At 39.4% G+C, this 63220-nt stretch overlaps 2 protein-coding genes across 3 annotated transcripts; one reads left to right on the forward strand and one right to left on the reverse strand.

Moving 5' to 3' along the window:
• Nucleotides 1–2350: 2350 nt before the first annotated feature.
• On the reverse strand, nt 2351–36716 carry pde6a (phosphodiesterase 6A, cGMP-specific, rod, alpha). Of its 2 annotated transcripts, XM_046030109.1 has the most exons (23): nt 36361–36716; nt 35755–35896; nt 32172–32324; nt 30761–30850; nt 30268–30408; nt 29232–29306; nt 28139–28203; nt 27188–27254; nt 24363–24410; nt 22540–22689; nt 21628–21771; nt 20046–20111; nt 19457–19603; nt 18552–18659; nt 17306–17415; nt 16316–16403; nt 15895–15995; nt 15312–15419; nt 15166–15229; nt 10642–10716; nt 8790–8873; nt 4153–4321; nt 2351–3896 (listed from the first exon to the last, which is right to left on the reverse strand). In XM_046030109.1, exons 1-23 carry the CDS (start codon nt 36687–36689, stop codon nt 3859–3861), a joined length of 2562 nt encoding a protein of 853 aa, XP_045886065.1. In that variant the 5' UTR covers nt 36690–36716; the 3' UTR covers nt 2351–3858. The 2 variants fall into 2 exon arrangements, with proteins under 2 accessions (XP_045886065.1, XP_045886066.1); XM_046030110.1 differs by lacking the exons at nt 30268–30408; nt 30761–30850; nt 32172–32324; nt 35755–35896; nt 36361–36716 and adding an exon at nt 29404–29597.
• A 3236-nt stretch (nt 36717–39952) lies between these two features.
• Nucleotides 39953–48020, forward strand: slc26a2 (solute carrier family 26 member 2). The gene is given in 6 exon segments (XM_046030112.1): nt 39953–40175; nt 41048–41688; nt 41809–42099; nt 43123–43571; nt 44954–45746; nt 45748–48020. Coding segments are annotated over 6 exon segments (2238 nt in total). The 5' UTR covers nt 39953–40141; the 3' UTR covers nt 45778–48020.
• Nucleotides 48021–63220: the final 15200 nt, after the last annotated feature.

A 63220-nucleotide genomic window follows, 5' to 3' on the forward strand; every position in this document is an offset into this window, starting at 1 on the left:
TGAGAAAAGACATGAAGAAAAAGGTCACATCATTGCATCCTCCTGAGATCACAGAACATCTCTCACAGTTTGTGTAACTTTAATATAATTTTTTCTTTGAAAAATGAGAAATTCAAATTATTATTATCATCATTATTATTTCACACTGTTCTTGGTGCTTGTATTCTCTTTAAGACTCAGTTGTCAGTTAAGTTGTTATACAGTATTGACTGCTGTAGTGATTAGTTGATCTATAGAAATTTTATTGATAATGATTTTAACAATCAATTAACCTTTTAGTAATTTGCTTAGTAGAAATGCCACACATTTGTTAAATACAGCTTAAAAATGTTTAAATGGCTTTTCTTTGTATCAGGTCATTATTATTGAATAATCTAACATTTAGCTGTTGATAACATTTACCGAGATAAAACTTTCTCTGATGAATTATGTTAATTTACATTTTCTTAAACTGAATGATCAATGTACAGTGGCCCATATGACTTTCTTTGAAATTCGAGTGGAGATCCAAAGGTTTCCAAATGTATCATAAATATCTGGATGATTAAATGTGTCTAAAATGATGCAAAATACAGCTAGAATATTACCCCTTGATGGAATGGTGCAGCCATAAAAAATAAAAAATAAAAAATCAATAAATGCAGTGTAAACATTTTATCACCGAGTTGGAACAAGTTAATATGTATGGTAAATATATACAATACTGTTAAACTGTGTGGAATAAGATTATACAAAATAACCTAAACTTATTTGCCCTGATTATATCTGTGGTCTGAGTGCTGCACACACACACAACACTGGTGAATTTCAGGTTACTCTAGTGTGATCAGAGCTTTGGCTAAATATAATACATACAAGTATGCATTATAAAATGCTGATGAGAATGCATTGCTGGGGCACGAAAGCCTGAGCAAACTCTTTTGCTTAGAAACTGCAGCCGGCCTAGTCGTCCTATAAATAGTCCTGCATGGCTCTCTCGGCTGTGGCTTGCAGGCTGACAGCTCTGCAGTCACGACTGCCCCCGATCGCTGCTAGAAAGCTCCCTTTCTGTAGGCTCACTGGTTGTTCTGCAGCTGCTACTCTCCCCCTCTCTCTCTGCAGTCACGGGTTGTCCCTGCGTCAGAGCCAAGCTTTGCAAGCTCCGCTGATCATCACCACCATATACGGCAATCCTTTGAGCTCCCAGCATGCCCTTACGTCATGAGGACTTACGTCATACATCAGTGACGACATACTTAGATTATGTATCCATGCTAAATTACTACATCGTGTGAAGGAGGGTGGGATGGGCAATGATGAATTTAGCTCGTGTCCTGCTCCCTGCTGTGGCTCCAGTAGCGATCAGTTTTCATTATCCCACACTGGCGTCATATTGTGTTTTGTAACAGTATTATGTCTAGCTCTAGGTGGGAAAATTAGCTAATGTGTACAAACACAAACACATGCAAATGAATAATGCAGCTGGCAGATATTTATACATTGTCAGCTGTTGTGTAAGTTGTCTTTTATGTATGCTTCCTGCAGCAATCCTGCATCCGTGCTGCAGACAATTCACTCTCATCCACACAAATATCTAGTTACTCTTATTCGGCCAGTTTCCAGATGATTACTTCTCAAACATCTACAAGTTTAACAGTGAAAAAGACAACAGGTTTGCTACAAATCTGTACTTTTCTACAGCTGCTCCATGCATCTGTTAGGTCAAAAAACCTTGTCCTTAAGGTAAGCTGTTACTCAGACAAAAGGTAGTTTGTTATTTGAAGGTTGAACGATGTCTAAGGATAAAAATTTAAATTGAGCTAAATGTGGTAAAAAAAGTTATGTTTTGTTACAACAGCATTAAGCCAGCATAATGCAGGCAGTAACTACAGTACATGTTGAAATATATTAATTACAACCTGACTAGCCAACCAGTTCTAACCTAGAACTCCTTTGTAAATCAGTGCTTACTGGGTTGTTTTTCCAAGCAAATTAATTGGGGAAATAAGGATAATAAATAAACCATAGAGAGATGTAAAGCCTGATAACCTTCTTGTTGAATAAATAAACATTTGTGGTTTGAGATGAAGAAAATTAGAATTCGATTATTTCTTTTACATGCCTTGAAATTTATGAGGAAATACATTTTGGCACAACTTGGCCAGCCAAGTGAAACTTTCATATATTCTAGATTCATTCCACATAAAGTGAAATAGTTCAGGAGACACTATTTTTTATATTGGATATACTGTACACACAACAGTACTCATCGGGTGTATTTTTCCACAAAAGTAGCTACGTCTGCTTGTCTCTGATTAACAGAATATACCGAGACACAAAGAACTCAGTAAAAACACAGACACCAAAGTCATTCAGTAGGAAAATAGCAATACACCTTTACTAGTCTCAGCAAAGCAATTGAACAATTCCTCATTTTTAACTACATTTACATACATTCAAGTAATACATTTTGTGTTGAGTGTGAAAAATTAGTCAACAGAACACAGTCACAGTTTTGCCTATATTGATTCGCTTTAGTTTTCAGCACAAGTATTTACCAGCTTTTTACACTGAATAGCATGGGAAAGATGGTACTGTATATAATGCTAAAAAGGCTGAAATCAACATATTATCTTAAATAAAATATAAGTACACAGTAAAACAAATGCTGCAGAGCAGAAAACGAACTGTCTGTAACCAAACAATGACGGAACGAGACGATAGACATGTATTTCGCAGCATACATCTACTTATGTTTCATGTTGATTTGCATTACAAAGTTATATATTCAGATCATTTGACAGCATGTGGAAAAACAAGCTGATACTAAAGTGTCAACACAGCTAATGCCACAAGACCTGAGCCAAAAATTATTAAAATACTATTGTTGACATTTGATTCACATGCAATACGACATGTCGGTTTGTGGAATGTTTTTAGACAGAGCTGTTTACCCGTCTGTGTTCATAAAACTGCATCACAAAGGATCCACATTACTATTCCCGTCCTGTGACCCAACACAAGTTCAACCAAATCCATTTTGTTTTTGTTTGTTTTACCACAGTAAATGCTTATAGCAATACTAATCTTAGAGCACGTGCATTGAATTTTCCAGCTGACCCAAATGTATTAAGTTTAATCTCGAGACAAGTTTAAAAATTTGGCGTGGATTAAAGTTTGGATCTGGATTCCATCTGCGGATAAGCCACCAGCCACACTTTCATTCGACTCTTAAAAAGGAACAAACTGATGGTTTGGGCAGCTGATAGTTTCAGTTAACACCAGTATAGCATTAGACATCAATTTAAAAGAGACACTATTTATACAGTCACTACAAACATAATATAAATAGTGATTTTTGTGGAAAGTCTTCATGTTGGTGTAGTCAAAAGGCCTGTAGGTAGCTGACATTCAACACTGCAATGTGAGCAGGAACATTTTCAATGCAAGAAGCTTCCCAATGAGAAGGTCCATGTTTCCTTATTGTTGGTCTGACAGGTTTGACTTTAGGATTACATAAGTAGCTTGCTGCATGTAATGCTTTTGGTAGCTGACTCAAAGATAACGGGAGCTTCCCACAAACACCTGAACAAACCATGAAGCCAAGTGCATGTATTGAGTAATACGATATCAAAAGATTAAAAAGAAGAAGCAGCACAGAAGGAAAGCAGAACAGATAAAAGATATAAAGACATACATTAAATATAGCCATTGGAGACATTTGTAACAGGTATTCTGAAGTGAGAGACGTGTTCTCCGTAAACTGGATCTTTCAGGTGAGATCTCAAAAATAACACCAAAAAAAAAAAAGGATCTTTCACGAAACCTAGCACTGGACCACAACCATGTAGCAAACAACCTAGTACTGTTGTAGCATCTCTAGCTGAGAATACAGGTCTTTGACTGGGCTGCCTCCGCTGCAGGAGGAAGGAAGGAAGGAAGGAAGGAAGGAAGGAAAACAGAGAGAAAGTTATTTTATCATTTGAAAATCACATGAAAAGTGCATAAAATTTTTTTTTTTTTACAGTTTTTCCAGATGGATATGTTTAAAATCTCACTCGAATGTACCTCAAAATTAGCACATGGACTGTTTAGGCTCAGAGGCATTTACATCCCACATGAAATAGAGAAATGTAATGTTTGTGTGTGCTCACACGTCTGAGAGCCTCCTACCTTGTTTGGCTGCTGCAGCTTTCTGAGCTTCCTCCTCCTTGGCTTTCTTGGCCTCCTCGAGGGCAGCCAGTTTGGCCTCATGCACCTCTTTCAGGGCGTTCCACTCCTTCCTGTTGTTCATCAGGCGGTCCAGCATGGGGGTGATTTCCACATGGAAACGACTGAACTCCTGGTGGAGCAGGAGAGGAGGACAAGTCAACACAAATCAAATCACATCAAATCAATACAGCTTTGTTAGATCCAGTTAATATTTATTAAATCATATAAATATAACACTGTAACACTTTCTATGAAGGTCATCGCTATAGTGACTTATGCATATAATAAATGGTTGTTAAAGGATGGATGCTGGTGACCACGGAGGAGCTGAAGCTAGTTAAGTAAATTAGGGATGTAAAGTAGTCCTTTTAAGCAATTGAGGAGACGTTTCATTTGGATTTTAATGTGCACATTAAATGCTTAGTAATTATGCATAAATAACATAGAAAAAAAGATGCATCAAGATGGATCGCCGCCCTCTGAATTGTAATCAAATCGAATCGTGAGGTGCCAAGACATTCTCACCCTTACTGCCCAACCAGTATTCCCATTCAATTAAATGTGCCTTTTAAATTTAATAAGTTTTGTGGAGCAGTTGCCACGATGTCTCCAATTGTCCACTGCATCTGTTAGGGCCTGTCCATAGGCTCGCCATTCATCTGTGACAACATCTGTGCCTTTTCTTACATGATGTTATATGGTTGGCAACAGGTCTTCTCTTGAGCGATCTCTCACCATCCTGAGAATGAGTGTCCTTGATGTAATTAAATTGTGTTTTTGTGCTAAACTGCAAAATGTCCAAAATTCATACAGGTTGTTCATAAAGTGAAGAAACATTAATAAAAAAAACTTTTTCCTGCGCAAAATGTCACTTTACTTAAAGCAAACAAATTAGTGCTGGACAACGATTACATTTTTTATTGCGATTAATCGCATGATTTTCTTGCGATTAATCGTGTTGTTACGCATAAAATTGAATAATGAATTCTAAAGTAGTGTATTGCGCAATTTTAATTTAAATGTACTGCTATATACACAAAAGTGTAATAACATATGGTTTTCAAATACTTTAAACAAATAAGGTGCTTTTTACCAGCAGTATTCCCTTTACACAGTAGCAATAAAATATTTCTTAATCTCAACTTAATCATTAACATGTAATCAAATCAAATATTAAACCAAAGCTATTTGCTACTGCCAGGGCATTACCTTTTATCTAGCTTGTTAAAAAAAAGTTACCATCAGAGTCCAGTTTTCTTGGTTTTTTTGAACAGGTATCAGCATCAGGTATCTTTTATCAGGGAGCAGCAGAAACGTCTCGGGTTGACACTGCGTCGGTGACGACACTATGGGAACGCCTCTGGGCAGGGCTGGGCTGAAATCATGAATGAAACTACGCCAATCCTATTGGCATTGCTAGAATGGTAGCGTGTGATGGCGTAACTGGAGGCGTATATAAGCACGGCTGCAAACCGGACACATTAGCTCCTTGCCATGAAGCAAGGCACTCCAGGCGGGGGAGGTGTGGCGGACCGACGCAGTGTCTTGTTCCCCTTCTCGAGGACCTCAGAGTGTAAATACTCAGCGCTCTGACAGGGCAGAGCAGATGAAGTCTCCTGTCCTCCGCCGCCACATGAGGTGGGGGATGAAACAGACGGAACCTTAGGGACATAGCCCGGACAGGGGTATAGGATGGCTCTGACCCTCCCCGGGGCAAACTCCAGCGCAGACCCCCCGGTGATTCAAATAGGCCACCACTGCCATGTTGTCGGTCCTAACAAGGACGTGGCGACCGTGGAGAGCGGGCAGAAAACTTCTCAGAGCTCTGAAAACCGCCAACATTTCCAGGCAATTTAGAGAGAAATGATATAATGAATGTTGCTCCTGCCAGGAGCCTCTCGCAAAGCGGCCGTCCATGACCGCGCCCCACCCCGTGAGTGAGGCGTCTGTTGAAATAATTGTCCGGCGACATGGCGCTCCCAACACGGGACCCTGGGACAGGAACCAAGGTTTCCTCCATACTGACAGGGAACAAAGGCACCTGCTCGTAACCCATATCAGACGGAACGGATTTCCCCTCGGGGAGAATCCCTTGGATTTTAACCACCACTGCAGGGCTCTCATGTGCAGCAGGCCAGACGGGATTACGTTGGACACTGCCGCCATGAGACCCAACACCCTCTGAAAGTGTTTCACAGTGATGGTGCGGCCTAGCTTCACTCTGGTCACCGAGGACAAAATGGACCCGACGCGTGCAGGCGACAGGTGGGCCCGCATCGTCGTCGAGTCCCACACCACCCCTAGGAACGTAGTCCGTTGGGCGGGCGTCAGCACGCTCTTCTTTGCGTTGAGCTGCAGTCCCAAACGCTGAAGGTGGGCGTCGACGACATCTCGATGCCGAACCGCTAACTCTCGAGACTGAGCCAAAATGAGTCGATGTAGTTCAGTATGCGGATGCCCTGGAGCCTCATCAGGGCCAGAGCTGCATCCATGCACTTGATGAACGTGCGAGGGGAGAGTGCTAGGCCGAATGGAAGAACGCGATACTGGTACACCACTGCCATCGTGGGCAGGCTCGCACCAGCCCGGCCTGCCGCCATGTACGCCTTGCCCACCAGAGCAGATGTCACGCGACATGGCTTGGTGGGCAGCGCCGGCTCTTTAAGGGACGACGCAAGACCAGGTGAGAGATAGCTGGCCAAAGCATCCTCAACCCGGGGCATCGTCCCACAGCCGAAACCCTTAACCCCTGCGACGTCGCTGTAAATCCGGAGCGGGGGAGTAGTCAGACGTGCTGAGAAGGGCTTGCCCCAGGATTTGCACAACTCGTCATGCAAATCCGGGAAAAAAGGTAGAGACCAGTGTGGAGGAAGCGCTCATCCAGCTTACTCACAGCATGTGTGTCTTGGCACAATCGAGCTGGAGCTTGCCCACTGCCCGTGTCACCACCTCCAAGAGCTCGTCATAGCTGGGCGCTGACTGATGACGTTGCTCCGGCTCCCGGAAGTCTTCCTCCTCCATAATGCAGAGCACATCGAGCTCCTCAGAACCAGACAGCCGCGGCCTCTCTGGGCTCACACCTCGAGCGGGAGAAGCCCAGAAGCGGGCTCCCGAACGGGGAAGAGGGGAGTCGGAGCCAGCAGACGAGGAACGTGAAAAAGCCTCGGCAGTCCCGATGCCCTCGGAGATGTCGCGCTGGGAGCCCCATGACCGAAGCCACCGTGCCGCCTCAGCGATTGCCGGGCCCGAGCCACGGGGAGTGCGCATCCGACCGTCTTCGGAAAAGAGAGCCGCACGGGACCTCAACACCCTCAGGGGCAGGGCCTCGCAATGGCCCCAAGCAGCCCCCTCGAGAGCTGCCTGGGCATGTGGCATCCCCAGACAAGACACACACAGGGCATGAGTGTCCCCAGCCGTGATGTAGTGCGGGCATGAGAGTGTTCAGTAGTGTTGGGACGATGTCTACAAAACTACATTGAAACATCAGGATGGACGATGGCATGGGGGGTTGTGTTGTGTAGCGGGGTTGGTGCGTGTGTTCACTCGCACAGACTTCATTCGGTTAAAAACTTGAAATGACGTTACAAGTCGCGGTGGATATTTTACAAGCACAGACCAGGTAACGGTAAAGCAACATTGAACACAGGGTGCAGACGTTGGTTTCGACTGTTTGAGTTGTTTGATAGGCTGCGTCATTAATAAGCAGGCGGCTCACCTGCTGCCGTGATAACGGATCACGGGTGATCAACATCCCGCCCCTCCTGTGGCCCATGGTTTGACTGTATGTGTATTCAGAGCCAGTGAGCAACGGACTTTCATACTTATAATAATAAAATAAAAACTGTGTTAACGTGCGATAAAATAATTGTCGGCGTTAATTAATTAATGCGTTAACGTGCCCAGCCCTAAAACAAATAGTGTTACAAGTTCTTATAATTACTTCATATGGTATTATTTCCACCTGTAATATATTATAAAGGGATTGACATTTTAACACTTTACTTAAAACAAACAGACATGCTATATAACTTTACTATAATATACTATATATACTAACGTTACTATAAGCTATTATTCCATTTTATATCACAAATTCTAAATTGTGACTAAATTATATTTATAACGAGGCAGAATCGATGGTTATAATGTGTTATGGGACATGGTCAGATTCTTGGCGCACAGTGGTATAAACTGGTATTACTATTAGTTATAAAACATTAAATCAAAAGGTCATTATGGCCTATGAACTTTGCTATAGTGCCGAATGCATGTTTGTAAGTGATTATAACAATTGATATAATGTCTTATGGAAGCATTATTATTATTATTTATTATTATAAATAGATGCATAAGTCATTATAGCGATGACCTTCATAGAAAGTCCTACCTATAACACTAACAATAACAAATGAGTCTCAGATGGTGCAAACAAAGTCATTTATGGTAATCCAGTTGCACACCTGAATCATCTTAAATAAGAATGAAGTTAAAATGCCATAAATTCCAAGATAAGACAGATACGCTTAAAAGGTGGTCTTGTGATCAAACATGGCATGGTGACATGTCTGTTTGTGTGTTTGTGTGGTGTAACGTATGACCTTGTACACGAAGGCGCAAACGAAGTCAATGAAACCACACTGCAGCTTCGGCAGATCATCCGCTTTGTTTCTGTCCATCATAGGCTGAAGGAGAGAGAGAAGTGTTCAAACAATGTCTACGATTCAAATATTACAGGAATAATAGCACAGGGATTTTTTATGTAATCAGCTGCAAAATATATCACTGCAATAAAACAAATTAAGTTATCATAGCTTTAACAGAGTGTATACAACTTTTCTCACACACAGGGGACTTTTTTTGTAAACATATACCTTTTTCATCAGCTACAGACCAATCACAAAAAGGCTGTGCGATCCATCCTAACTAACTGAGAAATTGTTGATTCACCCAGTTTGTGCAAAATAAATGTTTAGCATCTAATCACAACCTGAAGCCCAACTAGTCTCCTAAAAGCAGCAGAGATTGAGCAGTCCTTATAGACAAGCATCACTTTATTTGGTTTAAAAAAAATAGAGAACAAAATGTGAACTCTGCATTCTTGTAAAATAGGGCTCTAATTCTGCAGTGTGTCCTTTCCAAATGTTTGAACGAACATGTAAAGTTATATTAGATTCACATTAGCAGCCACATTCAAAATGTACCTGGTGTACCTGTCAGCACAGTGGACCGTATAAACCTGTCAGAGAAAGTTCAAGCTGGCTGTAATTGCTGGTAAAATTGCCCACCTACATTTCCTGATAAAGTGTTGCAGCCTCTTTAAAGTCTTTTTTTTGCTCTTGTCAGACCACAGTGAGTCACAGATCGACTGCTGGGACAATACAAACTGATCAAAATGAAAAGTTTTCCCTGCTGACACAGATGCTATTAAATTCAGAGCACTGTGAGGTGAGAGAGTGTGGGATGGTGCTTCTCACACTTCAAGTGTCTCAAGGACACAAGGGAATAAAACAGAGCGAGGGGAGAGAGACACGACTGCAGTATGGAGGAGCGAGAGCCAGGGGAGGGCATGGTCGGCTGGGTTAGGGCTACAATGTCCGCTCTTTCTGTATCAGTGCTCCACATAATGGCCTGTACATCGCTCAATACCACTGCTACAGGGAACTAAATCTGTCTTTTCATTTTGTCTTCAAACTGCATTTCTGTCTCTTGTTCTCCTCTCTCATTGTACCAATGCTGCTCTCCATCCTAAATTGAAGCCCCGAGGAGAGCCATGTTCTGCACCAAATCCTCTTTCCCCTCCTCTCAAACTGTAGCTCACTGGCACAAACTGATAAAAAGTTGAAACTGGAAAGATATGAAAAACAAACACTGAAAAATGACAGAAGACAAAATCACATATTTAACGGTTTTTTGCATTATTAACTAGTGTGCTAGTTCAAACTATAGGATCATGTTCACATTTGTTCAGATTATTGGCATTAAAACCTGCTAGTTTTTTGGATATTTCAACAAAAGATCATGGCCAAAATCTGCCTTAACTTTACAGCACAAAATCCTAAAGAAATTGATCACAGATAAGCCAGCATGGGTATTTGGATTTTACCCTATTTTAAATCAAAATGAGACATGTCTTTCATGTCACAGCAATAAAAATATATTTCAACAAGTAGTAAGTAATCATATATGAAATCATCATATCCCATGTGAATATGTAAGATAATTGCAAATCTGCCTTAGATTTTAGTAAACAAATGCTTTAGTTTAAATCACACTCTTCTAGTTCCTGCCATAACACATCTAGTAATAATTGTTATGCTTTATTGATTTACAAAGGGAAATCCTCTTTTTTTAAAGGTCAGAGGTCAAGAGCTAGAGGGGATTTATTGTTCTTGCTGAGAGGATGTCAACTGCTTCCATTCTTATAAACCTTCTTCTCAAGCGTGTCCTTACAATGGGTTGTTGCTCCAGGACTGTCCTCTCCAGGTCTCCCTGCTCCCAGAACTCTGCAGCTACAGACAGCGCCACCTAGAGGGTGAACCACAAAGTTTTGAGAGGTCTGTCAAAAAAAATTTGTCTCACAAAAAGAGACAATAAAAACCATCACATTGTTATCTGTCATTTCATTCCGTCCTTGTAATGGTTGAGCTGAAAACCAAGCTGCTTTATAATGTTTTTGAAAAATTAGGGGATCGCGGTTTTCAAATATGTGTTATATGTCTGTATGATAGGGCTACTACATCAAAAGTTCCCAGCGCAAAAGATGTCATCTTTAAGTTGCCTGTTTTGTGAAGCGAACTGTCCAAGTACAATTACTTGATTATCAAAACTGATCTGACAAATTGATTAAGACTAATAATTTCAGCACAATCTATTCTGGTGGAATTCTCCTTTAAGACACTAGCGGTCATATTCAGTAGCTGCTGTTGGAACACGATTTCCAAGAGACTAATTTTAGTATCATTTTATCAAGCAGAAAATCTTGTTGTCCATGTTAAAATCATCCTATAAAGCTTGTCCTACATATGAGAATCTTATTCACAGCTCACGTGGCGGTTTCAGGCTTTGTGTCTTGGTGAGATGAAAGCCTGTTTTGTATGCCCTCACAAACCTTAAACGGAGCAACGTGAGATCTGATGAATAATATGTGAATTCTGTATTCAGGGTAGAAACCTCATTTTAGAAAGAGTTAGTCATCAAGTCAGTTTGAAGGAACAATTGCCATGAGGCTGGTGCAGCCTGTACACAGATATTCTGTGTATGTGAAAAATAAGCCAGCCATAGTCAGCCATAAATTTTACAGCAGAAAACCTTGAATATCAAGAATAAAGCAGCTCAAGCTTTTGACTTTCCATAACATCTTAGAGAGTGTCATCTATCTTCTCTCACCTCTCAGTGTGAATTCATCTATACTTCAGAAGAGTTTTATGTAGGAATCCGACCATCTTATCAACTTATATCACAAGGTAGAGCTATAACAGATTAATCTTGCTCAAAGATTCACTTTTGTTCCATTAAAAATTCTGGTATCTATAGGTATTTCTGTACATGATAGTTGCCAAAACTGGAGTTTGGAGGGTATCATATGACAGCTACGATATGTTACTGCAGTATTCAGGGTGGAATTCACCTCCAAAGGGAAGACTTCGTCATCAAACTACTTTTAGAGCACAATTCGCAAGAGGGCAGATGGTGCTGTAGATAGATATCCTTACTCTGTGTGTGGGTTGTACAGCTGACTCACCAGGTGCAGACAAAGGTGAAATCGAAAAAACTGCCAAATATTAAAATGTGGAATAATTTGCAGTGGTTGTGCAATGCAGGACAAGAAACAGTTCTGAAGCCATAAACAACTTATTTTCTTTTCAATGAATATATAATAAAAATACAAAAACACTTTATATGGTTAGATATTCTTTCAGTTTGATATGATGAGATGTTTTGTTCTATATCAGCTTGCATAGTTTCTCATAGTGGAGTCAGTACAGTAGATTCATTACAGTTTGATGTCATGTACTTCTGACATACAATTGCAAAATACTAACATTTTGATTATAGGAGCCTGGAGGTGAGGGAGGTTTTTTTTAGAAAAGGGGTGGTGGTTTGAATTCAAAAATGTACTAAAAAGGTGAGTAAAAAGGATTTATGTTGAATTAAAGTGCCTGAAAGCTTTTAAATGGATGCATCATCCTATTTGTGTGGCAGATTGTTATTACTCATTTTATGCACCAACTTTCAACAAAAATTGAAGCTACTATGCTAATTGGACGATAGTATAGCTGACCCCACAACCTCCCTTGACATACTATCCACCACATCAAACTGTAAAAAAAAAGCATGATTCTTAACCCCAAATTGATATACTTATACTTAACTTAATACTGATATTTCAGCTTTTCCAGACATCAGGAGTTCCAGGTTTATGCTTCTTTAACTGAAAAATCATTTCTGAACAATTCGGCTCTCAGTTTTCACTTTAAATTCTTTGAATATGGGAAAACATATTCAAATATTTAATCTGTTCAAATTCAAAATTGAAGATACTAAAAGACCTCTTGTCCAAAAGGGACCTTTAGTTCTGACTGACCAGCAGGGAGTCCCAGCTATTTAACCTCTGTGGTTTTTTTGTCAAGCTGATGGATACCGATTGGGTCATTTGTGCTTCTGGCTGTTGTGATGACAGCCGTTATGGTCGTTGGAGACCAAGTCTGAATCTGAACGACCATCTCACCTGAGGCCAAATGTGAGTGTTTGTTCAGTCTCCTGGGAAGGGATGAAAGGACAGCATTGTATATGGGGAATAAGTGTTGTTGCAAACCCGCTTCCCTGTTGAGAAATGGTCTCTCCACTCAGGTGTAAATGGATTCCTTGACTCCTCTTTCAAACTATTTCTCCTGCCTGTCTAAAATATTTTTTTGTCCTCAGAAGAGGGGCCTTTATCCTTCAGATGTAGGTTGGCCCTTCTTTCGTTGGGTCATGCATTTGTGCAGAGGTTATTTTGTTTCCCCAATATATAGGTCTGTGCATTCCTCAATGCATTGGACAACATACCCTAGATTGCTTTTCTTGTGATTGGGTGTGCAGTTTTCTGGTGGACTGCTATCCAAACACAGGGATATGGTGTTTGTTGAGTTTCTCTGATACTCCAAACATGTATGGAATCACTATGTTGTTGCGTTTTCTTTTCCTCATCCCCCCGTAGTGTTGTTCTTCCTGGATCATGTGGCTGTTTTTTAACAAAGGCCCATCTTGGATGAGAAGCGAAACGAGTATGTTCAACCAAGTCCAGTTGTTTTTAACCTTCCTTGGATAACTATGACCTGGATGACTAAGAAGCCAGCCAGGCTCAGACTGGCAATTGGGGCAAATGGGTCAGCCTACACAGTGGCCACTACCAGCAATGTGGGAAAATAAATTGTGGGAAACAAATCTGACCTTCTGGCCACAGCCCACTTGGTCCCACACAAAATCCTGTTACAACATACTGTTGGTGGGTGAGGAGGAGCAGTGGTCATTCTCTCTCGTCCATGATTAAAAATGATTACAATGACGTAAAAAAGCCTCAACTTTATCTCATGGTGAACATACTAATACATTGGACTTTGATGATAATTTGGAAGATTTCAAACGAAGCATAAGCATAAGGTAAAGACTAATTATGATTCATTTAGGCTTATAAAGTCTTCTTGTGTTTGCTATAGACAAATTGTATTCCCTGTCCAACCCTGGATTAGGCTACATGGGGGTTTGCGTTTTAAAAGAATCTGAAGAAATTAAATGCTAGTTCAAATTGGTTTCAACTTGGGTTATTGAAAAAGTCAAAGCGTTGTTCTCAATAATATCCCCATCTTTAAAGGGAAAGTCAAGCACGTCTTAAGTTTGAAGCAGTGATGTGACTTTGTTAAGAGTGTTTGTTCCTCATTCACAGCAATATACTACTTCAACCAAGTGAGATATTTTCTGTTCTGAGAAAGGGAGTGAATGAACCAGGGAATAAGCACCGGAGGAAAAAAGTTAAATATCTCATTTAATGATGCATGCTAACAGCACAGTGCACCTTCTCATTTTCTAGATCAGTGGTTCCTAACATTTTAGCTTGTGACCCCTTGAAATTAAGCTATGTCTACTTGTGACCCCCCCCCCCATTAAAGGTTGATTAAAGGTCTAAGGATAAGACCAGTTCCACCAGTGATGTTTTTCCCTCAAGTAATTTGAATCATTTTTAGAGACCAGAGGAGATAAAATGATCAACTACACACAGATTGGCAGAAAATCTGACAAACAGAACAGATTGTGTGCAGAAATACATATTTTCCCGCCTTCTTATTTTCTTAATCATCACCCAAATCTTCTGATTTATTTAGCAAGTCATTTGGGGTTCCCAACCACTACCTAAGACACACAACAGATTATTATCTTTAGCTTTTCTGTCAACACATGTTACATCAAACATTTCACAAGCACTCAACTAGCTTTGCTTTAAATTACCATGACTGATTTTATAATGGGTTCTATGTTGATGCAGTCGCTATGAATCTCCAGCCTGTGTGTGTGTATAAGAATATGAAGCAGGTGTTACTGAAAAGAGCATATGTTCCCAGTAAATTGCAGACAAATAAGGTAAAGAATTACCCTCCAGCAGCGGCTGTCGTACAGCCAGAGATGCGTCCTGTTCATATTGATATGCCTGTGTGTGCAGGCTCGATAGAAATGTGTATATTACATAGTTAACTGAAATAAAATGCTGAGCCTGCCAGGTGGTGATGAGGGGAATGAAAAGCACCAAGTTCCTTTTGATGCATGAGGCCGTCAGGACTCACTGCTGAATGCCACTGAGAGAAATGGCAGTGCTGACAAAATGTCATTCTCTGTCTACTTTATCATTGGTTCCCCCTCTAAGAGCCTCTCCTGGAGCCTGTGTATGAGTGTGTGTCCTATTATTGTGAACGGCAGGGTGTTAGTGAGGCAGGTGTGTACCTTGCTTTGAATCTCCCACGGTTTGGCGATGGCAGACAGGTCACAAGCAGTCATCATCATGGCCCTGGAAACACAACACATGACTCAGATCTTTATGTCTGTATATATGTGTTGGTACGTGCCGTTGTGTATGTGTTTGTGCTTACATGACAATCTCTTTGCGTGTGGTCTCCAGCATCATGTACTTGGTCCAGTCATTCCAGTTCTCATAGGTCTTGGACTGGTCCACAATCTTCTGGAACATTGTCCTCTTCCTGCACAGAAACAACACACAGCTCCAATACCTGGTAGTTTTATCCATCTTTATCTCATGTGCTGTACAAGACATTGGTGATACAGTTTCCTAAATATGTGCATCCTTCACTTGATATTGCCGTATTGTTTACTGTACAAATGACCAGAGGTGTTTCTAATAATAAAAAAGGTATGAACATGTATTATGTGTCTTACTCGCATTCTGTTTTGATCCTTTTCAACACATCAGAATATCCTTATTTAATCCATTACAGTCTGTAATCTACTTTTTCTGTAGTTAATTATATTAAATTAATGAATTACTGTCTTTTCAAAATCAAATTATGAAGTCAATGTTTATATTTTCATTTAACTTATGCAATGGCACTAAACAATATGAAATAACTATTAAATGTGCCAATCAACAACTGGACAGATGGGATTACAATTTGTTGCAATTCATGTTTTTATGTATTTGTATGCTTTTGTACTGACTTGAAGTAGAGAGCCAGGTCAGTGGCAATAATGGCAATGTCCATGAGATGGATGACTGTGTCGTGCTGACGGCGGTTCAGATTCTGATAAATGTTCAAACTCTGAAACGCAAGAGAAAGTCAAAAAGTCTCGACATGAACACCAGGTAGTTTAAGAAAGAACAGGGGAGCATGCAGGGGTGGGGATAAGCCCTGATTGGCAGCTGCAGCTTCTATAAGCAAGGCAAAGACTTATGGGAAACATTGCTAAATGGTGGGGAAATTTTTTTTTTCACACTAGATGAAGAGAGGCTAGCTCTTTATAATTATTGCAGGACTGTTGCATTGCTTTACATTGTACATTTGTCCAGGGGTTAATGTGTCCACCCCTGTATGCATGTATGTGCGTGTGTGTGTGTGTGTGTGTCTGTACTGCAGCATACTTCATCTCTCAGCAGAGTCTTGCCAAACTCCAGATGGTGTCTTTCCAAGATGGAGGAGCCGTGAAGCTTTGCCAGAGGATTACCAGACCTGGAAACAAAACACACACACACACACACAGCATGTTGGGAGGTTACACTATGATAAATAATGCATGTTAAACCCAGGGTGGGCCTGGCCTGCTGTGTCCGCGGCTAATGGCGGCTCTCATTAGCTCATCCATCAGCAGGTGGAGCAGAGCAGCAGGAGGTGTATCTGGTCAATATAGGCTCATTGATGTTCTCAGTGTTTGACGTTACCTTCACCTAAAGAGCTGAGGTCAGCTTGTCTGTACAGAGGAGGAGTGGCTGCTGTCACAGTCAATTAAACAGTCTCAGAACATCCAAACAGTCAGACTTCCAAAATGGCAGAAATAAATTGGGTCATGGTAGCAGTGAGTAATACATAAAACCAAATTTTTATGTATCTCTACTCGCTATCTGCTTAGATTAGCTGTTTAACTTGGATGGGCAATGCCAGTCTTCTTATGAGGCTGCATTACAGTGTATGACTAGTGACTGCTCTCACAACCAAAAGATGCTCACTTGCGAGCTACTACTAAATACATGTATTGTATTGTGTAGGCTCTTTGTTTATACTACTTGTTACTTAGCTGGTCTCTTTTAGCCTTAGCAACTGTTATGTATGTATGTAAGTCGATAATTGTAACAGCCTCAGCGTTCACAGACTGACTAATATTTGTAATTGTAAAAAAAAAAACGCCTAAAAGATAAACACAGAAGATAAATGAACAGTTTTTCAGAAACAACCACATATATATAAATCATGTAAATACAAAGAAATGTATAAATAAATTATTGGTGTAAAGTGAAGTTTAGTTAATTATAGGCCAATTCACAAAGGACAATCAACTCACTAAAATCACTAGCTTCTTTAAAAATACAAATTAATCCAATCCCACTTCCCCCTTTCCACTCCCTGGTAGCAGTTACTTCATCTGGTAGAGGTTGTTTGTTCCTCTGTGGTCAATATCGTGGCAGAAGCCAGCAGTCACCATGGCCATACACTCCAGGTCTGTATAGTAACGCTTCAGATCACCTGTCTAAGAAAACAAAACATAAACAAATCAAAAAGAGAAAGCAAGAGAGCATGAGAGAAGATACAGTAAAGACAGGGGGTGACATACTACAAGAGAACTCGACGCTGGTCTCCAAACCACGTTTTGTCAAGAAAACACATGTGAAATGTGAAACGGGAAATGACGCGAACCTTTTGTTATTATAAAGATAGCAATTATAAAGACAGAAAATATGGGTGAAAGAATGGATTAGCACACGTATGTAGCAGGTATTGTCTGAGCTACAGAGAGAGCTGGAGGGGAGTGAAAAGTGTTTTGCAGTGAAAAAGTAGCTGCCTGCTCTCATTGGCTGGATGTGTGTGGATGTCGAGTCGGCCGACTCCTCCAGATATTTGGCGTGGTAGATATCTGGTTGACATCGGCAATGTGCCAGTGATGTGTCGGGGAGCGGTTTTTATGCTTCCTTGTGTAGTTCACACATAACGACTGGCGAACACAGATCGACCGCTGATTTAACACCGATCACAGCCTGGCGGTCACCGAGCTCTCCGACCGACAAATCGGGCTAAAAATTGGGTAGTGTGAACTAGTCTTAAATTTATTGGGTCAAACGTAACACTGGCAGGTATGTATGCTTTGAGCATATATACAGATATTATCACATATGTGCACCATGGCAGCACAAAAACAAATGCAGACATTTACACTAGTTAAAAATGCAAGAAGTGCACGCACAGGTTGACCGGTTTTCTGGTTGCATGTATATAAACACTGATGACACTCACTGGCTTTCTTATTAATGAATACTTCAGGCAACAATGGCTCACTTTTCATTTACAGACACTTCATTATCGCTTGTTTATGTGCAAACACATACATACACACGCCCACAAGCATCATCATATATACGGTACATCCCAGATGACGTTACAAGGATTGAAAGGGGAGGAGAAAGAATGTTTATTACTTTGAATCAGAGAGAGGAGGAACAGGAAAGATGAAATATGAGGAAATAGGGAGGAGGAGAAGAGTGGGTTGATTGGATGAGGGGGGCAAGATTGAGAGCAGTAGGTGAGGGATTGATGAGTACTTAGGGAAAGGTGGGAGATGGAAGGATGGAAGGATAGAGGGGGGGGGACGAGTGAGTCATTTTATCTCACCATCAGCAGGGTGAACATGGTCTGTCCGACGTTGAATCCATGTCTCCAGTTGTGGTAGGTGATCTTTCTGTAGCCTTTGCTGAGCGAATACATGAACCTCACCAGGGCCTGCAGAACACAGTTTTCTACTTTTAACTTCTGTTTACATGATAGTAAAAAAACAACCACCACTGCAAAGTTTAATTGAATACGTCTGCTATATAGTTTTTCTATACCATCTTTAAAACATACAAATAGCTGCACCTTCTTAAATATTAGCCACTGCTAATGACTACAGGCTCACAGACACACATGGTTTAGTTTTAGAGAGAAGAGAACATCCATCTGTATGTGTGGCTTGATATTGCATGTAAGATTCAAAACCTAACTTCCCAATAACCAGAGAAGCTTAACAGCCAGGACCAACAGTTTTCACTTCTCTCACTGTATCCTCAGACTTTCAGCTGAATCATATCATGATTATTCAACAAATTTCTGTTAATAACTCTGCAGTGATTAAACAGACTAAGGTTATAAAAGGTTCTGTCTTATGTAAGGCATTGCAGATTGACGGTTATAGTTTTGAGCTCTCTGTGTCACAATAAAAGCAGTACAGTGATGGCTCCTTTTCTTCTAGTCTTGGTTTCACAGATTGCTGGTGTCTGGAAGGCCCTCCTTAATAACAGCAGTCTTGCATCATACATAGAATTGTTGAGTTATCCCATTGCTCTACAAAAGTTGGTCTAAATACGGAGCATTTTAAATCTATTTTTGTCAAAGCGTCAGTTTAATGCATTGCAAACGTATGACACCACTTTTGAAATTGAAGCTCTTCTTTATAGAGCACTGAAATTCAATTTGCAAAATTCTGAAAAATATCATCATGCTTTCTAACTAACAAATTAACTCATTAACAAACTACCCACCTCTCTGGGAATGTGAAACTTGTCCACCACTTTGAGTTCGTAGTACATCTTGATGCCGCATTTCACCAGATCCAGTTCACTGTGGTCAAAGTCACAGAAGTGAAACTCAAAGATCTCAGATTTCTTAGAGTTTGGCAAGACCTCCGACTGTGGACAGAGACGGACAAATGTATATAAATTTATACTATAGATTTTTGCAATCATTTATCAAGGCTTTGTGTTGATCCTACTGTCAAAATAGTCACATGTAGAATACTAATACTTTTTCAAGACACAAAACAGTCCCATAGTATGGTAGGAAAGTGAAATAACTAGAAACCCTACAGTATACGCAAAAAGGTCACAGGTTTTATCTGTGGATTAAATATAATGTTACAGTCTGTCCTCATTGTTATCATTTTTCCAACATGGTGGTGTGTCCTTCATAACAAACATTACACTTCCCCCTATTTTGTTCCACCTTCACAGAATCATGGTAGCTTCAGTAAAATCAGAGGAATTGTGTGGATAATGGATTTGGCCTTCGTGGAATTTCCTGATACAAAAGCTGGATGTTTTTCATTGTTTGGTTTGTTGTTGTTTTATTTACCAGAATCTCTTGCAGCTCCTCTTCCTCGCACTCATCTGGTTCCTTCCCCCATCTCTCCCTGGTGTTCTGGGAAAACACACATCATCAACGCTCACCTTGGATTAAAACGATTCAACATCAATCAACTGACTTCTGATGTAAGGTCAAAGCAGGTCAGCTCGCTGCTTTTGTTGTGTGTCTCTCGACCTGTCCACTGACAAATCACCTCATAGAAAATCTGACAGCTTATTTCAGTTTATAAACGATGGTCACCCTCCTGTTTATATCATCCACATCAACTGACTGCTTTGCAGGAGACTGATTTCGTTCAGCACAAATATCAAAAGGATAAAGCAAGGCACTAACTTTGCAGGGTTGGGAATGCCATTCCTGGTGCAAAACACATTCTTCATCTTTATTTAATTTCACCAAAACCCTATATCCCCTAATTTCAACATTTAAACAACTTTTTCATTCAAGATGTTACTAAATTTTAAAGTATGTGTGACCTAAACTGAATCTTTATTATGAAAGTGAGCCACTGAGCTCAGTCTCTCAAAATCCTCCAGGTATTCACACCATCAATGTTAGCTGAAAGCTGGGTCCATGGGCAGTGTGACCTTTGACCCATTAGGTCATGATTTGATTATGTTTATTGTTGTGATCTTCTCCATGGTTTACGTGAGGTTGTCATTGTAACTTGTAGTTCTCAGCCACCACTAAATTGATGTTAGTAACATTATGCTCCACACAGACAGAGTCTTTACATGCCAACTAATTTCTTTTAACTTTGCACTTTTAATGCAGAACACACACACCTCTAACTTGGCCTTAAGCACAACCGCACACAGAGAAAAAGCTCCTACTTCATGTGCTTTTTTTTGGTCTGCAACACGTGCCCATGCAAGATGAACATACCGGTGCAGATCAAAGAAAAAGACAAATTCTTTATGGCGCACACACACACACACAAAATATGGTCACACACATATGGAAACACAGGTTTAGTTAAATATAAATGTGTTGTCTACTATTACGTTCAATGTATCAGAAGAACGGTGTATTTTCAAAGCATGTTGAGAGAGTGCAGGCGTGCGTGAGGCCTTGCAATGGCTCTACCCCTGGGGGAGAATTATACATTCTTTATTCTAATATTCAATTATTTTGAGATATAGATTTTTGATTTCCATGAGCTGTAATCCTTAATCATCAAGATTAAATAAAAAAAAGAAATTGTAACTTTATTTGTAATGAATCTAGAATACATGAAGGTTTCACTTTTTAAATTAAATTATGGAAAAAAATAACTTTATCCCGATATTTAAATTTTCTGAGATGCACCTGTATAAATAAATAAAATGGTCTATGTTGGTGTAAATGTTTTTTTCCCCCCAAGGCTTTTCTAACCTGGCAAAAGTACAATTATGTGTGAAAAAACATCTTTTGAAATTGTTTGGAAATGTTCTAGAAGAACGGAAACGTGCAGAAAACCACCACAAATCATCTTTACGGATGAATAAATCTAAAATTCTGTCAGATTCAAAAATGTTTTGGTGATAAAGTTATCCTTGCAGTAGTTGATTTATTTTCTACGTTTACTAACCAGAATGTTCTGGATTTCATCCTTACGACACTTCACGTGGTACATCACCATGTCCTGGAAGATGTCCTTCCTGTTCTCGAGCTTGTTCATCTTGTCGTAGGTGTCAGGGTTCAGCATCGACCAGCCCAGGAACTGGGTAAGAGACTACACATGTGTGCGTGAGTGAGAGAGTGAGGGAGAGTTAATAGCCAATACTGGCGGCAGGTGTGTCGACGAAAAAAAGAAAAAGTAGGTGACACTCTTTGCCTTCTGTTCAGCCCCAGTGGCTATCACTGCTCACACTAACTACGTTCTTCAGTCCATACCCAAGTAAAAACAGTGTGCATTACTTCCAGTCCGTGGTTACATTTAAAATGTTAATAAAGTATACAGTAGTATTATGAGAAAAACATACTTAAAGTATCAAAAGTAAAAGCAGAACTTTAACGTTGCAACATTTTATCCAGTGGGTAGCATAATCTATTACAATTCAAAAGTATAACATTTTCTTCTGAGTAACAGCACAAATTTGATTCAAATGTAAAGGATCAAGTTAAGTACAAGAAGTAAACTGTACTTATTTTTCACTAGTGTCAGTTTGTTTGGGAAACATTACCAAATACTGTTCGTTAAAACATCAAATCTAAAAAGCTTTTGAAGTAGATTTTGGTCAAATCACGTTTTTACAGTAATTCAAATCATGTTCAAATATCAAAATGAAAAATTTTCTTAAACTAATTTGATTTTAAGGAACAGCTGATGATCAAATTGTCATGTGTATTTTAACTGCACTCTGAGTAGTGAGGCAGATACAGAAACCTCAGTAAAAAGCCTCAAGGCCCAGTGATAAATAATGCAAACGCTGTATGTATTTATAAACCAATGACTCAGCGATGTCTCACACACACACACACACACACACACATACACTACCTCCATCAGTGTTTCGTCCATTTCATCAAAGGGTTTCCCATCCTTCCTGTTATAGAACGTGGCCACACCCACTATCTCTTCTTTCTTGTTGACAATTGGCAGAGACAGGACGTTTTTAATGGTCCAGCCAGAATCATCCAGAGGCTCTGTCTGTGCGCGCACGCACACACACACACACACACACACACACAAAACATGCATTAATTCAATGACTAAAAATAAGAAAAAGCTTCATCTGCATTGTTTACTTTGATATGATTACAGGCCTTTATTTACTTGTATCACTAATTTTATTTTATTTTTTCCTTACAGGAATGTAATGTGACCGTCTACATTCAGAGAAAATATGAACCAATCAATAATTCACCTGCTCATTGTCTTTGGTCACGTTATGCAAATCGGTTTAGACGTTGCGTGCCTTTTTGTTATAGGCCACTACCAAACCCCCTTTTGTCAATTGGCATGTTGACTTTTTGTTGATGGACTTACTGCTCAAACAGCATATTATTATAATTAGTTGTAGTACACGCCAACAGACTGATTTCTACAGATAGACCGCAATACAACACAGAAACAAAACAGACCACAGTAAATGTTTTAAGTACCAGACCTTTCCTTAGCTTTCTCATGAGGTCAATTACAACACATCACAAAACAACTCCAGTTTCCCAATGTACCTCAGACTGAGATTAACCTGTGTAAGAGAGGAGGTGTATTTTCATGTTAACTTTCAGACACTAATTAACAGCAGTGCACAACCAGCATCAATGTACGAGCAGCCACAATGGCTACCACTGTATCAGAAAAAGTATAATAAGGATAAATACAATGAGCCTTTCATTGCCCCCAGGAAACTAATTTAAACTAAGGAGAGCAGAGAATGAGGAACATATCATTTATTCAGTTAGGACTATCTGGCAGAATCGCTCCTTATTATTGTTCCCTGGTGGTCTTTTATGTTACATGTGACCCCATTATAGCTAAGTTAGTTTTTAATAAAATTTTTCAAGAGTACTCAAGAGTAAAGGCTCACCACATTGTGCAATTACTGTAAACTGACAGCAAAATGCTATTGTTATCTATTACTTTTTGATCTGATTATGTGATTACAGATAATGAGTAAAATTGCTCAATTTCTCACTGCATCAACTTGTGTTAATGTACAGAAAGATTTGAGTGTGAATCAAAATAATGTCATACCGGTTGTGGATGATCATATTTGTACCTCATTTTGGACAAAAGCGTCTGCCAAACCATTGATGTAAATGTATATTGCACATCAATTAATACAGTACAGTTAGTACAGTTAATAATTTGTACATCATAGTTTTCCCGCATATTAATCAAATTTGGAAGCAAAGTAGCAAGTGTTTAATGAACTGCAATATCTATAGAGGGTGGAGCTATGTTGCTGTTTTAAAATTAAGAAAGAAATGGTTCAACTACTGTAGCTTCAATTCACTGATTAATAATTTAACATTTTCTCCTGTAAATGCAACACTTAGCTTTTTACACAATTAATGCAATAAAGCACAATCAATTGCCTGATTCCTCAGTCATTTAGATAAGAGAATAAGCCAGACTTCTTTAGTTTATAAAGTTATCATCTGGGATTAAGCCATTTACAATGAAAAACATTGTGCAGGAATCATTTCCAGAAATAAATTAAGGTGATGGACTTCAGCCCCTTCGGTGTGTTCAAGAGCATACTGAAGACTTGATGAAAAACTGATGTTTGGGTGTTTTACAAAGTTATTTAATACCATACAATTCATTGTCCTTGATTTTGTTTCGGTTTGTATTCCATCTTTAGACCATCTTACCTGGAAGTTGAAAAATTCATCCTCAGCTGCGTTCATTATGTTGCAAATCTGTTGAAAAGGGGAAATAAGAATCAACAACAAAACTGAGAATGATATTTGATGAGAGTTGCTACAATGTGAGTGGGGTGCTCTGGAAGAAAACTACTAATGTTAATCCTACGAATCTAAAACAGAAATTATATTCCCTGTTTAATCTGTAAAGGTGGGGATTACAATTATAAAAGTTCATGTTTGGAAGAAATAAGAATATGAAAATAGCTAGTAGGAGGAGGAGATCTTTGCTCTCATGTTCTCAAGGATGTTCATGTTCAGGAGTTTTATTGCCCTACAGTGAATCCATTCAAAACATCTCATTTCACATCCAAAACCGTCAATGTCATGTCAATCTGACATGTTTTTTCCCCTCAATTTATTAAAAGGTGGCACTGTGGTGAATGAACGTTTTCACCTCTTATATGTTTTAGAAGAGAAAAAAAAAGGAGAAGATGAGGGAGGAAAGATAATGTTGAAAAATGGCAAGAGACAAAGACAATGAAAGAACAGGACAGGAGGAGGACAGACGGGATGATACAGAAGGTGGGATAGATGAGCGATGGCAGGCTCAGCGGTTTGAGGAAAACACACTGTGATTAATTACAACGGCTGAAGAAATTACAATTATACATCACAGCAGCGTGTGGCAGAGCACTTTTCATTTCCACAACTGTGTGCACACTGACAACTGTGTAATAAGGCCTAATGGTGCTCTGCTCGTCTCACCACCCGCAGCTTCTAGTGATGATATTTTGAAATAAAGATATTTTAAAGGACACTGGTTTTATATGGACTCCTGCACAGCAGAAAAGAAAACTGTTCTCTAAAAGTCAGAGTGAGAAATGAGGAGAATTTCGCTCCAAGCTAAAAGTTTTGGTTGATTCCAGCCACACTAACTGATTTTGAAAACATATTCAATCATTCAAATAATGCTGGATTTGGATCTTTAAGCTATACTTGGGTGATTAGGTAAAGATGAGCTGTCACAAATATATGAATATAACTGAATGCATCAAATAAAAACAATCTCACCATGCATTGTCCATAATATACAATAGACCTTACAAAACCCATTAAAGTAATATTTGCTCCATAGCTCCATAAACCAAATGCTTAGTTTAAGATATTAGACTATAGATGGTTTAGTAGAGTTTTCCCAAATATTGCAGGGATTGGCTGAATATGCCTTACATCTTGTCTACACAGGAGATGTTTCAGCCGTGTTTTTCAGCCGTGCGTCTCACACGTGTCTGCCAGAATGCTGCTATTTTAATCAATGCGGGTGTCTACAAAGGCCACGTTAACTTTATATGTTATATGCTTTATGTGTAGAACCGTGATCCAAAGTGTATTTTTACTCCGCAAGTATATTTTCTTTCAATTTACATGTTTAACTACAGTGATTGTCTATTGGGCTCTGAGTGCTGCCAAAACTCAGGTGGCCTACACACAGTACTGTGCCTGAATGCAACCTATGCAGACACAAATGGCTGCGCTACTGAGGTACTGCTTTCAATATGCAGCCTGTGTTGACAATAAATTCATGCAATTTCAACACTGATCATTCCTGAAGGATGACTGAGAAATACTGTGTACGAAATGAATGTCCAATAAAAAAAATATTTATATTAAAGCCTTTGATTTCAAAGACATTAAGAAGTACTGTATTATTATTATTATTACTACTACTAGTACTACCATTACTATTATTAATGTTTCTTTCTATCATAATCCTAGCACAAATGACTGTAAATTCCTTCCATTCTACTAGTTTAATCAAACTTGCTGTAAATAGGCCAAAAAAAACAAAAAAACAAACCTGACTCTTATCATCTGCCTTATTGTCAAGACAGGTTATTATAACACTAAAGGTTATTACTTCCCTGCTGAACAGAGCTGCCACTGTTTGCATTCAACCTGCTCACCGGCCATTCATTCATTATTCATTTGTTGTTTAATTCATACATATTTGGGCTCCAGAGTGGCCAAGCAGGTGCTGAAAGTCCCTGCTAAAGTGTCCTTCATTAACTCATTGCAACTTAATGCAAATGTGACAGCTAGATTCCTTAAAATGTAAATATGATTACACTTCCTGGCCACCTTTGGTCTGATTTTGGCCCTTTATTAACTTGCAATTTCCATAGAAATTTCCAGCAGACAGAAAAGTTAGACATCCACAAAACTGAGGAAGAATGATGAAATATGCTAGTGTAGCTTAAAACTGTTCTAAAGCATTGTGTTGAGGACCTACATGGGTCCTGTGAAGTTTTCTTATAAATAAATGCAAGTTATGTTTACATTTACTCACCAAAACTTATTGTGTGTATCATTGAGAGCTAACAAACGTGCACCGTGCGTTTCCTCCCTCATAAAACATTTGCAAAGTATTTTAAAACAAGCACTGTTCACATCCATATTTACTAGCTTGCGATCTTTTTCCATGCCTTTGCTGGCACTAGGGAGACACCACTTATAGTTCACCTTTCACTGCTCAGCATGGTAGGAAGTACAGTTGTGGAGTTCAGGTTTGATACCCAACACATGACAAGGAATTTTTGTGTATTATTTGACACGCTTCAGTGATCATTTATTGTAATGTGTATGAGTGACAAACATAAAATATATAGCATGATATTCATAATGCTGCCAGATTATTCTTTCATGGTTCTAGCATGTTCTTGTGTCAGACTAGAGTTTATGTTAATTTCCTAACATGTGTGTAAGATGTTTTCAAAATCTCAGAGTAAACTTGAAATAAAGGAACAGGAGCTCCAAAGAAAACAGACACTGACCAGTCCAGTTTCTGCTACATAGGTTGGTAAACCGCTAACCAGGGCCCAGTGATCTGCTGGAGGATTGCTGAGGACGAACAGAACAGGCAGAAAAGTCAGTTGTTATAATAATCATCTTTAAGAACAGGAAAACAAAAGAATGATGTACATTACATTCCTATCGAGTGTTAATATAAATTTGACTGCCAGGGTGAAATAAATGTTAGGTAAAATCATTAACATTAAATAATGCATTAACAACTTTCAATTTACAAGGCGAGATAATTCTGCAGTGAAATGTTTGGACAGTGGTTATTACTGTTTACAGGAGCAGCAATGTTGGATGATAGAAATAGAACACCGGATCAGAATGGTAATGACTTCTAAGAAATATAAAATGACCCTGTGCAATGCTACACCAGGCTTTGGAAGTGATCTTTTTTAATCTTTTATTAGATAAAATGTATATCATGTTTGGCTTTGTCAGGGAGGAAGAGCTAGCATTAGTATCCTGTTATCTCTCTGATAACCTCTCCAAACACATTATCTGTGCCCTGTGGAGTTTTCTTGTAAACAAAATTCTGTTACTCCCCAAAAATGCATTGAGTGTATCATTGAGGTCTAGGTCTGCATTTCCCTCCTCATTAAACTTTTGCTGAACTGATTTTTTTAAACTTTGAAACCTGCATTGTTTGTATCCATGTTTACTCGCCGTCTTCTTCTTCCCTGCTTTTGTTGGTGCATTGCTTGGTTTCTTGGAATGTTACAGCCCACTGTAGATCAGTGGAATAGTCCAATACATTTGCCAGGAGTGTGAAGTGCACCAGCACGTGTATGTGGCCATGCATGTGCGTCCACTTGCACAAGAACAAACAAAACGGGCACAGACACCTTAAAAAACGACTTCTTAGCACGACTAATGGTCAAAAACTCCACAGGGTACCTTTAAACTAGATCTCTGTTGTGACTTACGGTATGACTTTGATGTCTTCTTTGCCGTGCAGGATGTAGTCAATCAGTTTGTAGAAGATAATTTCCTTGAGAAGACACACAACATAAACATTAGAGAGACATTTTGTGGAGAAGATAGTGAAAATATCTTCTTTTTTTATGGAAAGATAAATACCATTCGTTGTTACACTAGGGCTGAACAACTAATCGAGATCTTATCCAAGTCGCATTTTGGCCTACTGTAATTTTCAAATCGCAGTACTGTACCGTACACCATTTGTTAAAGGCAAAATGTGTGTCAGAATATCATATTATAAATATATATATATATATATATATATATATATATATATATATATATATTGCTGTGCTGCTGAGATGGCCTGACCTACACATCATATTCTACAGACTTAAGATTAAGGTATAGATATTCATATTGTTCATATTGTTATATTTTCATATTGTACATACTGTATACCAAATCCACCTAACTCAAGTACATAGTGTGTATATATATATATATGTTCACTCTACTGTAGCCTGTGTCTGATTTTATTATTGCGTTATTGTATTATTGTATGAGTAAGCACATCGTGAGCAATGTTCAATCCTAAGTCAAATTCCTCGTTTGTGTACAAATACCTGGCAATAAAGCGGATTCTGATTCTGATGTAGCAGTTCTTAAACTTTGCCAGTAGTCAGGCTGAAGGCTTGAACATGTTTGTCTTGACGGTGGCGTTTGAGAAATGTCATTAGCCCAGTAGAATCTAAATAGTTTCGGAGACCTTGGAGCCTGAATTTGCACAGCAGGTGTTATTGAAATTTGGCCACCCGTTTTGATATATCAAAGCGCATATATAAAAGTTGGCCTGATGGTGATGCAAGAAGGTCAGAGTACACAAAAAAAAAGGTTCATTCTCCTGGACCGAAAGTACTCACTTAAGTTAGCAATATGAGAAACCTTCTTGTGGACATGTGAAGGGACATTTTGACCTGATGGTGTCACTAGATTAAATGTCAGGAGGTCACAGGCTACTTGTTGGGAGTATCTATAACAGTCTCATATCAATAGAAGTGCTGAATTTAGCAGGAGCAGTAGTCAATATTTCCTCACCCTGCCATCAGGAGTTTTGGGTCCATCATATGGTGGAACTTCTCCCATCAGAATTGGCCACAGGTCAAAGAATTCCTACAAAAACACAGACAAAAAAAAAATAAAAGCTTTAGAGTGGGGCCACATAGCTGATACGGCTACTTCTGTTGATTCATTATTTGGATGAACTTACTCTATTTTATGCTCATGCCAGGAGCCTCTTAGGGGTGTGTAATATTTTTTGTTCTGTCTTCACAAAGTGCCCAGTTTCCAAAAACATTGGCTCAAAACTGATCTACTAGTTTTGTTTATTCTTAAAAGTTCTTTACTCATGAAATCCAGTGTTGTTACCACACAGCCATCTGTGCAGGCAGACAACATGTGTTTGTTGAAGATAGCAGGTGTTAGGAATCAACTGGCAGCTGCTTGTAATTAGGTGACAGCCACAGCCAATAAGTAGTATTTATGACAGTATGTTAGTAACAAATCACAAATACATGGTGATTGTACGACACTGATCAGAAGAAGGGTTTATGTGTTATTTCTTTCATTGACACAAGGGATAAAGGCAATGGAAAACTAGACCAAGACAGAAAAACTGTGCAGATTAGACAAAGAAACCCCCAAAGGATTTTCTGAAAATATCTCTTCCCAAAAGAGGAGGAGAAAAAGCTGAAATCTCATCAAACCTCAGTTGGGATAAAAATGGTACAAAAACAGCAAGGCATAAGTATTAAGCAATGGATGCCACAATTTAAATAGTGCATTGTGTATCTCCAGGATGTTAAGTTTCTTTGTGGCTCATGCTAAATGAAAAGTTTTTAAGGATTTTATGAAACCAAGCATTGTTGCTGCAGTCAAGCTTCTTAAAACCAAAATTAAGCCCTAAATGTAGATTATTGCTCCACAATCTGCATTTACATTAAAGTTCAAGCTTTATTTAGGTGACCAGTTCCCTAAATGTGGAAATGACGGTTAATATGAGTTTCAGATATTTAAGACACTTATTGTTAATTTGGTACCTGACAATCTCAAACAGTAGAATATGGTAACCCACCTTGGTCTTGGTCATGTCCAGCAGACCCACAGAGTAACGGTCACAGTTGAGGAAAGCTCTGACTGTGTACAAGGCCTTGTGGAACTGCCGCTCTATGTCTGTCAGCTCTTCAAACACCTTGCTGGCCGACCACAGCAGCACCTGAGCAATGGAGTAAAATAAAATGCAAGACAACAGTTCCAAAGTTCCTGCACAGCACAGACCCAGAGGTATAACTTGGAACTTCTCCTCCGCCCCAATCATATTTTTGTTATTGTTTGTGCTTTTAGAGTCAAGTTAAATTGAGGCATCTTGTACCACATATTTATGTCATCAAGAGTGAAAATAATGTGAATCCATGCAACTAAAAAACATTAGATCTGAGTCAAGAGGAAAAGGGGTCAGATGTGGGACTCTCTCAGCTACAGTGTGACCACAGCCTGAGCATAAACTCAAACTAAATCTTACAAAGGAACAAGAGGAATTCAGATGCTGCATGCATCTGCAGCCTCACCTGTCCCCTCCTTGTCTCACAGTTGTGCAGGTAGCTCAGGTGGAAAACTCTCAGGAGCAGGTTGGCAAAGTTGAGATACTTGTTTAGCGTCTGGAAGAAGACAGTACACCCTTTCATCTGCTTTGCATAATACTGATCAATTGATGAGATTGTGGTTTCTCAGCAAAGGCACAGCGATAACATTGCAATATTCTGTTTCTTAACAAGTTTATGCTTTTACCTTTGTGCCATCAGTCAGAGTAGGTGACACATTTCAAACGGCAGATCTCATTTTTAATCAAACATTCCAAATAGTCATCGTCTCCTCTTTCTTGACAAAGACAATTCACTGTTTCAATGTGGTATTTGGACAGTATGCCACAGAGGGCTTCCAGGTGATGTAACAAAGCTTCAGGCAGCTACAGTGGAGGTCTGCACCTACTGTATTTCAGCAGTGGCTAAGATCAAGAAGATGTCAAGTGGTAATGTAATGTAAGGTAAGTGCAAACTTTGATTAAGAAATTATTTTACAACTTATACATGTGACTGACTTTGTAAGAAGCAAAATGCTTTTCTGAATGGATTTCTTGATTTAAGCCTACGTCTATTTCCGATTGAACTGACTGTTTGAAATTTGCTCCATATTTGGGTGAGGCCAAAGTAAATGGCATTTTATCTGTATATGTTGCACTAGTAAAACATTATCAATTAAATTACCATAACCAAGGACTCTGACTTGATAGAAGTTACATGTCCTAAAAAGATGTCTAAAAATACCTGGGTGCCAACAGCCAATCACTCTACTAGCTTTATCACTGTGTATTTTTACTCACATTTGGATCCAAATGCAGATTATAAATTTTTATAATTTAAGGAATTGGGAGGATAGTGCAACCAATGTAGTTTATGTTTTGTCATCAGCATCACATTTAGAGAAAACCAGGGATTAAATAAGCCTTAAAACATAAACATGGTCCTGGGATGCAGGCACCCAAAATACCAGTGTGGAAGCAGGAAAATACAGCAAGTTAGCTGCCAAAGGACGAGAGTAGGGACAAAACTGACACTGAACAACCGAGGCTACATCTACGTCATATAGTTTTATCCAGCTTCTATAACAGACCTTAAACCATTATTGTAAAGTTTGTCAGACTGAGTTTAATTGTGTGGGATCACTGTCCAGTCAGACAGTCAGTTACTATCAGAGAAAGTTTGGAGAAGCGACATAAAGCAATGACAAAAGTAAGTAAAGGGAAAACACATGAATGGTGAGGGGGAGCATATTTTATTGTGCTCGTTTTTAGTTTTGAGGCACTTTGTAACGGGTTAAGAAAAGTTCAGTATAAAGCTGCAAATGTAATATTTGTTTATTCATGTGACAAAATCACTAAAATTGAGTTTGCTTTCGAACACAGGCAGTATTAGATGTTACCTCTTCATCCTTTGCAGTGAAGTGCGGCCCATCCAACTTGTTGACGGCCATCATAACAGCCACCATGTCTTTACCATTCATGATGGGGATGGCGAGGACGTTTTTGGTCTGATACTCTGTCAGCTCGTCCACAAAGTTGCTGTAATGAGGGCTCTGAGAAGAGAAGAGATGAGAAAAGAGAAGACTTTGATGAACACACCATTTCTATCCGTAAATGCTGCTAGCAAAGGCTTTCCATTATCCACAAACTCAAGGCCATTTCTGCTGCACTCCACCTACTGCTCCTCCTGTGTAGCAGGGGTCATCAATTGTGTTCCTCCAGGGGTGAAACAGTGGAAGAGCAGCTCATTAACTGCCAAGAAGGAACAAAAACCTGCAGATAGCGACCCTTCGGGTTCAAAAATTGGGGACACAGTCCTGATTTGGGTAAGGGAAGGTGTACGTTTTTGTGATGGTCTTATTTCCTGGTTGAAAACAAAGAAAAATTGAGAAGTCTGATTAGTCAGGAAAATTGCACCCACAAAGATATCCAGCGCAGACTCCGGAAAGCTTGCAAGACTCCATGGCATCTTAAAGTATAACACCTATAGTCTAAAACTAATAACACCTTGAACACGCTGGTTCTGCTATATGGGACTGAGTGCTGGCAAACAACTAAATGTGACACGAGCAAAGTCAGCTCATTCGCACAAGATCTGCCTTATATTCTGGCCCAACAAAACATAAAATAATTAAATCTACATAAAGACCGACTGTCGAAGCATGATCTCAGAAATTAAACACAGTCGTCCAAGATGGCCTGGACACATATTGGGTCTGTAACAAAGAAGAGTGAAGGCTGAGCTGCTGGAAAAGGGTCTCCCATGGGGCAAAGCAAAACTAGCTTCTCAAGACCATGATAGGAGGAGCAACATTTAAGGGGGCAAAGAGCATTAGTAAAGTAGGTAGGTGCAGGTAAGGAAAAAAAAAAAAAAAAAAAAAAAATATATATATATATATATATATATATATATATATATATATATATTCATGGCTTTGCATGTGACAGCAGTAAAGCCATGAATATATAACCTGAGCAGCAACTCAAACCCTCTTCCTTCTACCCAGCTGCAGATACATATCCTGCCTCTGGTTTGTTCAAGGGCTCGTTTTACATTCAAAGGCATTCACTCTGTTTGTAAAATGAATGCCGTAAAAAAAAGGTACATCAGTATTATTATTGGATCAGTCCTCATCTTGCACCACAAACGAATTGAGTAAACCATCCTTTTTATTTATTAATGTCTAATGTTTTCTTTTTCTCTCTACAGAAGTGTCGAGCTGATGTGTGGCAGTAGGGGGGAAATCAGTCTGAGACAAAACGTACTCAACTGCAGCCTTACACAGCTTAAAAATGAACCTGTTCCAAAGATCTGGGCAGTTTGACAGATTGTTGTCAAAAGTCCTTTGACCACCTAAAGCTCAGAGACGTCTTCGTTCTTAATATCTGCTGAATCTTGAGTTCTTGAGCTCTACACTTCAGAAGCTTAATGTAAGTTTTATTTTGATATACACAAAAAACCCACAGAAGTTATACAGTTTATTTATATACACTATTCATGTATGCAGCTCTTTACTCTTCTAGCTCCGTTTTGCTCTTTTGTAAAAGAGAATGACCATGTAGGTAGGTAACTCACACATGTATTGAAATATAGAAAATCTACCGTCCCAGAGACCTGTAATATTTTTTACTGTAGGCTTGTGTCATAAATTCCTACATAAGGGTTTTGAAATAATTTTTTTGATTTTGATTATTAGAAATGTATCAATCTATACCTCAAATGAGATCATTGTCTCACTTCCATAAATGGAAGAAAATGAAATTTGTAAATTAATAATACATGCATAAATTAAACTTATCCAAATAAATAAACACATATGTAGTAACGAATATGTAAATAATTTTATATGAAATCTGCACACAGACATCAATAAATGAACTTCCTCCCTAGCCAATTTAGCTTCTCAGGTTATGACACATTAAATGGATTTCAGTGGGTTTGTGCTACGATTCAATGTAACAGAATAGATTAAAGGTGTGTAATAGTGCTGAGTCTGTGAAAATGGCTCAGAGCCTGTGTGACCTCTGGGAGTAATCTGGGATCGCTCTAATTCAGGCAGATTAACCGGCTTCATCTGGAACCTCCCCCACTAACGCTCTCCACCTTCTTCCTCACACGCACACTCCTCGAGTTACCACACTTGCAATAAAAACCAGAGTTATTAATCTAGAAATAATGCGACAATTATGTTCACTTTAAGGGGGCAGGAATAGAAGAAGGGGGTGAAATGATGCCAGCAGTTGGTCAGTACATAATCCCAGAGAAACATAATCCCCACCTTCCACCTAGAAGAATCCTGAATGGCCTGCCCTGGATTGGACTAGGATGGAAATAGAGCATTGAGAGACAGTGATTCCCAGTCTCTGTATTACTCTGAAAGGCCATCCTCAGTGTATTAGCATCATAGAGCCAACCAATTATATGGAAACATTAGCTGTCCCTTCGCTATGACTGGGGAAACTGAGGGTTGGAGGCTTTGATATCGTTCCATTTGCTACATTTCCCATCGTGCTTTCATGTGTTTTTGTGAAGCTGCGGCGTTTTGAACAGCATGGTGATGTTTGTTCTGTGGTGGCTCATAGTAAAGGCACAACAGGCCGGCCTGGCAGCAAAGCCGAAAGATAAAAAACAAACGGAAACAATCATCCCGGGTCTGTTTTGATTGTACATCAGCTAATCTTCCGTGAAAGGAAGTGATTGAACTGATACAGAGGAGGGCTTGTAATCCATCAGTTATGCAGAGTGAGCTGCCGCCTTATTAAGAATAAATGTCAAAATAACACTTTGTGCAGGAGTGGGCAGGGAGTGGATGTGAAGTTAGTGGACTTGCAGTAGCATGACGAACTTGAAATGTACATGGGAAAAAGCTTGCCAGCCATTTTCAAATGCCAAAGGTATTGGCTATAATGAGATTGAGCTGGCTTTGGTTTGGCATCAGTGGAGTGTCGTCGCCATCTGGTGGTCAAACAAAGACAAAGCACCAGTGGACAAGTCTTTACACCCTGGCAAAACAGGGGTTTGAATGTTTACTGAGCAATAAGAAATATTTAATACTTTAATGTATTTTTTAACAGAGGACATATTTTACTTCCAAACAATCTATCTTTGCTGAATTGATTAATGACTAATCCGGATTAGACAGATTTTGTGGAAATCAAAATGGTAGAACATGACGACAACACAGGGTAAATTGGTTTAATAAAAAAAAAAGACTTGGAAATTAATCCATTTGAAAATACTTCTAAAGAAATAATCATAGATGCTAATGCTTTGGTACTTTATGCAACAGGAAGTAAAAGTGATGGAGACAAAAATTGGGAGGAAGCATTTGCCACATTTTACTGTTTATGACAATTATGTGAGGGGAAATTCTGAATATGATTTATTGAACAAGTAATGTGGTTTTGATGCTCATGTCAGTACCACATTACTAGTGAGAACAAAAAAAAACAACAACACACAAACATTAGTTGTGTTGTTACCTCTGACACAATGGGAATGTTGACCATCTTCTTGGAGGTCGCCACGTGGCCCACAATGCCCATATCCAACGGGTACACAATCTCACTGTCAGGCTGCACCAGGCAATCATCAAACACTGCATCTTTATGGACATTAAATAACCTGGAGGTAAAGATAAAAATACATGTATTATAACGTGCTGTGCAACTACAGTAGGTTTTCTTAATTTATCTTTTTTATGTTTCTAACTCAAACAGGTAACCTTAAAGTGTTGCTAGTTGGACTCAGTCACTAAAGAGATGCAAAAGTCTCTGGACACATCAATGTGCCCTTGAACAAGGCGCCTGCCTTCTAAATCCCCACTGGAGCTGCCAAGAGCAGGAGTCCAGCTGTAGTGGGCTCTGACAATGATTGCTGTGCAAAATATTTAGTTTCAAGATTAATTGTTACTGCTTACTTTTCATGAGACCAACATGTGAACTCGTTTCATGGCAAAGAAATATTATCTTTTTTATTTTTTTACCAATACATAATCTGTTTCAGTGGTCACATTCCTATTTGTCAGATGGTGTTTTGGAAACAGAACAAAAGATACTTTTAAACTTCGTAAAGAAATCCGCAGTAACCTTGTTGCCAGCTCGGCCACTCCATTCCTCTGCCGGTACATGAAGAGGCTCATGCGGTCGGCCTTCATCATGAAGCTGAGGTGTTTCATGAGGTTGAAGACACACTTCTCCATATTCAGGTTGTCCTGGATGTCCCGCACCAGGTCGAAGAGGACCTCACTCTCCTCTACCATCGTCAGTTCGTGGAACTTGCTGATGTCCACCACTGCCTTCCGGTTGCTGTCCAGCAGGTCTGAGATGACCTTAGGCCGGAAGTTGATGTCATAGTACTGCTTGGCGAACTGCGGGTTGGCATCCAGGAACTGCTCTGCTACCGCTGCGTCCACCATAACCGCTGCTGACAGGACACAATTTGAAACAGATGGTAGTAATGTTAATGCTGGATGGTTAGCAATGCAAATCAAGTGGGTCAATGACTTCTGAACTGCTAATGCATTTAAATGATAAACTAGCAAAACCCTTCCATAAAAACTTAATTGTTTATGGTCACGCATGTCCACAACAACAAACAAACAAATGTAAGTCCAGTATTCACTCTTCTTTTAGCCATGGTTTGGTTTAAAACAAAAAATAGCAACAAAAAAAAGCACCATTAAAAGGTTCTACTTTCTTCACCAGCTGGTCGCTAACTTTGTCTTCTGTAGATTGGTGCTGGGCAGGTAGTGTACAGGGGGTTATTCAGTTGTTTGCTGAAAATAGCTGCCTGCTGCAGCTGGAAACAGGGTTGATGTGACTGAATCTTACGGTAAATGTGCTGTAAAACAACAACAAAGCTCTGAGATGCTAAAAAGCTCAGTAGAGCTGCAGATAATTCTCTGGGGCTTTGTGACTACAATCAAGCCCCCTCCCACAAATACTTTAGTATTATTCAACCAACTTAGGCTGTCTACATGAACCACTGGTGAACTGATTTTATAGTCAGACAAGCACTTGTCTTGAAAAACAACAAACAAATTGAACACGCAACTTAAATAAAAAGATCCTTTCCTTAGCATATGACACGCACACACAGGCTTACTCAGCCCATAGAAATATTGTTTTGTCTGTCAATTTCTATGTCTTTGACTCTTAACCTTATTAATATTGGGTGGTTTCATTGTTGGCTAGTTTATTATCGGCTATAGAAAAATATATGCATATTCTATTATTACATAGAAGAAAACAATTGTAGTTGAAAGAAAAGCAAAGTGGGTGTTATCCCCTTAAATCATCTTCATATCAATGCTAAAGTCAAATAATTCCTGGCAATTTATTTAACATGGTAGTACTGCAAATTGAACATTGAGACATTTTAGTTAATTTAGTAGTTTCCTGAGATTATCAAGCCCTTCTAGCAGTTGATACTGTACAATGTCTCTTCCTCTCCCAAGGTACTTCACATAGAAATGTATGAATAAAGTAATGATGATAATGTGCAACTTACATCTGTGTCCCATAGATCTAATAGATTCTAATAAACAGCAAACAGTCCTACCTGTTGAAGCCCTTCAGCAAAGCGTGTAATAAAATTGTATAATCCCTCTGTACTGCTAACCAACTCGGCAGGTGTCTGAGAAAAGAAAAAGGATTACCAGGATGGTTTTAAATGGTCATGTGTGGACATAAGCCTGCATCCAATTACAACACTGGGATTACGATACCTTCCAATGTTTAATGACATATCCTGGAATTCCTTTCTCTGTCACCCTTAGCACTTGTGCTGTGTGATGAAAATGAGTACTTATGGCATACAGCCTAATTTAAAGGGAAACTCCGGCACATTTTATGTTGCTGTCCTGTCAGGGTTGATTGTCTACTAAAGCAACAAATTCCTCAGTTCACGCTATGTTGACCGAGAAAGAGGAGTTCGCCAAGTAGTTCTTCCTGCTTCCAGCAACATCATTTGACTCGACAGTGACGTAGTTGTTAGCGAGGAAGACCTAAAAGCTACTATTTTTGTGTTGATATCAGGGGACATTTAAGTGGCACTTCCAACACATTAAAAATGTTCAGACTTGAAATCATCAACAAAAACCTCTCATGCAATGCTGTCTAAATAATTTGCTACCCATCCATATGCAAATATATACACAGTAAAATACCATAAAATAAGAGTTTGGACCATATGAAGATGTTAACAGTCTATTTTCTCATAACAGCTCATAAATTAATCTAGTAGCACACTGGTCTACTTTTATTTTTAAGAATTGCTAACAAGTATTAGAGGTTCAATGTTAAGCATGCAACAAGGCCAGAAGAACATGAAAAACATGTGTCAGTTCTTCCACAACAACCCTCTACCATTATTACTGTTCCTGAAATTCACTAAATATACCTTTAATGTTATCATTCTGCCTTATTTAGTTAATGTGCTCTTGTCATGTAGGACTAAACTGAGTGTAAGCAAGACTCACCAACACTCCACTTCCCACTCCCTTTCTGACACTCCAAGTTACCTGTTACACACATCATGGGATATTGCCTTGATGGTTATGTCATTGCAAAAACGTGGTATTACACTGATTTGCTGCTCCTATAGCTCATTTCGTATCATGACTCCACCCCCACCATTTTCTGATGATGAACATCAGTCACCCTCTCACACCCTGTAACTAGTCTACTATATAATATTTTTTCTAAATAATGTTTATTTTTATCAGTAGCATAAAGGGAACTACAACTTAATGTAGTTTTACAACCCTGTGTTGTAAATGATAAATAAATCTACCTTGTACCTTGTACCTGTTATACCTGTTGTACCAGTATAAAGAATCTGAAACACCATATAAAGAATCTAACAAAGAACAAAAGCCAAAAGAGTTCTCACTATTTCTGGATAACCATTCACCTACATCAGCACAGTAGGTTTATTTTCAAGATATACATAGCAGACAATATACATCAATAAAGAATCAATTATGAAAAGAGTGATTGGCTTCTTAAACTTGCTTTCAGACTAACTGAACTGTCAAATCTCTAGCTTATTTTTCTGCATTGTCTGTTTTCCATGTGCTGTGTTTGCAGTTAAAGTTGTGATATCTGGACATACTGTTCAAGGACTTACAGACACTATCAAGAATGCTTGTGAATAGACTGTGTGTGTGTGTGTTTCTGGAAAGTTTGTGTCAGGATGTTACCACATAAACAATAACTTATTTCCTTATCTTATTTTGTTTTTAATGCGTGATTCCCTTAGACTGTATGAAATCGCTTATGTCAATGTCTTATTTTGCTACATAGTGATTCTTCCTCCCACACAGGCTATCTTTGCCACAGCAGGTCATGTGACGTAGGCACACGTTCAATAAAACGTCCTTACGCACGGAGCAACAACAGACCAGCGTAAAATGAATTTGAGGCGGAATGACGGGTGTCTGAACACAACCAAAGATTAACTTCGCAAACGGCGACTGGTTCGAGCTCAGGTCAGTTACTTCACACATTAACAAAGCTGTTTTCTGTTTTTCGAGGAAGAGCACGCTGTCACGTTGATTCACTTTAGTTGGCTAAACGTTTCAACCGGTGTCCACGTTGACAACTTGTTTACAATGGTGCCCATTCACAGCTCCAGTACTGAGTTAACGTTGTGTTAGCTAGACAGACTGCGTTGGACAGAGTCATTAGGGAATTTTCGCAAGTAATTCAGCGAGATAATTAGATCGAGAATGTCAGCTATAGTAGATGTTGCCACTTTGTATCGTCGGACTTTTTGATATGACTCTAACGTTAGTTGGACGGTTTCATTTTTAACGTAACGTGAACTGCTTAACAATAACAATCAGCTTTTAAATAGCCTGTAGGGATGACTAATCTTATTAACACCACGAAGTTTAAAGGTGAGTAGTTTCTCTTGGGGAAACAAACCAAGTTAACCTCACAGTAATCGTGTTAACGTTTGAGAAAGCTTTAAATGCCACCAGTGTGCAGGGAAGTTAGTCCTACTCAGTAAGGATTCTAGTAAGCAAGGTAATGTTAAAATACGTCTGTAAGATGTGATCAATTGGGGTTAACATTTCATTTAATTAAGTTAAATGTCAACATGTGTCTAGGGCTTCTTTCACATTAAAATGCAGCCATTTTAATGTTGTAGAGCAGTAAACTAGCTGTAATAAAAAGTGACTTTTCAGCTAGACTAAATTAAGCCCAGTTTTTAAATAGACTTTGCAAGCTTACTGCGTGCATTCGCTTCTAAAAATGGGTAAACAAAAAGACCACAAGGTAATGATGAATTAAAATGACAAAGTGTGATCATTTCACTGTAAATAAAAGTCTACTCACTAAGTAGGTTAAGCCTGTTTATAGAATGACCTTAATTAGTCAAGGATGTAGAGAGGGAATAACATATCACATGAAATAGGTTTAGAGCTGCAATGATTTAACAGATTCCACCTTCAGAAGCTTTGTGTTTTCTTCCCGTCGACCATGCGCCTTTTGTCCTTGGTCAAAATTAGTTTGTTCTCCAAGGTTGCCTACCTCAGCTTTAAGGGGAAGTGTCTTTACTGTACAGTGATGTAACATCGAGGAGGAAATATTTCTTGGCCTCAAAAATATAGTGTCACCCTTCTTATCTCTATGCACTGCTACTGAAGTGTCATCTGAAAATGTTAAGATGTTGCAAATGTTGCTTTTTTTTTTGTTCAAGTTATTAGTTTTCCTCTTGTTGGTATGACAACTTGGCTAAACTGAACTCTTCTTCTTCAAATCACAGCAGATCAGGGCTTGATAATGACCCATGGCAATGACTGCTGTACAGCAGCAGAAGATGGAGTCGAGAGCGACCAGCAGCAGCAGCAGCAGCAGCCTCTCATTCTGGAAAGAGTGGAGAAAGAAAAGGCTAAAAACTGGCAATCCATTGTCTCACATCGGCTGAAGAAACACTGCTTGTGCACCCAAAAGAAAGCAAAATCCAAAATCCTGGGCTTTGCCCCAATTCTGAAGTGGCTGCCACGCTACCAGCTAAGGAAATGGTTGCTGGGCGATGTCATGTCAGGGCTGATAGTTGGAATCCTATTGGTCCCCCAGTCCATAGCCTACTCCTTATTGGCCAGTCAGGAACCCATATACGGCCTCTATACAGCTTTCTTTTCTTCCATCATCTATGCCATCTTAGGCACTTCTAAACACATCTCAGTGGGGATCTTTGGGGTGCTCTGCCTGCTTGTTGGTCAGGTTGTGGATAGGGAGTTAGCTTTGGCAGGTTACCTCACAGAAAGCAGCAGCATCAGTGGTAACAATAGTGCCATTGTGCTGGCTGGCCAGGGGAATAACAGTGTTGGGGGGGAATGTGACAGAAGCTGCTATGCAATCAAAGTAGGAGCTACAGTTACCTTCACTGCTGGAATTTACCAGGTAAGTGAGCAGGGGCAATCTTAAGGCAGAACAATTATCATGTTAGTGATGATGATGATTAAATTCTTCTCCCTGGCATCATTCCTCGTGGGCATTAATTTGGGTATCTCTTTCTCTCAGGTGCTAATGGGCATTTTCCAGGTAGGCTTCGTCTCAGTCTATCTCTCTGACTCCCTTCTCAGTGGCTTCGCTACAGGAGCCTCCTTGACCATCCTCAGTTCACAGTTAAAGTACCTTCTGGGCCTGCAGATCCCCAGGCCCCAGGGCTGGTTCACTCTGTTTAAGACCTGTTACAGCTTGCTCAACAACTTGGGAAACACCAACATGTGTGACCTGGTGACCAGTTTGGTGTGCTTGCTGATCCTGATACCTACCAAGGAACTAAATGATCGCTTCAAAGCCAAGCTAAAGGTAAATTGACAAAGTTCAGATTAGTTTATTTCAAACATAAATTTTAATGAGTTTGGCTTTTTAACAGCTTGTGTGCACATGCAAGAAAATAAATTGCTCATTTGTTGCATCCTGGTTGCTCAGATGTACATTCCTAATTAACTCAGAAGCTTTTGACATTTAAACATTGTTGTATTCACTGCAGACATTAGCAGTATTTTCTAAAATAATTTGCCTTTGGTAACAGCCCTCGCTGATCTATATACAGTGTATTGAACAGAGAAGGATAATTTAAATTTTAGTTAAAAGAAATCTGCTTTTGAAATGTATATTGTTGGCCGTGTTAGCAGCATGGTGCTGGGGATGGGAATGTGTTTTGGTTGGTCAATCACTTTGTCATTCTGTCCAAAACTCCTGCGCTAGCATTTTCAACACTGGCGCTCGAGCTCCCAGTCCGAGCAGAGACAGCTAAGCTAATAGGGCCACTAGCTGCACCGCTAACTAAGCGGAAGTTTCAAAAGTTTCTGTACAGTAATCAGTAAGGCCCTGAGTAGCTCTGACAGATCAAGCATATCTGGTACCTATACCGGACCCCAGAAACTTTCCTCTCCGCCGGCATCCACCATTTCTCCAACCTAATTCTTGTCTCCATTTGTGGTCAGATAAACAAATTTCTTAAAGGGAGAGTATAAGATAAATAAGGTTTTTTTTTAACTAAATTATGCAAAGCAACTCTAGTGGAATCTCAGAATAAAAATATAGGGCTGGATGTAATGGTCAAAGCACAGTTGGGACAAAGCGGTGGGATGTTGAGCTTGACAAAGTTCAGCTTAGCTTTTACTTTTAAGTCTGAACCCAAAGTGTCCTCAAAAGGCTACCATACACAGGATAAACTATTTTGACTTATTTAATATTGTCATTCCATGCTACCCTCAGACCAAACTTAACTTATTTTTTTGTTACCCTGCTAGTGGTAAGGATGTTGGTGTGATGAAATGACTATACACTTTTAATAATTGTGTGTTGTCATTTTTCCTTACCCAGGCTCCAATTCCCTTTGAGCTCTTTGTGGTGATAATTGCAACACTGGCTTCTCACTTTGGCCACTTCAACAGTGATTATGGGTCGAGCGTGGCTGGTGACATCCCCACAGGCTTCCTCCCTCCCCAGCTGCCCATGTGGAGTCTGATCCCCAGTGTGGCTGTTGACGCTTTCTCCATTGCCATTGTGGGATTCGTCATCACTGTTTCGCTGTCAGAGATGTTTGCCAAGAAGCACGGCTACGCGGTGGACGCCAACCAGGAGATGTACGCCATTGGCTTCTGCAACATCCTGCCATCGTTCTTCCGCTGCTTCACCACCAGCGCTGCACTGACTAAGACTCTTGTCAAGGAGTCAACAGGGTGCCAGACTCAGATGTCAGGGCTGGTCAGCGCCCTCGTCCTGCTGCTGGTGCTGCTGGTGATAGCGCCGCTCTTCTATTCCCTTCAGAAGTAAGCATACCAAAATCTTAATTAGTTATCGATTTAAGGGTCTTAATATTATTCCTCCTTTTGAGTTGATTTCCTAATTAGTTCATTCTAATTGCCAGAATGCCATGCTTTTATCAGTAGATTATAATCCGCTTCTTGATAGTGGTATTTTCACACAACACAGGTAGCTGTGGCTCAGGGGGGTAGAGCGGTCGCATTTTGGTTCTAAGTGAACACATGGCGTTCAAGTTTTTGTGCCGAGGTCGATGCATTGTTTAAATATATTCAATATAAAAAGGACCTGAAATGTGTGTTCATTGCCAACTAGAGAGGTAAGTGTGGTTTCACCCATTGGGAGATTGCTTTGTGTGAGCCTTGATCACTCTATTGATTGTGAATGCAGTTGATGATTGCAGGCTTCCCGCGGTCTTAAATTTCATATTCTAAAAATAAGGCCTTAAAAGTATTCCTGGTCAGTGAATGTTGCAACAGCAGCGGAGAGACCGTTATAAGACCAGGAACTTGCATCACCCAGATGTGCCGATCACTAGGACGAGGAAAAAACAAACCGGACCTCAACTCCTTATCCCCGCTGCTTTCAAGCCTATACTATATAATACTATATTTCAAGCAGCTTTTAGATGCAAAACCAGAACAGGATGAATAATCACTTAAACAATTGCCATTTACATTGGCATATTATAATACAATACGTTACTTCATCTAGCATTTGTTAAATATGTTCTGAAAAATAGCTTGCAGCAAGAAATGTTTAAAAAACCAAATAAATGCTCTGAGAAGGTTTATTTGCAAAATGACAAAACATGTAATGCAATGTAAAAATAGAAGAAACAAATGTGCATTGTCATTCTACCATAAATTGGTGCAGAAAATATCTCCAGCATGCAGGAAATTGTCTTTATTGCTCAAAATGTTCTACGGGAAAGCCCCCCCGTCCCCCTATTCATATATATCAGCATTGAATATTTCATAAAAATAGTGTTCAAATATTGTCTTGTCTTGTTCTCATAAACGCAATATTGTGAATTGCACATGTCAGCCAAGTGTATTGTCACACCCCCAATTATTTGTGTAGCATCTTGAGCTTATTTTGTCTGTCACACTCAACATCTCATCCTTTTGGTACCTCCATCTCTGTGCTTCTAAGATGAAAAACTGTTTGCCAATAGAATATTTTTGCCATTCAACTTAAAAACCCTTAAGCTTAAAACAGATGTTAAATGATGCGAGTCAGTTTAAGTTTTCATACTGAAAATGTAAAATGTGGGCGTGTAATCTTGTGTTTCTTAAACACATTGAAATCAGCTTTCACGATACCACGAAGTGATGATCCTAATCTTTGCCCTTTCATGCTTGTGTTCTTGCTTCCTTCTCCTCCCCAGATGTGTGTTAGCGGTCATCATTGTGGTAAACCTCCGCGGAGCTTTACAAAAATTCACCGACATTCCCCGCATGTGGCGTGTCAACCATGTCGATGCCTCTATCTGGGTTATCACTATGGCAACTACGGCGCTGGTCAACACAGAGCTGGGTCTCCTTGTGGGGGTTTTGGTGTCGGCCTTCTGCGTCCTTGGCCGAACCCAGCAAGCACAGGTCTTGGAGCTTGGTCGGGCTACAAGCAGGGAGCATTACGAGGACCTGTCGTCCTACCACGGCCTTCAAACACATTCCGGAGTGACTGTTTTTAGATACCAGGCTCCAATTTACTACGCCAACCAGAGCTTGTTCAAGAAATCTCTATACAGGTGTGCAGGGTTTGATCCTGTCAAGGAGAAAACCCGCCGTATAAAGTTCAAGAAGAAGAATAAACTTCAGGGAGAGGTCCCAAATATGAAGTCGGAGGAGAAGGAGCATGCAGGTAAAGATGATGAGGTTGACTCCGGTGCGACTATAACTTTGATGCTCAACAAGAAATATTCTTTACGCAGCTTGGTGATCGACTGCAGCGCCATCTTGTTTCTAGATACTGCTGGAGTGAATGCTCTGAAAGAGGTCAGCAAAGATTTTGGAGAACTTGGGATCAAGGTTGTCCTGGCCCAGTGTAATGCTACAGTGCTGGATGATCTGGAAAGAGGGGGATACTGCCCTGACAAAAAAGGATGTGATGGGGGAGAGAATAAAATCACGTTCTTCACCATTGCAGATGCTGTCCGCTATGTCCAAAGCCTCTCAGCTCCTGAACGGAGATTATGACAGCAAATGCTAAAAAGATAATCTACCTGCCACATACATCTCACATACTACAAAAGAATAATCCATTCTTGCATATGTGCCTTGTAATGCTACAGGGATTTATTGAAGTTGTTCCTGAGTGCAGTTATCTTTCATAACTGCTGCAGACAAGTCTTTATTTAATACTGTCTCAGAATGTTAAATGCTAAAAAGGTCTTCCTTATAGAACTGGAGCAGAAGTACATGGTAAAAGTGACACTCCATAATTTATACTTCGCTTTGAGAAACAATTTCTCTCTCTCTATTGCGCATACACACCCAAATGTGCTCAGTGGCCCACCAATGCTGCATAGACGGGGTCATTTAGGATCACATCCCAACTGGATTTAAAATTGTGACCCTGAAACTGAAAAGTTGCATATAATGTAGAGGTACAATGGTAGTACAGTTCAATCTACTGTACAAAATAGTACATTATTAATCACGCATCACCGTTTTATTCCATTATTAAAGCCACATGCAGAGTGGCTGTAAACTTTTATTTCTCAGCAAGGACCATAGAGGAAAAAAATTTTTTTAAAATATTTTATAAATTCTGTCAATCAGCCCTTGTCCATAAGCTTTTTTTATTTTGTGAGAAATAACCATACTGTTGCCTAAATGGAGTTTTCTCTAATACCAATAATCAAGGGAAAAGTACTTTTTTCTGTGGGAAAGACCTGCTCATGTTTACAAAGTCATAAAGCCGTAAAATGAACACTGATCATTTATATATAAAGAAAGAATGGTTATGGGAGGTAGGCAATAATGCTCAAGCAGACATACACCAATAGAATTTTTGTTTACCTTCGATTTTTGCATCATCCGTGTATCCAAACCGCAGTACCTTTTTTTTTTTTTTTTTTTTTTTTTTTTTTTTTTTTTTTGAGCAATGTCTGCCTATACAGTGCCTATACCTACTGGACAAATATGTATATACTGTGATTATTTTCATCTCAGGTCCTTTGACATATGGCTGAATATATGAATGTTGAACTGTGCCAGTCAAATCTCAAGCTCATTTCTTTGTGTGTGAGAAATGGCTCATCAAACTACAAGCCAGTTTATTATAATTTTTTTTTTAAATTATTGAGGTCCATTTTTCTATTTTTGTAATACCTGAATGCTCATGGTTGACTACATGAAGATGTGCTTGTGTTGTTAGTTCAATGTTCCCTGTGGAGTGTATGACCTCTAGTAGCACTGTGGAGCATTATCGTTTGAGTGCGTCCCTGATTTGTTTGTCACACATGGACACGTGTGTGAGTGACGCAATACATATCCTTGACAATGGTTTCACACTTTTCCACTGATCTGCAAGTGGCAGTTGTGTACCAAAAAGATGCAGCAATACACCGGCAAAAAGAAGGGAAGAAGACTAAATGCATGTTTCAAAATATATATAAAAAAAACAAAAATGGTTTTGCAAATTGTTTTGAGGAAGGAAATGAAATCAACAAATTTATCAGTGTACATAATGCATTTTGTTAACACTGAGTGTAAACTCTTGTTTCCAAGAAAACTCCCCAGGGCACCTTTAACAACATGATGTCCCTCTACTGTGGACTAAGAACAGTCTGGCATTAAATTTAGTTTAACTTTTAACCTGAAAGAGAGAATGATACCTGGATACTGACATGTTGTCTACACTTGTGATTGTAGTTTATCTTTAAGTAACCAAAAATTGTGCCTTCAGCTACCTAGTAACATTTATTTATAAAGCATTTATAAAAATAGTTACAAAGATTACGTTCACATTAATTGCATTCTTTCATAAAAGTAGTGACATGACACTACTGTGTATAATTAAACAGTTATAACTATTATAGTCTTTAGCAGTGTACATTATTTGTGTTTTGCTTTCTTTTGGGGGGAGGTTCAAACCAAAAATTTAACTATGCACCAAAGCATTCCATACTACTGAAATACTTGACGGTTGAAGCATTCCATGGTTCAGTTATCCGTAATATATTTACATATATGCAAAATATGTCTAGTGTTTTTCTCGTTCTTTAATGTTCAAATGTAGAATATGTTGAACATGTGTTTTTATGTGCTTCTATATCTATTGTTTTTAGTAAAATAAAATCTGGATATGTACCTACATAGCACAAAGTAAAATGTATGTGTGGTTTGTCCTGGTGCTTCTACAGCAATTGTATATTTGGATCAAGGAAATCTGGCTCTGGTCAGTTTTACTGAATTTCTAAATGTAATAAAATGTGATTAGACAGATTATGAAAAGCTCCACCGTCAGCCCAAAAGCATCAGGTCTATGCATGAATATGGTATATGCAACTGTACAAATGAGTTTTACTCTCACCAACTGATTGCAGCTCAGTTTTTTCACATCTTGAAATCACATCTGACAATCGTAAACAGGAATTTTGTTCTGTGTAACAGAAAAATGTTAGGACTGCACTGTCAGCCATAAAACTCCACCCTGTTGAATAGCCACCTTTACAATGCAGCTGAAAAGGCTTTTTGAACTGGAGTTCAGAGAAAATGCCACAACCCATCAACACCAACTACAAAGTGGGTTGCAAAGTCAAAGTTCATGTTTTGTAAGATGATTTTTAGGATCTGAACATAGTGACGATTACTACTTAAGAGTATACAAAGCAATCTCAATCAACAACCTCATCTCTAGTAGTAGGGCTGGGCAATAAAACAATAATGATAATTATTGCAATATAATTTTGCTCAATATCAATATAATAAATTTCAATATATTGTTAATGAATAATTGCTTTAATTGATTTGAATCACGAACAAATAGGCGCTTAATTTTTCTATTAAAATATTTATTTTGTTGAAAAAAAGAGGCCTGAAATAAGATTAACTAATCATATTTGTAGTGAAAAAAATAGTTTTGAATGTTCTACCTCAGATTTGTGAAGCGATCCACTGTTTGGCATCAACTGTTTGTCCCATTCTGACCATAAAGAAAAGTTTAACCACATAATTAACCATCTGGTTTCTTCAATTTTCACTCAGGAGCAAAAATCTGCCTTAAAACTTGAAAGAAATAGTGATTTTACATAAATCGTGATAAGTATCGCTCTCGAACGATTTGAAATGTTTTTATCGTGACAACATTTTTGGCCGTGTCGCCCAGCCCTATCTAGTAGTCAACTCACGTTTTAGTTAGGCTTGGACGATACATTTCAGCGGGGTATATACAGTATATGACAGTATTTGTATTTTTAAAAAAGTCAAAGATGAGCTGCTGCTGATACACGTTACTGTAACATGTATGATATTGCCTAGCCTACAATGCTGCTCCCAATCTCAGCGTCAGCTCTATCTTGCCACTGGAACATGTTGTCTTTAAGATGTCCTATGGAGGACACTCAATCTAAATCTATCGTAAAGACATTCATGCCCTAGTACAGCCAGCTACATGTTGTAAAACAATGAAAGACATGACCCCCTGGACACATCACATACATTTACCCAGTACCCGATAAACCAGAGGCCCTCAGTGAGTAACATTAATTACATGACTGTGCTTGGAGATGGTACTCATGGAATTCCCAGTACAGTGTCTGATATGCAGTTGGCCTACTCAAGTCGTTGTGCGTTTAAATACTTATGTCCTATAGGATAATGAATAGATAGGCAATAAGCATCCTTCCTCCATAGATTCTTGCTGGAGGACCCAATGACACTTGTTGATACGGTGGATACCGAGACAACAGAGATAATGTGCACAACTTCATCCAAGATGGTTGGCTCACTTTTAATCCTAAGGACTAAACCCAAATTAGTCCTGTAACGTTATCCCACCACTCACGGTCACCGCCTTTTGTGTGCGTATTGAGTGTGAGTGAGCAAAAATGAGAGAGCGGCGAGTGAATGATTATAAGTCTATACTGTAAGACTATAAGTGATTATAAGAATATTGAAAGTCATACCGTCGACTTTTCTAAATGCCCTGGTGTTGGGGACTCACTTTATGGGAAACAAAGAAGCAGCCTGCATGTAGGCCAGAAGCCTCAACGAAAAAACCTGAATCGGTACCATGCAGCTGGACCTTTTCTTGCTTTGTTTCTGAAACTGTGTGTAAGCCAATAACAGCGCTTTATCAAGACCGAAGTCCAGCAACAAGACTGCAGAATGAACGTTTGCTGCTGGTTCATGTGTCATAAAGTAGCAGTTACTGTGTTTTACCATAGTAATTAGGGTTTGTGTATTTTACCTGCAGTAGTTCTTGCCACTGCATGCAGAGCCTAACTTATCGGGACAAACGCCCATTACTGACAATCATTGAATGCAAGTTCATTGCTGGGTACTGCGTGAAAAAGTTTTAGTAACATTGTATCTAGGTGCAGCAACCAGGACCTTATATACTTTGCTTTGTGTACATTTTATCTTTTCTCATACCAACACATGCAAGTACACGCCTTATGCGCATCCACACACATACACATCTGGAACCCACAGCTTGCCTAAACTCCAGCTGTGCTCCATGCCATCTTGGTGAGGACAAGCATGGAGTGCATCCTCCATTTTGGATCATTGTGTGACAAGCTACCCAAGTTGGTCACATCCACCATTTTCCCCACTCTTCCTCCCTCTATTGGCATTTATAGATACATATATAGAGACTGTTTTCACATTTGGTTGTCAGTCCTCGGTTCTATGGTGGTTTGGTGTCCCATATCATTAATACTTTTTGTAATAATAACTTTATTAATAATAATATTTGCTAATAATCCCAGCATTGGTATACTGTAATACTATGATGCCCAACCCTAACTGTGGTATAGTTGTGAGATGTTTTCTGTTCCAGTTGGCCAATCCCAATGAATCTGTCCGTTTAAGGAAAAGGGAGGCATAGTCTTGATTCCACCTCTTCACTATAATGTAACTGCAACTCTTTCCCGGTTTAATCATGTTTAATTAGCTTAAACTTTTTTACTAATTTGTTCTAACTTATCAGGATTTGAAGAATGAAGGTGAAAATAAATGGCTTTAATATTTTAGAAACTCAAATTGTTGAGGATTGTTTGTTATACAGGAGTTGGCAATGATGTATTTGAGCTGTCTTTGAGGAGCAGTGGAGGGTTCAGAGACAGCTTAGATGAGAGATAAGGAAGACAAAAGGTCAGCTACAGGAAAGAGTTGGAGGAGCACCTTCAACATTATTTAGAGGATTGAAAGCAATCGCTGGTCATAAAAACAGTGAGAGGGGGCTAGTATCTGGTGACCAACCTGTGCAATGTTAATTTCAATCACAGCTGTATATTGTGCATATATAACTCTTATTCTTAATTTTCTATATCTACAATGTATTGTACTTTTCTATCCTTTTTTTCCATTTAATTTGTATCTGTTGTGTTGTATTTGGAGCTGCTGTAACAAGCATTTTTTCCCAGTGTCGGATCAATAAAGTCTATCTTATCTCATCTTATCTTAAGACACAATATAACTTGTTTTTAGTTTGCAGTGTATAACATGACAAGATAACTTTTTCATTGCTTCTCTTTCCTCCAAAATTCTTCCGATATAAAACTGTAGCAGTGTATATTTATATCTGCTTTTTTATAGATCCATAATACATTATACAAAAGGAATTATGCTCTGCTGCAGGAAAAATCATTGTAATAGTGCTTGAAGTGTTCAGTCAAGAATTTAAGTAAGTGTTCTTGAAAATGTTCCATATTTTGTTTGTCAGAACATTTATGAGAGTTAATTAGTTATTTTAGAGAGAGCCTCTTTCCAATGACCTGATATAATTAAATGAAGAAATAGGTATTTATGACATGCATCAAGGAAAAACCTTTAGTTAATGTTTTACAGTTTATGTACCAATTGCTTTTGATTTAAATGATCAAATAGCCATTCTCAAAACAACAAGAAATATACTGACTCAAGTATTCATTGACTTGACTGCTTTACAACTCTTCAGTGTTACAGCTGCTTATCTGAGTGCACTGACAGGAAAAAATAATCTGTCCTTTGTCTTCATGCTGAAAAAATGTCAAATAAATTTGAGACGGCATCACCTTTTAAATGATTTAAGTTTACCCAGTGGCTTACAATCGCTCTATATGTCAGAGGTCGTACGCCTGGAGCAACTAGGGGTTAAGTGTCTAGCTCAGGGTGGATGTGTCGAAGTCGGAATGGAACTGGGCTTCCCAAACCAAAGGCTTGTGTCTTGTCCACTGGTCCATCGCCACCCTCTATAACAAATATATGTCAAAAAAGGTAAAATTTTATTTTGAGTGTTTTTGAAAGCAAGCATTGTTAACAACACAACATAACCTGTGACCTTCTGTAATCTTTATTATGTCATTTATTTGGGGATTTAGCATGGATTCACACTGGAATAAACTGAGTAAAATGTAGTTTTACAGTTTTTACATTTTAAAATAAAACACTACAAATAGTATTGCTATGTACCTATAGTATGTTAAAGCTGGGGTAGGCAATGTTGGTAAGCTAGCAAAGGACAGCTAGATTTTGAAACTATCCACTGAAAAAAAAAACACCCCCTCCCATCAAAAAACAAATTGCCTAACTGGGGTGTTTACCTGAGGTGTAGGTGTGTCAGAGTGTGTCAGGGTGTGCGGAGAACAGATTTCCGAGGCAGGTGCAAAGCATACTTAAAAACAATAATAACAATGTTTGTGGTCATTAAAACCTGCTTTCACAGGGTGGTATAAGTTGAAAATTTGAGATTTTTTTTGCTGGTGGGGGCGGGGGTTTTACAATCACGCCGGCTCAACGTCGTGATGTCTGTCAGCCATCGCCGATGGACAATGGCATTGCCTATCGGCCCAACCCTAGTTCCTACCCTACACCTTATTATGACTTTCCAATGATGACACATTACAAAGGACAATAGGAACACAGCTCCTGATGAAAGCCAATGCAGGATTCAAGGTGAATGATAATTTTTAAGGGTTCAGTCAATAGTTGAGTCTGGGTCATAATTCAAAATAAAACATTATTAAGACAAAATAACCAAGACAAGTGGGCAACACTACCAATGTCAATTGGTTGTCCTGGCTCTAATGCAATATCATGCCATCATTGAACTTACTCATAATGCTTATCTTCCTCTTCTCTCCTTGCGGCCCCTTTCCTTGATAATAATCGACTGCATGGGTCATTTTAACATATGGCCATTTTGTTAACACTAATGAGAGTTCAGTGTAGCTGAGTTCAGTTTTCATAGTGAAGTTGAGTCTTGTACTTTATAAAGTCATGGTGTTCAACAAAGAAATCAAACCATGATGCTATCAGGTCAAGACACACCACTTCAATGCAATGATTTGCAAATTCCTCATTATATCGTAAATGGATTCTTTTTCAACATTTGTTCAGACAAAATAATTAGCGTACAACACCTTGGGCTGTGGCAATGTATGCTCTAATAATTGGAGTCTTTTTTTCCCCAGTTTGTTTCAAGCTGAGCAAGATTCACAAAAATACCAACCTGTCTCCTAAGGCAAGGAAAGAGTCTAAATCCTTTTTTTTTAAAGACCAAAAGGGCAGTAATCACAGGAGGTGATAACATACCTTAAACTGCTATGATTTTACTTTTACTTTGTTCTGCAGCTGCAGTAACTTAACTCATTTAAACTGTACTTTTTATCATGGTGTTCTCTTATCTTTTTTGTTGAGTTACCCAGATTATAGTGCCACCCTGCCTGGAAAAAGAAAATACAAAATAATGATGAGCTATTTAAGGTGGATAAGGATCCTCAGATGTCCCATCTCTACTCTGGTGCTTTAATCAATAACCAATCTGGCTCTTTATAAAAGGAGTAGTGGAGGAGATAAGAGTTTATAGATTATATGTTTTGGGGCCTGCATTTATCTCCTATCTAATGAAGAGCCAGTACTGTAGTGAGAGCTCACTTGTCAAGAAGGTAAGTAGTTACCATTTTACCAAGAAGCCAGTAAATTTTATTTATATAGCACTTTTCAAATCATTAGTAACAATGTGATATAAAAAGGGGGGAAAAGAAGAAGAGTACTTAAATACGTATTTAAGAAAATATAAGAGTTTTTGCAGTCTCACTGATTCAGGTTGGTGTTGGCATAATGCTGTACTGTGTACCACCAAAGGCAGTGACTTTATTTTGCCACCAGGGGACAGCATCGACCAGGAAACTGGGGATGATTTGTGACAAATAAAGTAACATTGTGGATCTGAGGAGAATTGAGAAGTCTATAAAGATAAATACTTCATTCTGATAATGCTTTCAATATGAAATGTTTACGTGAAAAATAGTATTCCTATGCATTTCACTTCTCACAGTGAAGACCAAGTCCAGAGCAACACTGGGGGAGAAAAAAAAAAGTCCCACTTGATGTTAAATACCTGGACTGATTTTAAACAATGTTTATCTTGTTTCGCCATTTTGGTTCTATACACTGTACATTGATAACAATCTGTTGCACTTTGATAGAAATTTTTTAATATGGTGAAGCTCAAAAATAAACCGGACTTACCAGGGCAGTGCCAAAACCCTGCGGAATTCAGAAAGACCATATATCAGTCGGCACCATTTCGTTTCCAGGCTCAGGTCCAGTTCAGTTCAAGTCGAGGCCTTATCCAAAGTGGCTGATAGTGAAAACAGAGCAAATAAAGTCTTATATAAGACCAGAGATCAACGAGATGCAGCCTTTTCTGGCAGGTTCAGAGAAGACATTTAACATGATTTGCAGTTCTTGGGATGAAATAAATGAAGTATGCAATAAATTAAATACGGTCTAGTCAGAAAAAGTGCAGAAGTTCTGTTGTCAACTTCTGGTGTCACCTAGCCTATCTGAAAACCAAGATGACTGCCAACTGTCCTCTGTGCAACCTGCAAACTTAATCGGGAGGGGGGGATACAGTGATGAAGAGACTCAGTTGTCTACAGAGAGGTGAGGAAAGCAGAGGTGATTATAGTCTCTTTCACGGCTTGTTGCCTCTTGCAAATTACATTTACTGGGGAATGGCACCTGTGTTGATTGGTACACGATGGAAAACTCCCATAGAGGACTAAGGGAGCACATTTACACCCCATCTCACTTCCAGTCTGGTTTTTTTAAATTATCCTCAAATCCCCAACTGGCTTTTTTTTGGAAATCGAGCCAGAGAAAACTCTTGCACCAGTGAAAATAGAGATGAGAACAAGTGTATCTTCACAAATTCGTCAAAATCTGTGTTAATGAGCACCTCTTTGCCGAGATAATCCATCCACCTCACAGGTGTGGCATATCAAGATGCTGATCAGACAGCATGGGTATTGAACAGGTGTGCCTTAGGCTGGCCACAATAAAAGGCCACTCGAAAATGTGTTCCATCCAAAAGTTCCATCACACAGCTCTGGTGGATATTTCTGCAGTCAGCATGCCAATTGCACGCTCCCTCAAAACTTGCGACATCTGTGGCATTGTGCTGTGTGACGGAACTGCACATTTTCGAGTGGCCCTTTATTGTGGCCAGCCTTAGGCACACCTATGCAGTACCCAAGCTGTCTGATCAGCATCTTGATATGCCACACCTGTGAGGTGGATGTATTATCTTGGCAAAGGAGAAATGCTCACTAAGAGATATTGACAGATTTGTGAACAATATTTGAGAGAAATAGACCTTTTGTAGAGAAAGTCTATGAGTTCAGCTCATGATGAACGGGGGCAAAAGCAAAAGTGCTGCATTTATTGTTCAGTGTATATACTGAAACAAATTCAGTAGCACTGATCATTGCTGTAAGTCAACCAAGTATAGTTTAAGAAGTCTCTTGACTCAAGGTGCTGACAAATTTGATACACAGCAACAAGTAATACATTATGTCCAATGTGTATACTTTTGCTCTAATATGCTATAGAAAAAATACAATACAGTACCTTATATGTATTAAATGGTTGGTTGAAACACCATCTGAGATTTGCATCCCATCTTCAAGCAACAGTGTTAGACCTTCAACTTTGAATGCAATCTTTCCCTAACCTTAAGCAAGTACTTTTAGTTGCCTGAACTTAACCAGACCTGAACGATAGAATAGAGTCAGATCGAAAACACTAGTTTTTGTTATGGTGATATTTAATCATGAAGACTAGTTGATTCCCCTTAATAGAGTAAGGGGAAATGGGAGGCTGTTGTGTTTTGGGGGGGGAGGGGGGTTTGAGATTTTTTCAGGCATTTTTCACTTATTGGACAGTGACAGCTGCTGAGAGAGAGATGGAGGGCAGGAGAGAGAGGGGGTATGCAAATCTTATTTTCCTAGGTCACTAACCAGGTTATTATGACTGTATAAGGCTACTGTAAGGTCAACAAGAGGGTTTCCAACAACATATTACATTTTCCAATAATGGAGGCAGCAATCTGGACAATGAGATGCTTCAGTGGGAGCGCAGTGGATTTCAAACGAGTTCAGACTACATCTCCGCAACGTGTTATTTGCCATGTGGACAATACCTACTTCATCCCATAAATGCCATGACATCACACTGCCTCCATTTCTTTGTTTTCTTTTCCAAAAACAGACAGAGAAGGTGGGAGGAAGCAGGGAAGAAAGGCTCATGGATAAAGCACTAGTCATCCAAAAGGATATCGTTTCACGTTGTCAAAATCCCAGTGTTCTGTGAAGGGACATTTCTATATTTCACTGAGGTTTCGACAGGGGAAGCTAACAGGCATTTATGTTTGCTGTCAAAAACAGTTTTATCACCACTCTCTCACATCAGCTCGATTTTATTTCTTCCTCAGATCAAAATTTTCTCTCAGATAAAGCTGACAGATCTTAATGTTTATAGTTCTGCCAAGGAAGGAGCTGTGTTCAGTGACACAATGGTGAATCACACCAAATTTCATTTAATTTACTTAACATAACTATTAGTGTGATTTAGTGGGATGGAGCTTTTAGTTGTTCGTGTAGTTTTCCGATACAGAAATAATGGCATTTCTTGAATTAAATTTAGCACACGAAAATATCAAAATTTAGCATAACAGCTATATGCAAATAATTGTTACTGTCTGGCTTCACAGGAGCACCAGATGGTTGGGTTTGGTTTCACAGCATCAGCACAATTCACATGGTGTCAGACAGTGTAAGAAAAGCTGTCAGTCACAGAGGTACACACTGAAGTGCCTTTCAATAACCTTGCTCTACTTCTGTTAATATTTTGGCAAACATTGTGTTGTCTTAACTGGGGCAACACTCCAACAACAAGCTGGCTTGTTAAAGGATCAGTTTAACCAAATCCCAAAATAAAATGTCTCACTTACCAAATGAACCATGCAGATAGTTTTAGTTTAATGTACCAAGGTTTTGAATTTTAGACCACTGTTCCACTGCCCCAATAAAAATGAGGTAAACACAATGTGTTTATGCATCTCACAGTCTTGTTTTTTGAGAAACAATGTTCCCCTTGCTCTAGATAATGCACTGTGTGAACTGTTTCAGTTTAGCTTAATTGGTACCATTTCTTTGGTAGAAAGTAGTTCTAGTGGGTTACTGGTGGCCGGGACATTACGGGTCATGATCTTGCTGATCTTATAGTGAGCATATAACCCAGTCAACCAATTTGTGAGTATGGTATTTACTCAGCATTTGGACAACCTGCTCTACATGCAGATCCAATTAATGTAAGTTTCCCTTTCATTACCTCAATGATCCCACGGTTTTCTGTCTTTGCCTGTTTAACATCCCTCTTATCTCAACATGTACAAACTGAACTTGACCACTATTCATGCAGTGAGCCATCATAAGTGATCTCCAAGCAATTAACAACAAGTGTCCGTTCTGCACAATAATAATTCTGAGCCATGATTGGACTCGCTAAAGTGGGCTATAGGGAGCTGGAAGGGACAATCTGTACTGCAGCAAGCAGATGGCTTGGAGGAGGCCAAGGGCAGCAACACACACTGACAAATTAACACTCACATACATGCACAAGTGATGCAGAAGCATGAGGGCACTCACACATGCATGATGACCCCTCTGAGCCCCCACCACAACACCAATCACCCACTGACTGAAAATGAATAGATGAGTGGATCAACTGGGGATCACACAGACACACTTTCAGTCAACCTCCAGTGGCTCTGACCACATATCAGCCAAAAAATAACTTTCAGATGGGTAGTGAGTTGGCTTGGATCTCTGTTGATGCCTGTGGAATCACATTACAAAGGGCTCAACTTCATTTACTGCATACAAAAGATCAACGGCCAGGGAACAGGTTGCGTTCATTAAAGTGACACGTAACTCCTACAGGTATCCATGGAGATGGGACTCAAAAAAAAAAAAAAACCTAGAGAGTACAGGTGTACCATCATAGAAACAACAAACATGTGGTTAGGGTTAGTCACCAAAACTACTTGGTTAGGTTTAGGAAAAGATCATGGTTTGGGTTAAAATAGAATGCTACGTTATTAAGTCACAAGACTTAATAACATACGTTTTTAAAGTAGAAAAGAATAAACGTCAGTACTGACCTTTTTCATATGTTGCCATGTGTATTAGTGACAGACATCCAACTTTAGTTGGACCTTGAGGCTGCCAGGGTTGGTCATCAACCAACACAAACAGCTGGGGCACTAAAAGGAGAGCCTAAGCTGCAATGACTTGAAGACTTTTATGACATTGAACATTTCATCACTACTTTTGAGAGGTTGGCTGAGGTCTACAACTGGCCACAGCAAGAGTGGGCCATACGTCTGATCCCACTGTTGACTGGAAAGGCCAGAGGGGCCTTTGTGGCAATTATGGCTTGTTGAAAGCTGCAGTGCTGAAAAAGTATGAAATCAATAGAGAAACTTACCATCAACGATTCCGCTCTTATGAGACACCAGCTGAGGAGTCCCCCCAAGAACTGTATACTCGACTCACAGACTCTTTTTGCAAATGGGTCCAGTATTAATTCAAGAGTGTAGGGGGAAGTTGTGTGGAGTTATCACTAGGTCTAAGGCAAAGGAACCTTCACCTTTACCGGTGTTAGTGGATCCAGAGGTTGAGTCACATTCAAGAGTGCTACAGTCAGTTAGACCTGTTCCACCTTTGCGACTGCCTGAGTGGCTCAAGTCTGCACCAGTGGATGTAGGGAGTTCAGCTTTAGAGGCAGGTCCTGTAGAGAAGCAAATAACTGATACAGACAGCCACATGCCATCTAAGCAAGTTCCAGACCTAGTTGACACATTACATCTTCTGTAATTTTGTGAGGAGCAGATAGAAGCAGTGTCAGGAGTCACACAGGATGACAGGTTGGAGTCACGCAGAGAGCAGGTGTTGGAATGGGTAAGACTGAACAGTCAGAGCAGGATGTTGAGGCTCCAGGGCTAGCTGAGGAAGATGTTTCATTCCCCTGTAACCTTGCTCTTCAGCAGAAAAATTAATTATTAAGAGAGTGAGAACCACCCCTTACCACCCTCAGACTGATGGACTGGTTGAGCGATTCAAAAAAGCTTTGATTAGTATGCTTAAAAAGTTTGTGTCAGACACAGGAAAGGACTGGAATAAGTGGCTCCCATTTTTGCTTTTTGCTTACCATGAAGTTCCCCAGAGTTCTACAGGATTTTCCCCCTTTGAGCTCATCTATGGGCATCAGGTCAGATGTCCTCTGGATGTTATGCGTGAAATGTGGGAGGAGTCTGATCCACCAGAGACTATGAACATTATATCCTTTGTCCTAAAGATGCGGAAAACACTCATGAAAACCACATCCATGGCTCATGACAATCTACTGAAATCCCAGGCTAAACAGAAACAATGGTATGATCGTGCAGCCAGAAAAAGGAGCTTGGCAGTGGGTGAGCAGGTATTGTTACTTTTGCCAACATCAGAAAACAAATTGCTGGCAAAATGGCAAGGCCCTTATGAGGTCAAGCAGAAGATGGGTGAGGTGACTTACCAGATTTTCATGCCAGAGCGGAAACAACCACTTCAAACTTTTCACATTAATATTCTGAAGAAATGGGTTCCCCGGTAAGTTCCAGAGGCATCTGCACCCCATTCTCTTTTTGTTCGAGCTGTGGATGAAGAGGTGGATTTGGTGTAACAATATCTACCTACTGAAGAGGAGGAGAAGTAACTGGATCTCACTCACCTGTCAGATGGGAGGAGAAAGGAGCTGCTTGACATCTTGCCTCTCAACCTTTTTCCACAGACACCTGGAAGAACAGAGGTGGTATGCCATCATATCGTTTTAAAGGACCCAACTCCTCTCCGTCAACCAGTGCACAGAGTCCCAGAGCGTCTTTTGCCAGTTTTGAAAAAAGAGCTAGACATGATGAGGGAGATGGGAGTGATAGAGCCTTCTGTCAGTGAATGTAGCAGCCCAATAATTCTGGTGCCAAAGAAAGATACAACATTAAGATTCTGTTTGGACTTCAGAAAAGTCAATGGTGTTAGTAGATTGGACCTATACCCCATTCCCAGGGTTGATGATCTCATTGAGAGACTAGGCAATGCCAACTTCATCAGTACACTGGACCTATGTAAGGGGTACTGGCAGATCCCACTCAACAAAGAAAGCTCTTTTGGACACTTCCAGTTCACAGTGGTCCCCTTTGGCCTGCATGGGGCCCCTGCAACATTTCAGAAGATGATGGACAGGTTGCTGAAGGGCACAGAATGCGACGGCCTATTTAGATGATGTGGTGGTCTACAGTTCCAGCTGGGAGGATCACCTGTCTCATCTGAAGGAAGTGCTACGGAGAATTAATGATGCAGGCCTGACCATCCGCCCGGACAAATGTGCACTTGCCAAGCAAGAATCAAAATATCTGGGTTATGTGCTGGGCAAGGGAGGGATCAGACCTCAAGTTGGCAAGGTAGATGCTATCTTGTCAGCCGGAAGACCTAGAACGAAGTCGCAAGTCAAATCATTTCTGGGCTTGGTATAGGCGTTTTGTCCCAGGATTCACTACCCTCTCAGTTCCTCTTGCCAACCTGACAAAGAATAACCAATCCAACAAGGTGCAATGGACAGAGGAGGACTCTGTGTAAGGAACCTGTACTGAAGAGTCCTGATTTCCAACAACCGTTCATTCTCCAGACAGATGCATCTGAACTTGGGGTCGGGGCTGCTTTGTTACAGGGAGAACCAGATAATCTTCAGCCTGCGTTGTACATCAGCAGGAACCTCAACAAACATGAAGAAAGGTACTCAGTTGTGGAGAAGGAATGCCTTGCTATTAAGTGGGACTATCTTCGCTATTACCTGCTGGGATGGAAATTCATTCCAGAGACAGACCACCGGGCATTGACATGGCACCAGAATTTGAGAGACACCAATTCCAGGATAACACGGTGGTTTCTCGCCATGCAGCCTTTCGACTTTGATGTTCTCTACAGGAACGGGAGAGAGAAGTGCAAAGCTGATTACCTTTCTAGGACGCCACAGGGGTCGTCTTCAGAGGGAGGGGGAAATGTCATGGGGCTACCCCATGCCTTCATTTAAGCCAGTGGTAGCAGTGGTCTTAGCATGCTAAGCTAACCTTAGCTGAGCATTAGCATTACCTTTAGCATATGGTCTAGCATCAATAGACACATGGCTTGTCATTTCATGTCATTTCATTTCATTTAAGTACTAGTTGGAAGAGTTGAAATCATGGTTAGATAAATACAACACATACACAGTTCATTTCAAGTCATTTATTTTAGCTTATTGGATTTACCCAAGGTCATCCAAATGTTTGTATGTTTTATTCACCTGTTCTCATCCTCAAGCAGGGATCTGGGCCGAAGTGGCAAACAAGAAGTGATGGAGTGTGGAGTAATTTATAGGGGGGGGAGACCTGGAATGGTCCAAGTGTGAGCCAGTACAGAGGGGTGTACTGGAGTACCTTAAGTTGCTGTTTTGAGAAGCTTTGTTTAGCATGTAACATGTTTTATAGTTGATATATTGTGTATTGATGTAGCCAGAAATGTTTTGGACTGTTGAGATAACATAATGGTGTTTAATTGATTGTCAGTTAACTTTGGTTTGTCCTGTAGGAGAGGCTTCTGGTATAGAGGAAGGAGGCAGAGCCTCCTCTCGGGAGAACAGCTTTGGCCTGGAAGGGCACATTTGTTAGAGCCCAATAGTCAGGGCCTGATATAGTTTTTTTTTGTGTTGTTTAATATCAGTTTGTAATGATAATTTAAATAGTTTATACTTAGTTTCCTTGTTGTTTATTTTTTTGTTATTTTTGATATATTTTTGCAATAATTCATACTTGCACAACTGCTCTTTCCACATATCTGGTGAAGAAATAAATTGAAGCACCAGGTGAAGAACTCCTGAGTCCATGTCTCCTCCTTCCACCATGGGGCTAAACATTACAGTCCGAATAAAGTTTTAAGCATCATAGTACTGTACTCTAGCCTTCTCTTGACAAATTGGGATGATGTTCACAACTTTGTTGTCAGCTTTGTAGTATTAAAGAGCATAAAAGAGAGATCCTGTGTATGTTGTCATTATAATAAGGATTTGTGTTGATCTGTGCATATATGAGGTTTAACTTTATTGTTATTCTGCATCACAGGTGATGTTACGCAGTAATCCAAAAGTAATGTAATCTAGTAAAGTAAGGCATTACTTTAAAAAGAAAATTAACTAGTAATGTGTAATACATTACCTTTTTCTCAGACACTTTATATGTCAACGTAATTGTTCGGTAAAATTTATTCGGTCTTTTGACTTATTAGGCCAAACACCGATAGTGATTTTTTTGCTATTTTTAGCAGATTAATTTCGGTGGGCGAACATTTGGTGCAGCCCTAATTAATATGAAAATGCTATATGTAACCCCATTTAAAACAAAACTTCATTGATTGGTTGTAGTCTGTCCACGTTTGGACGCTATTGGAATCTGCAGCACAACATTTACTGTACATTTACTGACACTACACACATGTGTATGTCTCTTTTGTTCTTCCAACTTCTTTTGAATTTGTTAAGAATAGTGTGATAGAATTAAGTTGTTTTTCAGTACATTTGTCTTGCCTGAAATCTACCCTGTCTCTTGAAAGCTATTCAACTGATATTAATATCAGCTTTGGGAGTTGCCCCTGCTGGCCCTGCTGCCATCTCCCAGTCTACTTTGATAGATTACCTCAACTGCAAGCTGTGTTTATCCCCAACTCATTTCTGACAAAAGGTCTGTCGGTCTGCCAGTCTATGAGCTGTTGATGCAAAGACAGGGGAAAAAAATAAGAAAAGGAAATACAGGATACAAGAAAGCAACAAAATAAAGTTGCCCACCTGCTCAGACAGCTGACAAAGTGGCATGAATGTTTCTTTCTTCAAGTTTGATCAAGATATTTCTCCTACTTTGCCAAGCACTTAGACTTACCAATAATAAAAAGTTAAATATTTTATATATATATATACACATACATACACACACATACACACACACACACACACACACACACACACACACAGTGGATAGAAAAAGTCTACACACCCCTGTTAAAATGACAGGTTCTTATGATGTAAAATAATAA

The sequence above is a fragment of the Micropterus dolomieu genome, linkage group LG19, assembly GCF_021292245.1.
Source record: "Micropterus dolomieu isolate WLL.071019.BEF.003 ecotype Adirondacks linkage group LG19, ASM2129224v1, whole genome shotgun sequence".
Lineage (NCBI taxonomy): Eukaryota > Metazoa > Chordata > Actinopteri > Centrarchiformes > Centrarchidae > Micropterus > Micropterus dolomieu.

Excerpts from the sequence above, each read along its gene's own strand:
- pde6a (XM_046030109.1), bottom strand. The coding sequence starts at position 36,689 with ATGGTGGACGCAGCGGTAGCAGAGCAGTTCCTGGATGCCAACCCGCAG. Across the intron at positions 21,772-22,539 it reads TGGACGAAACACTGATGGAG|TCTCTTACCCAGTTCCTGGG; the intron begins GTAGTGTATGTG and ends ACACATGTGTAG. Across the intron at positions 16,404-17,305 it reads AACAACCTCTACCAGATGAA|GTCTGGTAATCCTCTGGCAA; the intron begins GTAACTGCTACC and ends TTTTGTTTCCAG.